The sequence below is a fragment of the Cannabis sativa genome, chromosome 6, assembly GCF_029168945.1.
Source record: "Cannabis sativa cultivar Pink pepper isolate KNU-18-1 chromosome 6, ASM2916894v1, whole genome shotgun sequence".
Taxonomy (NCBI): Eukaryota; Viridiplantae; Streptophyta; class Magnoliopsida; order Rosales; family Cannabaceae; genus Cannabis; species Cannabis sativa.
Window position 1 is genome coordinate 55,162,853 of NC_083606.1, and position 72,089 is coordinate 55,234,941.

The 72,089-nt window shown below is 34.0% G+C and overlaps 2 protein-coding genes across 2 annotated transcripts; both read right to left on the minus strand.

Annotated features, from left to right (window-relative positions):
- Window positions 1–27,931: 27,931 nt before the first annotated feature.
- On the minus strand, window positions 27,932–28,827 carry LOC133039302 (uncharacterized). The gene is made up of 2 exons (XM_061118163.1): window positions 28,568–28,827; window positions 27,932–28,118 (listed from the first exon to the last, which is right to left on the minus strand). The coding sequence occupies exons 1-2, from the start codon at window positions 28,825–28,827 to the stop codon at window positions 27,932–27,934; spliced, it is 447 nt and encodes a 148-aa protein (XP_060974146.1).
- A 9,115-nt stretch (window positions 28,828–37,942) lies between these two features.
- Window positions 37,943–48,188, minus strand: LOC115695262 (uncharacterized). Its single transcript, XM_030622340.1, has 6 exons — window positions 48,105–48,188; window positions 39,193–39,316; window positions 38,907–39,043; window positions 38,594–38,780; window positions 38,306–38,461; window positions 37,943–38,097 (listed from the first exon to the last, which is right to left on the minus strand). The coding sequence occupies exons 1-6, from the start codon at window positions 48,186–48,188 to the stop codon at window positions 37,943–37,945; spliced, it is 843 nt and encodes a 280-aa protein (XP_030478200.1).
- Between the last annotated feature and the right edge of the window lie 23,901 nt (window positions 48,189–72,089).

Genomic DNA, 72,089 nt, shown 5'->3' on the forward strand with positions numbered 1-72,089 from the left:
CCTACACAATAGAGGTAACATTGCTCATACCAAATACCCATAACTAAACTAGAATTACCCATTTCCTGAAATCTTAAATAATATCAATTAATCAAAGATCCTTCCGTGATCCTAAAATTTCTTTTCTGTGTTTGGTAGAAATCTTGATAATCTTTTCAAACACATCCAGAATATACATACGTCAAGTACATTCTTTGTTTTATTGTTAACCCGTTGGTACAAATTACCATACTAACTTATAGTGAGTCCCCCGTTGATGATGTTGATTCATCAATATCTGAGACTCTCGTGTTCTTTTTCCATCATTACCACTAAGGTTTCACTCCCTGGTTCATATGCTACCATTGCTTCCTTGCAATCATTATTATCTTCATACTTAGTTAACAACTTTAAAACTTATTTTACACTCAATTATATAGCTCGTTGTTTAATAAACAACCTACTTTGTGATTCAACATTCACCAATCACTCAAATACATGTCCATTAAATTGCATCTCAATTTATAAGCTTTTTCCCATTCTGGGTGAGTATGCCTTTCCATAATTGCTTAATAAAGTAATCATTTCTCAGAATTTCAATGGTCACCTTATAAACCACCTTGACTATCCAGTCAATTATAAAGTACTCTCCATCATTACCGTATCACCTTAAGTAATTCAGGTAATCTTCTTTACCTTAGTGATACCACTCTTCTTCCTGACGTTCTTTTATACGTTACACGTGTAATGTCCCCACTTCAAGCCTCCATTGGGCCCTTACACCCACAAAATGATGGCTCTTATATATGAGTGCATAACTCTAGCTGTTTCCTGGACTGACGATTCGTCCCACGGACCAATCCAAGTATTTCTAACGTGCTTTGCTTTGACTCGCACGCTTCATGGGGAAATTTCGTAAATGAAACCAACCCAAGTCAACGAGACTTAACCATAGAGTTCCGTCATGGTGAGCTACCAAAACAAGATGCTTCTTGCTAACATAGGTAGTCCCATTCCTACATAATCTCAAAATTACTACACAATCGTCGCCTTCAATTCATCTAGGCTCCCAGACAATACTCATAAATTGCCTCACCTTCGGTAACGCTAGATCACTTCTAAACAAAAGATTTTGTTATTTGAATCAATTAGATTGATGCCTCCATTAACTACTCATGTCCTATATTCCACTAGGGATTATCAACAATTTAACTCATATTGTCATCTCTCTAATCTGTCTACCCTGTTAAATGGGTTACCACTATATAACATACATGCACAGTCCATTCAGATTTCTTGATGTCTCTAACTAAATGTACAATGTTTAATATCAATAGTAATTATAATATTGCCCATAAATTCTAACTTGAGTCGGTCGAAGGGCCGATATCGCTGTCCCATTGAGTCATAACTAGCACTTTGGCAGGACCCCTACGCTTTTCTTCTTTAACATCAGTTTTTCTTAACTATGGGCAAGTTCTTTTCAGATGACCCACTACTCCACAATAACAAGATCTAGCTCTACATTATCTCAAGTGGCACCTTTCTGCATCTTGAACACTCTAAGGTAAGGTCGTCATTTCTTATTCTCACCTTGACCGCTATCTTGACCACCCTGGAACCTTTTTATCATGTCCCATAATTGATGATTCATTTAGTTTTCGCTTCCTGATGTACTAGTAAGTTGGCTTCATATATTCCACCACATCTAGTGGAACAACAGGATGTGTCGATAGTAGAAGAACAGACACAAGATGAGCCTATTGTTCTTTCAGATCTCATATATGTTTCCCCTTGTTGTCTAATCATATCCTGTATAGTAGAATTTACATGTTCCTCGCATTATGGCAATTAAAAATTCTCTTCCATACTGTTTGCCCCGAGCCCAAATAGCTCGCTAATCAGACTATTTGATTACCTTTACTACATAACTTATCAAACATTTAGTCCACATCTTCTAACCATTTAAAACTCAGACGGGTATTAATATCAATATGTATGTACCATGCACATATTCTTATCAAAATTTTCACAATGCTACTCTTCCAACATACTTTATAATAGCCTAGACAGGTAATCCAATAGCAAATAATATAAACACTTATATACCATGAGTCGATTTGTCCTCGCAGCAAATGTACATATTCGACCAGTCTTCAGGACCTTTAAAACCGTGGTTGCTCTGATACCAAGTATTAATGCCTTAATTTATAGGGATGCCACGTGTGTGATTTTATAAACTAATTTAATACTAATATATTTATTAATTATTAAAAACGTGATAATATAAAAAACTTGACTAAAAGAAAACAATATAAGCGGACATTATAATGGCATAAAAAGCGTGTTCCGGGAATCCTTGTTATAAAAAGTTTTGCTAAAGAAATATATACGATAACTATTTAAACACAAAATCAAAATACACAGCAGATACAGCCAGCCTAAAACAATAGCTGGCAACTCGGCACGCATGCCGATGAGGTCAATATGTACATTGCTGGAGAAGATTCTCACCTCATGGTTGATCTACCTTTTCTTTACATTTATATGCACCACATAGCACCCGTAAGTCCCAAGGACTCAGCAAAGAAAGTAATAATAACAATAATATAATTTATTATTCGAATATTGTCATTTATACACAATAAGAATTAAACTGTCACACATTATTCAGAAGATGAAATCCAAATCACTACTAGCATCTGCCACAAATAAACATCAGTATACGGATATTTGACAATACAAAACTATTATAAAAATAATAGAATTCATATACATTTAATCATATAAATTATATATATGTTACCTCATAAAGCAACCATCTTCATAACATCACGTTGTTTAATCATGCAAGTCAATACTTTAATCTGATAATCTTGCATTGCATTGCCTCAGGAGAGTCCGTGCCATAGCCTGGCACCTATACATTGCATAATGGCATCACCTAATTAGGTGAGCTTGTGCCAAAGACCTGCACCCATATATCATATAATTTCATCACCTAATCAAGTGAGCCCGTGCCACAATCTGTCACTAATATATTGCATCATCTAATCAGACGAGCTCGTACCTACGCCCGGTACTTATCATATGACATTGACGCTCGTACTTACGCACAGTACGTCGCCAGGAAAATTGCGTCACCTAATCAGGTGAGCCCGTACCTACACTCGGTACTCATCATATATCACTGACACCCGTACTTACGCCCAGTACATCGCCAAGAAAATCGCATCACCTAATCAGGTGAGCTCGTACCTACGCTCGCTACTCATCACATGTCACTCACGCACGTACTTACGCCCAGTACGTTGCCAGGAAAATTGCATCACCTAATCAGGTGAGCTCATACCTACGCTCGGTACTCATCATATGTCACAGACGCCGTACTTACGCCCAGTACGTTGCCAGGAAAATCGCATCAACTAATCAGGTGAGCTCGTACCTACGCTCGGTACTCATCATATATCACTAACACCCGTACTTATGCCAAGTATGTCACCACAAAAATTGCATCACCTAATTATGAGAGCCCATATATCACATGCATAATAACTTCACATTATCAATATTCAACCAATCAGCATTTTCATTATATAACAATATTAACTATATCTCAATATTAATCAATTCATAACGATACTAATTGTATTACATATAACGTACTATGCAGTACAATATACATTTCTTACCTTCAATCCAAGTTCATACATTTTGGCCAACTGAAGTGGAGAAATATCCGCGATAATCTCGGCCCTATGTCACAACAACGGTAAACCAATAACTGTTTATCCCAAAACACTACTTAATGTTCACATAAGACAATCTATAGTTTTCTACCAAACTCCACGGTATAAATTCACTAAAATAAAACTTATATTTTGGCTCTAAAACATACATCATGTTGTAGAGCTTGTTGCAAGCTTCAAAACGGTATACAGAATGTCCAAGACAGACACCCCAAGTAAAAAGTTATGACAAAAATACGATTTTTGATATCCTAGAAATTTTCAATAACTATAAAACTCAAAAATCCCAATTTTCGCACTCACCGAAATACTACCAAAACTTATCCAAATCACTCCAAACTTCACAGGGCGCATATATACCATAAATATTACCATCCTTACGTAATAAAAATAAAAATCGAGCCCTTAAATGAAAAACGCCATTAACGTTCGGACTAAGCTTTAAAAAGTTCCATAATTTCTAACTCAAAATCACTTTTACTTCAACAAGAAAACATCAGAACTAGTCCTATGACTACCCGAGACCAATCCTATAAGGTCAGAATCTTCATAACTATTCTAATTCATAAAACCCCTACACGAAAATAATTGTTTGTAAACTTAAAACAAAATGAAACTATACCTTAAGCTTTCCCTCTTCAAGAATTTGCTACTACCAGAGCTTAGATCGTTAAGTTTCAAGTTAAAAATTGAAGAAAATAGATATAGGGGGAGAAGATTTTTTGGAAAGTAAGAGAACGAGGGTTTCGATTTTCGTTCTTCTCTACCGTTATAACTTAAAACTTAATATATATATATATTTAAAACAAACAAAACTTCAGATTCGTTTTATGTATATAATAATAATAATATAATATTAATATATTAATAATAATAATAATAATAATATAATATTAATAAAAACTGTATTATTAATAATTATCTTATTATTTTTTTGCCACTAAGAAATCTCTATTTCTACAGTATTTGGCCAACTTTGAATACCCTAAAATAACCCCGATATTTTTAAAATAAACTTACCCTAATAATCCTATCAATATTTCTAACTTAAACTGTTGTGACATTGTTGGCCTCCACTCGGGTCTCTAGGGTCGCCGAACATGAAAATATTTTTATTTCACAAATAACTCATATTATATCCACGCATTTCAAATAAATCTCCGTAATTAATAAATTACACTTATATATGCACTTATCGAGTCTTCAGGGTCCCCAAACTTGAAAATATTTTTATTCTACATATAGCTCATATTACATTCACACATGCTATATAAATCTCCGTAATTAATAAATTACACTTATTTACTAACTTATACACAAATTTAAATTTTATGCCGAAATAAATTAGTAGGTTCGTAATCCCACTTATTACCTGATTAACCCATAATATAAATATAAACTCTATTATTTACCATTAGGCTTATTGGGATATTAAAAAACCTCAAAACAACAACAACAAAACAACCAAACCAAGTGTAACACCCTAACTAACATAGGCGTATTACGTGATTTTTAAACATGCTGTGCAGCTCGTTGCTAATCAACGAGGTTTATGGAAAACGTGATTAATTAAAATTTTTGCTTTTTAATTAAACTTATAAAATATTTATACAAAAGACTCGGGATCCCGATTACAAAATCATTTACAAAAGTTTACTGTTCATACAAAATATTTGTCGCCTAGCGACTAGTTACAAAAATAGCCTCGCTGTCCCGATGATCGTACGCTCCAGGCCTAACCGCCCCGACATGTACAATCTTCATAGGCTCGTCCTCACGGTTCCACAGCTTTGATCTTGCCCAAACCTACACATGAACATAGCACTGTGAGTCGACAGACTCAGTAAGAAAAGCATAATAATACCCATACATAAATCCCAGTCATGATCAGACGCCCATACCCCTGATCATAACCCTAACTGTCGTGTCCAACATGATACTGAATCCCCCTAACTGCCGTGTCCAACACGGTACTGAGTTCTGAACGTTCATAGGGACGGTACTATTGACAAGTAACAGCCTGATCGGTCGAACCGGTCATACTCCGGCTGCTGGTCATACTCCAGCCTGTACCGACGTGATACGTCAAATAGTACGGCACCACCAACCTAAGTATCAGCCTAATCGGTCGAACCGGTCATACTCCGGCTGCTGGTCATACTCCAGCCTGTACCGACGTGATACGTCAAATAGTACGGAACCACCAACCTAAGTATCAGCCTAATCGGTCGAACCGGTCATACTCCGGCTGCTGGTCATACTCCAGCCTGTACCGACGTGATACAGTGTCAGCCTAATCGGTCGAACCGGTCATACTCCGGCTGCTGGTCATACTCCAGCCTGTACCGACGTGACACAGTTGGATGGTTCGAAGCCAACATACATATCTAATGTAATCTAACAGGCTTCCTACATGCACGCTAAACATGTAATCTACATATGCATACTGTTATACTAATCTTACCTGGATTCCGAATTCAAGTGTGCCGGTCAACCTAACTGGAACTATCTGCGCGGCGGATTACAGGCTCCTAAACCTTAAAAATCACAACACTATAAGTGATACGCTAAATCACTTCCCGGGGACCTGAACTAGGAACTAAAAGTTTCCCTATCGATAAAAAGCATGGCAATACCCCAAATAACATAAAAACGAGGAAAACTAGGGTTTCTGAAATTTCCCCAACCGGTAGACCGGTTGCCCAACCGGAATTCCGGTTCTGGGAATTTTCGAAGCCCATCCGAAATTCCGGATGCACAACCGGAATTCCGGTTCCTCGCAGGCAGATTTCAAAATTTCATAACTCATTCAAATCCAACCCAAACCACACCAAAACTTCCAGACCTGTTCTAAACATCGTATAGAACAATTCTAAAGCATCAAACTCACCCAGATTGCACATAAACAAAAATCACCATTAAAGTTTCAAGCTTTGAGTTCTAAACTCAAACTTGATCAAACACTACCAACATGCAATCAAACCAGTCCAAACCTACTTAAACATGCATAAAATAGCCTCTGAAATTAACAGCAAACATCAACAGCAAGCACACAACAGATTCAAGACATTTCTTTGAAAAAAAAATCATAGTTTTGAGCTAAAAATTCCAAGCTTGAAACAAAGCAACTATCATGCATTACTAACAGCTTAAATAACTTCAAATTATCAAGCTTACATCTCAGAAAATATCAACAACATCCCAACAACAATAATCCAACAAAACTAAGCATGCAACCTATTAAACTTACTCAAATTTACAAGAAAAACTTAAAGGAAAGCTAAGGGAAACATACCAACAACTTGAGATCACTAAGATTTGCTAAAAAGGAGCTTGAATCACCAAGAAAAATGGTTGGTTCTTGCTGCTCCAAGAGGGCCGAAAGTGAGAGGAAAGAAAGAGAGAGTCTTTGAAATTTTTCTATTTTTTGTAAAAGTTGAAAATATGAATAAAATGGAATTTAAGGCACTTAACACATTTAACTTCAGCCAAATAATAACCAATTAAACATATATTTTTCAATTATTAAAATCACTAGAAGACAAAATAATAATTGGGCAAAAAGACCATTTTGCCCCTCCACACTAAAATCACATAAATAACACCAAAGGGTTATTTTTGGGAAATTCTAAATTCCCGGCCATTCCCGACATTCCCAATGTCTAATAAACCGTCCCAAACTACTAACATACTAAGTTGTGATTTTACTGAGCCAAACACCGAGTTCCATGTTACCGGGCACCGGAAATGCAAAAATATGAAAACTACTGAATGACATAGAAATGCATCTCTGAATTCAATAATAACAGTATAATAATTATTTAAATAGCTATAAATAATTTTCATAATTAAACGTGATTAACTGCTAATTTCCAAATTAAACTAAGCGGTATTTACAACTATTCCCCCCTTAAAAGGATTTCGTCCCCGAAATCTAACCTGAATAACTCTGGATATTGAGCTCTCATATCTGACTCTAGCTCCCAGGTGGCTTCCTCCACCTTGCTGTTTCTCCAGAGAACTTTGACCAATGCTATGGTCTTATTCCGAAGGACTTTATCCTTTCTATCCAGGATCTGCACTGGCTGTTCTTCATAAGACATATCTGGCTGCAGTTCAAGGCTCTCATAACTGAGTATATGAGAGGGATCTGAAACGTATTTTCTCAACATCGAGACATGGAATACGTTGTGAACTGCTGATAAAGCTGGAGGCAACGCTAACCGGTATGCCACTTCACCTATCTTCTTGAGAATCTCGAAAGGTCCTGTAAATCTAGGGCATAACTTGCCTCTTTTCCCAAAACGTTTGATCCCTTTCATCGGAGATACCCGTAAAAACACATGGTCCCCTACTTGGAACTCAACATCTCTACGTTTCGGATCTGCGTAACTCTTCAGTCTATTCTATGAGGCAAGCATTCTAGCTTTTATCTTCTCTATTGCCTCATTGGTCCGCTGCACTGACTCTTGACCTAGGTATTTCCTCTCCCCTGTCTCATCCCAGTGAATGGGAGATCTACACTTCCTACCGTATAACAGTTCATAGGGAGCCATCCCTATCGTACTCTGATAATTGTTGTTGTAAGAAAATTCTATCAACGGTAGATATTTATTCCAAGAGCCTTCAAAATCCATAACATAGGCTTGTAACATGTCTTCCAATATCTGAATTATCCTTTTGGACTGACCATCCGTCTGAGGATGGAATGCTGTACTGAATTTCAGCTTTGTACTCATTGCTCGTTGCAAACTCTTCCAAAATTTGGAGGTGAACTTTGGATCCCTATCCGAAACTATAGACTTCGGTACCCCGTGAAGTCTTACAATTTCTCTGACATACAATTCTGCCAACTGATCCACTGTAAATGTCGTTCTAACAGGCAGAAAATGAGCATATTTCATGAATCGATCCACCACTACCCAGATGGAATCAAACAAACTCGTGGTCCTAGGTAACCCGACCACAAAATCCATCGTGATAACTTCCCACTTCCATTTAGGTATGGTTAAAGGCTGCAACAACCCTGCTGGTCTCTGATGCTCAGCCTTAATCTGCTGACACGTGAGGCACCTCGATACAAATTCTACCAAATTCTTCTTCATACCGCTCCACCAGAAGTACGGTTTAAGATCTTAGTACATCTGAGTGGTGCCGGGATGCAGAGAATACGGGGTAGAATGAGCCTCCTCAAAGATCTCATTCCTGAGTTCCACACTATTCGGAACACAAACCCTAGCTTTATACAGAAGCATCCCGTTGTCTGACACTGAAAATTCCTTGGCTTGACCAGCCAAAACCTCATCTCTGATCTTCATTAACTCTGGATCAGTCATCTGAGCGACTTTAATTCTTTCCAACAGATCAGATTGCAGCGTTAAATTGTGAAGCTGACCTACCACAAACTCAATGCTGGATCTAACCATATCCTCTGCTAGCTGAGGTGAGATCTGAACCATGCTAGTTACTTGCCCGGGACCCTTTCTGCTCAGGGCATCAGCCACTACATTGGCCTTCCCAGGGTGATAAAGAATCTCACAGTCATAATCTTTCACTAATTCCAACCAACTCCTTTGTCTCATATTCAAATCCTTTTGAGTAAAGAAATACTTGAGACTTTTATGGTCGGTATAGATTTCACACCTTTCTCCATAAAGGTAATGCCGCCAAATCTTCAATGCAAAAACCACCCGCGGCCAACTCTAGATCATGAGTCGGGTATCGCTGTTCATAATCCTTTAACTGATGGGAAGCATAAGCGATAACCCGATCAGCTTGCATCAACACACACCCCAGACCCTGTCAGGATGCATCACAATAAACTACAAACTTATCATTGTCTGAAGGCAAAGCTAGCACTGGAGCGGTAATCAACCTTTGCTTCAGCTCATGAAAACTAGCTTCGCACTTGTCTGACCAGACAAACCGCTGATTCTTCTTTGTGAGTTCGGTTAGGGGCATTGAAATTTTTGAAAACCCTTCCACGAACCTACGATAGTACCCAGCTAAACCCAAGAAGCTTCTGATCTCTGTCACTGTCTTCGGTCTCGGCCAATCCCTGACGGATTCGATCTTCCCGGGATCTACCTTGATCCCATCTTTGCTCACAATGTGCCCTAGGAATGATACCTGAGATAGCCAAAATTCGCATTTCTTGAACTTGGCATAAAGCTTGTGTTCCCGAAGCCGTTGCAGTACCATCTAAAGATGTAATTCATGCTCCTCTTCTGATTGAGGGTACACGAGGATGTCGTCGATAAACACAATCACACAGATATCGAGGAAATCCTTGAATACTCTATTCATCAAGTCCATGAATGCTGCAGGAGCATTGGTTAGTCCGAACGACATAACCAGGAATTCGTAATGTCCATACCTAGTGCGGAAAGCCGTCTTCGGAATGTCCTCCTCTCGGATTCTCAATTGATGATAACCCGAACGGAGATCAATCTTAGAAAAGACCGTCTTCCCCTGAAGCTGATCGAACAAATCATCGATCCTAGGTAATGGATATTTATTCTTCACTGTCAGCTTGTTCAATTCTCTGTACTTGATGCACATACTCATAGTTCCATCTTTCTTCTTGACAAATAAAACCGGGGCTCCCCATGGTGACACACTAAGCCGAATAAACCCTATGTCAAGCAACCCTTGGAGCTGAATCTTTAACTCCTTAAGTTCAGCTGGAGCCATTCTATATGGGGCTTTGGAAACCGGTTCCACCCCCTGGTGCCAAATCTATCACAAAGTCAATCTCCCGCTGAGGTGGTAACCCTAGAAGTTCTTCGTGAAAAACATCCAAAAATTCCTGAACCACCTTGATGTCCTCTGGCCGAATGGTATCTGGCCGAGTGGTGTCCACCACCACGGCCAGAAACCCTAAGCATCCGCCATGTAATAATTCTCTAGCTGACATGGCCGAAATCACCGGGATCCGAGATCCCCGAACTGAACCAACAAACACGAATGGTTCTTCACTTTCCGGTTGGAAGATCACCATCTTCCTTTTGCAATCAATACTCGCCGAATATTTAGATAGGAAATCCATTCCTAAAATAATATCAAACTCTACTAGACTCATCTCTATCAAATCAGCACTTAACTCTCTACCATCTATCCTGATTGGCATAGACCTAAACCACCTGTTGGAGATAACCAACTTTCCGCCAGGTAATAGGGTTCTAAACCCTAATTCATAACTATTATACGGTATATCCAATTTACTAGAGATTCTGGCAGCCTCACAAAATCAACCTTGACCTAAGCACTCACCCGGAGGATGCCTCTTACTAATGAGACACTCCGGTAGGAATAACGGGTCTCAACACTACCCTGACGACCGCCTTGATTCTGGTTCCCTCGGAACCTCTTGTTCTGCCCCGAGCCACCGAATGTAGTGGATGATTTCCTCCTCTAGTCCATGGCCGAACCACTACCTTCCCCTGCTGAAACCTGACGCAAGAGGGGTAGGAGCCCCGCCACATACTGGAGTCCTAATTGATTCCAACATACATCTAACTGCGCCCTCAGCTCACAATGCTTTCTCAACCATCTTAGCATAGGTGATCTTTGTTGGAAATTATTTTTACCAGGATCTTAGATCTACTCACAAGTATGTTGTTTAATAACCCTAAATATGAACTTTCTAAAACGATAAATTAAACACATATAAAGTTAAGAAAACCTTACATTGATGCAGCAGAATTAATGTCTCCTTCCACTCAGATCTCTAACCCTTGATTCCTTTCTGTAGCAGAGTATAATCAAGATCTGAGCCCGAATGTCCTTCTTCTTCAAGTTTGATCCTTCACAGTCTTCCAATCTATGATTGAGTTACTGCTTGCTGTGTGTGGGCACTTACTCTTTCACTAGGGTCACGAAAAAGATGAAGGGAAAAGAGAGAGAGGGTTTCGGCCAAGGTGTAGAAAGTGGGGAAGGCTCAGTTTTCTGAAGAGAGAAATTTCTGTCAGATTACTAATGAAAGCATGTTATGAGACTGAGCCATCACTTTCTATTTATAGGCAACTACTAGGTTTAGGATAGGATTTATTTGGCATTAAAATAATGAAAATATTAATTTGAAAAAACAACTTAAGTGGCCGGCCATGGTGTGGTATTGGGCCTCACTTAATTTTGCAATTTTACCAAATTTTATCTCTATTTTCTCAAAAATGCCAATTTTCCAATTCTAACCTTTTAAATGCCAAAAATAATTATTTAATAACTAAAATAGATTATTAAATAATATTGTCATTTAATTTAATCATTAATTAGACATATAAAGTCCATTAATAAATAAATAAACCTAGAAACTCTTTTCTTTACAATTTCACCCCTGCTTAGTGAAAATTCATGAAATTAGACATAGTCTAACTTTAGAATTATAATTGATCAATCACGAATCAATTAATGAGTCTTACAAGCAGAATGTTCTCAACTAGAATGGGGACCATGGATCTATATGCTGAGCTTCCAATAAGTGAACCAAATTTACCAAGTAAATTCCTACTTATTAATTCTTCGTTGAACCCACTCTTAGAACTTAGAATTGCACTCTCAGACTTATATAGAGCATATTGTATGTTCCACGATATCAATATACTATCTCATTTAACAATTGTTATAATCTTATTGTGATTTAAAGATCCTCTATATAGATGATCTACATCGAGATGGGATTTCTTTACCGTTCTCACCCCTCAATGTATTTTGCCCCTTAAAACACTTAGCTACCTGTAAATGGTATTTAGTGATCTAATGATTAGTCAGTTAAACAAGAGCTCATCCATTTACTTCTATTTGCTAAGCTCGAAGGGAATCATCACTTGACTTCTATACACCAGTAGAAGCTATAGATTCCATATTTATGCTCAGCACTCCCACTCAATCATACTATCATGTTCCCAAAATATACGTATCACCCTGACCCAAAAGTAGGCTTAACTAATAAATCTAAGAACATGAATAACACTCCTTATTGAGCCTAAGCATATCAGGATTTAGATTCTTTTAATCTTAAGATCAACTACTGATATTGACTTGGAAAGATATGTATAACGGTAAGTTTGTTATATCTTAACTTAGTTGCAATATCGGTCCAGACCAATGTATACTCCATACATTCGAAACTAGCATACTTTACTAATGTCCTGGAAAGAACATAACACTTACTCCAAGTGTAAGTACACATCATCGCTGATTATCACATTAGTGTAAATCCAATAACACTGATGAAACAGGGACCAAAACTTTTGATTCATATGATCACAATCACATTCCACTGTGTTGACGATACTGTAATTGTGAATAAACATATGATCTGGATTTAACTGATTTTGTGTGTATGAATGCAATAAACACATTGAACATATTAAACCATTAGCATGTAAAATTCATGCAAACATCAACCACTTCAAATTTCTTGTATTGATAACTAATCAGATTGTAAAGAGTTTTATTTAGGGCATAAAACCCAACAAACTCCCACTTGAACTAATATAAAACAAACTGTGCAAATAGGTCAATCTGTTGTCTTGATCTTCAGATCAAGTGTAGTATATTTGAATCCACCCAAACTTCTGGAAACTAGTTCATAAAAACTCTTATGAAACATCCTTTACTATATGCTTTACTCATCAAGGGATACTGAAATCTTTACTGTTTTAAAAGTACATCTGAATTAACAGAAGACACATCTCTCATATTTTAAAATATGTAATTGAGATAATACAGTGTAGACTTTTCTTCAGTGATATAACTTTCTGGTATATTCGAATAGACCAAGTTATAGTTCTTCTCTGGTAGAGCTTGAATTATTATACAATAATTCCTCCACCCCCAAAGTAAGCACCATCTTACAGAATTTCGAAATTAGATGGTGTGATACAAAGACAACTGATACACAGTTCCTTAATATCTGACATATAAATCACTTTCATAAATCTTTCTTGAATATCTTCTAATGTTCCCTATTTGATTACATCTCAGATAGCTCCCACTCAATAGCAGATGTCTGGTTAAATAATACTTTTAACCTCTGATTGTTTGGAGAGTTACCTAGTTGTGACTTTTGTATTAGTCTGAAACTTTAAGTTAAGACTAAGTCATCAACATAGCAGACTAGTATTTGAAGTGAAAAATACATGCCAGAGATAAAGTAATCAAAATTAAGATACCATCAAATTTTATGAGGATTAAGAATTCTTGGTTCAAGTCATTTGAATGGACTGAACTAGAGTTCTTTATCTTATTCTCATAATTCTGATAAGCTATTCCTATCCATGTGAATGGTTAGATTTGCTTTTCATTAATGTTCTTAAGTACCTATCACAAGTATCAACCTAATGAAGATGGGTATAGAACTTTAAAATTCTCCCACTCAATTAAGGTAGTGTGAAACTTTAACAAAGAACTTTCAAAGGTATCAAACTTTTACTTATAACAGTAAAAACGAAATGGAACATACAATCAAGATCAAGAATTTATATTGACAATGGCTGACTCATTATATTACTTCCATGTTTAAATAAGATATGTGTTTCATAGGGAATTGTGGAATGGACTCCACCCCTAAGAATATACATATAGGGTACTTGTGGATAACCTCCACCCCTAAGTATATAGAGATTATGATCCACCCCTAAAGGTAGTAAAGATCATGATTCTCTTCGTGTGATAGAGTTTATGTGGAGTTGAATACTATCCAGAGTTCATTAGATATAAAAGATCGTTGAACTGCATAGTTTTCTTAACTTTTCTCCACCCCTATCAGATCATAAGATCCTTTTATTAAACAAATTCTTAATAATTGTTTGAGAATTAACAATTATTGATAAACATAGAAATAATTTCTAGTGTTTATATAATATAACTCAATGAAGAGTTGTAAATATTATAGAATTTGCATCAATAATAAAAACACTTACACATACAAACATAGAAATATAATGTGGTAATAATTGATGAAGATAAAATTAAATGAAGCTCAATCTCATAAATTGCAATGGTGATTTCGAAAATAAAACTTTATTAATAATAAAAAAAAGTATTGCAACAATATGAGAGAAACAGGGATAAATATCCCCAACTAAAATTTGAAATCCAAATTGTCTTTAAACTAAAACAATTAATTCAAAAATTGAAGAGCTTCATCTTCATCTGGACGATTTCACCGTTGGTCCAGCTTTCTGATCCAACTCAATTGAGTTCAAGTAGCTTGGCCTATAAGAAGAAGAAAACAAATAAACAAAGTTAGTCCAGAATCATAAATCCGATTGTATAATAATTCACTAAACTCTTAAAGTTTATAAATAGAAATACCTTGTTTCTTTGCAAGAAGTTTAGGACACTGGGGTTTCCAATGACCTTTCTCATTGCAGTAGAAACACTTTCCTTTAAGTGTAGCATCACCAGAAGGAGCAGCCTTTTTCATGGCTTTTGTTCGCTTCTTGGTTTCTTCCACTTCTTCTTCGATTTGGGCTTTGAAGCAGAGGCAACATTTGCTTCAGGTTTTATCGTCCCATTACCATTTCCAGGATTATGAGGTTTACTCCCTTTCTTCTTGGGTCCTCCAATCAAATTTTCATAAGTTTGGAGGTCATTGACTAATTCATGAAAGTCAATTTCCTTCTTATTCGTGACATAATTTGATGTGTATGGTAGAAATGCTTGAGTCAGGCTATTCAAGATAAGACTTACTTGAGTAGCACTGTCCATTTCAGCACCATGATCCTGGGCTTCTTGGAAATAACTGGACATGAGGAGAACATGGTCACGCACGGATTGATGAGGTTCCATCCGTGCATTAATGTACTTCTTAGTCGCGTCAAAGCGTGACTGAAGTGATGCCTTACCGAATAGCTCATTTAACTTCGTCATAACTTCAGCAGCCTTCTTAGTTTTAGAAAACCGAGTTTTTAGGGTGTCAACCATGCTAGAAAGCATAAAGTATAGAGCTTTGTCATTTGCTTTCTGCCAACGCTCATACTTTTGTTTCACAGCTTTGGATGCATTATCCCCAGACACTTCAGGTGACGGCTCAGTTAAAACAAACAAGGCACTTTCTCCTATGAGAGCAATATTAATGTTCTCATTCCATTTATTAAAGTTAGATCCATTCAGCTTATTTTCAGTCAACAGTGATAACATGGGAAATCAACAAATAGAAATAAATAATGGTTTAACACACAAAATCAATTCATAAATTATAAGCACATAGCAAGTAGGAATGATATGAGAAAATACTTAAAAAATTCAATCCTAAATAATTTCCAAGGTTTTCAACAAACTGATATCAGTGTCCCGTTTAGGCGAGAGTCAAAGCTACCATCCATTGAATAGAGTTGTCAGCTCATCTAAAATGTTAAACATTCTAGCAACCTTTTATTCGATCAAGATCAGAATCCAGCGTTGTCCCGTTTAGGCGAGAGTCAAGGCTATTCTATCTCATGAGCTTCTACCATTGTTTCGCAATTTGCAAGTCAAATATGGTCGCCAACATTAGGGTGATCTATACCATATAAAACACTTACAAACCACTTATCATGCGAGATTAAACGGTGCGAAATTGCTAATGAACGTTCCTCCATTAGGGAGGATTACTCACTAAAACAAACACGGTGTAAAACCTAGAATGGAGATCGAATATCTTAATAATAATAAAGCTCATTATTTAAAATGTATTTTCTTTATTATTCTAATAAATAAATCTCATTAAACTCTAAATTAAGAATTAAAATTCAAAATTAAGAATTTAATATAATATTTATAAAATTATACCTAGATGGTGATTGAAATAAAATTAATTATTTCCATCTTAGTAATAATCTTAAATATAAATATGAAGGAAATTAATTTAAGTTGAATTAAATTAAATAATTAGCAACTTAAAAATTTCCTTTGAGAATATATTTATTGAGTTCGAAAATTTAAAGTATATAAAAATACAATTTTCGAAAATAATAAAAATTGAAAAGAAATACTTTAAGCAAAAATATCACCTATCTAGATTTTCTTTTGACTAGTTAATTCAATTTCTAATAATATATATATTTTTTTAAAATTCATTTATTTTAAATCAATTAAATGAAAAAATCATTGACTTGAGTTGGTCCAAGAATTAATTAAAATAAATAATTAATTTACAACTCAATCTATTTTTCAAAAAAAAATTCGAAAATTTTGCATAATTAAAATGCAAATTTCGAAATTGATTAATAAAATAAAGAAAAATATATATGTATTGAAAATTATTTAAATTTAAGTTGAAAAATTAAATTTCAACCAAAAAATAATTTTCTATTTAATTAAGTGTCATGAAAAATCAATAAATATTTAAGTATCATGATGAAAATCAACTTAGATATTTAGATTTTTCAAGTTAATTAAATGTATTAAATTCAAGAAATAATAATTAAGTGTAGGGAAAGCTTAATTATTAATTTCTATTTAATACTAGGAAAAATATACTTAATAAAATTGTACCAAAATGAATTATTTAAATAATTAATTTCACAAAGTATAATATTTTCCTATTTAAATATTAGAAATAATAAGTAGTCTAGAAATTACTATCTAGAAAATATCTTATTTGACTAAGTATCTTTTCAAAAATTTGAAAAATATCTAATTTAAGTTAGATAGAAAAAATCTAAAACTTAAATAATTTCAAATTTAGATTTAATTAAATATCAAAAATTAAGTTGTAACCACTTAATTTGAAGATATCTTTTAAGGTTAATATTTGAAAAGATATTAACCAAAAAATATCTAAAATATTCCATTTTAAGTTAATATTTGAAAAGATATTAACTTAAAAAATATCTTAAGAATCTTTAATAACTAATTCCTAGGATTCCTCAACTTGATTTAAAATTTAAATCTAATATTCAAATTTAAGTTAGATAAGAAAAACCAGTTGATACAACTAATTTATAACTTAAATAGGAATATTTAATTAAATAAGCTCCAGAAAGAATCTTAGTTAGTTAAAATTGTATATTTAATTAAATACAAGAAAAATACAAATAGTTTGTCTAGAAATAATATCTAAAACTAAAAGTGTTTTTCTTAAAATTAACTTTAAAATATTAAAATGAAAATAAATTTTCATATATTTTAAAAGTTAATTATGTTGCTAATTCAATTTTATTAGGTCAAACTAATATAATTAGCCTAGTACAGTTATTTAAATCAGGCAAATGGGCCTTCACAATTGGGGTAGTTCGTGTGAGGGGGTGCTGGGTTCAGTATGTCGTACCCACTTCTATGGCTCCCAACTCTCACACGAGGCACAAAAGAGAGGAATTTAACCTTAAAATAAATAACTGTTATTAATTCAATAGGTCCAATAACTAAATGGACCTAAATAAAATCTATCATGGTGTGACATTTTATTTAGCAACAACCTATATGTATCTATATTAAAACAAAATAAACATATAGGCTCACACAGGCACACTTTGGATGGATCCTATCATGTTGCTAGGTCATACACAGATGAAAGAAGATTGTAAATTTTACCTGTTACAAATTATTAACTTGACCAAGGGAGCCATCAGATCATTAGATCTGGCAAAAAGTAAGCATGGCTATTTGCAATCAAGTAATAATAGGTTTTGAAAACTTACACACAAGCTAAAACCACATACTCCTGCAACAAGGTTAGCTGGATAGTTGGAAGTAGGATTTATGTAATTTTAAATAAATAATCTCGAAAAATAAATAATTAAATAAAAAATATTTTAATTTTCGAAAAAAAAAATAAAATTTAAAAAAAATATTTAATTTCGAAAATAAAAAAAAAATTAAATTTCGAAATTATTTAAAAAATAAATATTTAAAATTAAACCTACTTTTTGAAAAATTAGGTTTCAACCAACCTAAATATCATTTCAAAATTTGCTAACTACTTTTAAAAATTAAATGTTATTTTAAAAATAAAAATTAAATAAAAATTAGAAAAGATAAATGAAATATCTTATCAGCTTTTTAAATTTAATTTAAATAATAAAATAACAAAATTTAAAAGTTAGCAAAATATCTTACATCTATTTAAAATTACATGATTATAAATATCTTAATTTTAAATTTAAATAAGGTCAAAATATCTAAAAAAGGTAAGATAAGATAAGATAATATCTGACCTTTAAATTTAAAAATAAGATAAGATATAATCAAATTTAAAAATAAGATAGATTTTTAAGCAAGAAGATAGATACTAATTCTATTCAAATTCAAATTACATTAATATCTTGAATTAAATTTAAAAATTATTAAATTAATTCAAAATTATAATTAGAATTGAATTAGGAATAGTAATAGTATATATACAAAACTATACCAAAAATCGGAAGTTAATTCCATGAAAAAGCATGAAAAAACGAAGAAAAACGAAAAAATTGTGAACTGTACGGACAGTTTCGCGATCGCAGGAAAATTTCAGCACAGCCCCGATTTTTTCAAATCTTCAAAAATTCATAACTAATTCAAATAAAATCGAAACTGAGTTCTGTAAAAGGCTAACTTGCTTAATTTTTTCCATACTATCCAATAAAAATAATTCTAGAAACAAAATCGCAATTATTTTTCACGAAAATTTACAAAGATCAATCAATCATCAAATAACACTCAATACAACATGATACCATCCAAAAACAAACAAACAATCCTTTTAAAGTCCAAATTTCATGTAAGTAAATCAATTACCATGGCTCTGAGGCCAGTTGTTGGAAATTATTCTTACCAGAATCTTAGATCTACTCACAAGAATGTTGTTTAAACACCGTAAATATGAACTTTCTAAAACGATAAATTAAACACATATAAAGTTAAGAAAACCTTACATTAATGCAGCGGAATTAATGTCTCCTTCCACTCAGATCTCTAACCCTTGATTCCTTTCTGTAGCAGAGTATAATCAAGATCTGAGCCCGAATGTCCTTCTTCTTCAAGTTTGATCCTTCACAGTCTTCCAATCTATGATTGAGTTACTGCTTGCTGTGTGTGGGCACTTACTCTTTCACTAGGGTCACGAAAAAGATGAAGGGAAAAGAGAGAGAGGGTTTCGGCCAAGGTGTAGAAAGTGGGGAAGGCTCAGTTTTCTGAAGAGAGAAATTTCTGTCAGATTACTAATGAAAGCATGTTATGAGACTGAGCCATCACTTTCTATTTATAGGCAACTACTAGGTTTAGGTTAGGATTTATTTGGCATTAAAATAATGAAAATATTAATTTGAAAAAATAACTTAAGTGGCCGGCCATGGTGTGGTATTGGGCCTTACTTAATTTTGCAATTTTACAAAATTTTATCTCTATTTTCTCAAAAATGCCAATTTTCCAATTCTAACCTTTTAAATCCCAAAACTAATTATTTAATAACTAAAATAGATTATTAAATAATATTGTCATTTAATTTAATTATTAATTAGACATATAAAGTCCATTAATAAATAAATAAACCTAGAAACTCTTTTCTTTACAATTTCACCCCTGCTTAGTGAAAATTCATGAAATTAGACATAGTCTAACTTTAGAATTATAATTGATCAATCACGAATCAATTAATGAGTCTTACAAGCAGAATGTTCTCAACTAGAATGGGGACCATGGATCTATATGCTGAGCTTCCAATAAGTGAACCAAATTTACCAAGTAAATTCCTACTTATTAATTCTTCGTTGAATCCACTCTTAGAAATTAGAATTGCACTCTCACACTTATATAGAGCATATTGTATGTTCCACGATATCATATATACTATCTCATTTAACCATTGTTATAATCTTATTGTGATTTAAAGATCCTCTATATAGATGATCTACATCGAGATGGGATTTCTTTACCGTTCTCACCCCTCAATGTATTTTGCCCCTTAAAACACTTAGCTACCTGTAAATGGTGTTTAGTGATCTAATGATTAGTCAGTTAAACAAGAGCTCATCCATTTACTTCTATTTGCTAAGCTCAAAGGGAATCATCACTTGACTTCTATACACCAGTAGAAGCTATAGATTCCATATTTATGTTCAGCACTCCCACTCAATCATACTATCATGTTCCCAAAATATACGTATAACCCTGACCCAAAAGTAGGCTTAACTAATAAATCTAAGAACATGAATAGCACTCCTGAGTTGAGCCTAAGCATATAAGGATTTAGATTCTTTTAATCTTAAGATCAACTACTGATATTGACTTGGAAAGATATGTATAATGGTAAGTTTGTAATATCTTAACTTAGTTGCAATATCGGTCCAGTCCAATGTATACTCCATACATTCGAAACTAGTATACTTTACTAATGTCCTGGAAAGAACATAACACTTACTCCAAGTGTAAGTACACATCATCGCTGATTATCACATTAGTGTAAATCCAATAACACTGATGAAACAGGGACCAAAACTTTTGATTCATATGATCACAATCACATTCCACTGTGTTGACGATACTGTAATTGTGAATAAACATATGATCTGGATTTAACTGATTTTGTGTGTATGAATGTAATAAACACATTAAACATATTAAACCATTAGCATGTAAAATTCATGCAAACATCAATCACTTCAAATTTCTTATATTGATAACTAATCAGATTGTAAAGAGTTTTATTTAGGGCATAAAACCCAACAATCTTATCGTCGGTAGTGATCATCAAGTCATGCTTAATCTTCGCATTTCACCCGTTCAGGTACTTCTCTTTCTTGCTGAAGTCGGTTGGCACTATCCCCGAGGCTAACCTCGCCAACCGGTCGAACTGAGTAGTATACTCAGTCCTGCTCATATTCTCTCGCTGGGTCAGGTGAGCGAACTCTTTCCTCTTGGCGCTTCTGACTGCCTCGTTATAATACTTGGCGTTGAAGAGTTCTTGGAACCTTTCCAGGTCATGGTGGTGACGTCGTGAATCTGAGACACCATGTCCCACCAGACGAGAGCGTCTTCTTGAAACTGGAAAGTGGCACACACCACTCTGTCGTTCCCGGTGACACCCATAAAGTTTAGGATTTTGGTGATCACCGTTAGCCACTGCTCGGCCTTCATCACATCTAGACCTCCCAGAAAGACCGGAGATGCTTGCTTCCGGAACCGTTCATACAAGGGTTCCATTCACTTTGCCGCTACTACTACCTCGGCCTGAGCAGCAGGGGCGGGTGCCACTGGAACTTTTGGCACCGGCACTGCAGGAGCACCCTGCTGCCTGAATCTCTGAATCTCATTATCTTGCTCCTCCATTCTGGCTTGCATTTCAGCAAACCCAACTTCCCAATTCTGGGCTTCCTGATTGACCTGAGCAGCCTGTGGCGAGTTGACATCAACCCGACCACGAGCCTCGCCCCTGGGACCTCTACCTCGGCCCATAACACTTGGGGAAAACTGAGCTCCTTGACCTTGATCTGACCCGACTGAGATGCCCTGACTCCCAATATTTCGTCTGGCGTCCATCTAGTCTGAACAGCCTCGAAACCCCGAGTTGGCACTTCAGGTCACGATCATCGAGAGCTTACTAATGCCGCTTAATTTGGAAATTAAAACGAAACATGCGCCTATTCTACTATCAGGCTACTAACATGCTTCCTATCAGGCTTTTCTTATTTCATAAAATAAATAAATAAACTACTAAAGCAATAAAAGCTTACTGAACCGTGGAACGAGCTAACTGTTGATGATGATTGTACATGTCGTGACGATCTTCGGAAGAAAACCTGGCGGCTCTGATACCAAATTGTAACACCCTAACTAACTGTTGGAATTTATTTTTACCAGGATCTTAGATCTACTCACAAGTACGTTTATTAACATCCTAAATATGAACTTTTTAAAACGATAAATTAAACACATATAAAGTTTAAGAAACCTTACATTGGGTGCAGCGGAATAATATGACTCCTTCCGTTCAGATATCTAGCCCTTGATTCCTTTCTGTAGCAGAGCATTATCAATATCTGAACCTGGATCTCTTTCTCTGAATCCTTGATGCTGAATCTCCTTTGCTGAAGGTCTTTCTTCACGATCTTCCTCACTATGATTGAGGTATCACTTGAAGTGTGTGGGCACTACTCTAATCACTAAGGATTTTGAAAATATTGAAGAAGAAGAGAGAGAGTGGTCAGCTAAAGATAGGGAGAGAGAAGGCTCAGTTTTTCTGATTCAGAAAGTGTCAGAAGAAAAGTCTTATTTTTCTGAAGCCTTCACTATCTATTTATAGCATTCCACTAGGGTTAGATTTGAATTATATGGCATTAAAATAATGAAAAAATCAACTTAAAAGAGCTACAAAGGTGGCCGGCCATGCCTTTAATGGATTGGGCCTTGGGCTTTGCAATTTTGCAATTTTAACACCTTTTGTATCTGATTTTCTCAAAAATGCCAATTTCCTAATTCAAACATTTAAATGCCAATTCTAACTATTTAATAACTATAAATAATTATTAAATAATATTGTCATTTATCATATTTATTAATTGAACCATACAAAGTATCATAATTAACAAATATGCCCCTATAAACTCTTTCTTTACAATTTCGCCCTTACTTAGTGAAAATTTCACAAATAGACATAGTCTAACTTGTGAATTATAATTGATTAATCAAAACCAATTACATGAGTCTTACAAGCAATATTATCTCAACTAGTGGGGGGACCATGGGTCTATATAACCGAGCTTCCAATAAGTAGATCAAGAATTTAGCACTAAAATTCACTAACTTATTAATTCTTCGTTGAATCCACGCATAGAACTTAGAATTGCACTCTCAGTATATAGAATGCTCTATATGTTCCACCATATAGACACATCATTAGTTATCCATTGTTATAATCCTAATGTGATCAATGATCCTCTATATGAATGATCTACACTGTAAAGGGATTAAATTACCGTTACACCCTACAATGTATTTATTCCTTAAAACACTTGACCCCGTATAAATGATATTTCAGCTTATGTGAAATGAGTACTCCACCATTTATGTTCGTTTGGTCAAGCTCGAAGGAGATCATCCTTTGCTTACTATTCGCCAGATAGAAGCTATAGATTCCATGTTTATGATAGCGCTCCCACTCAATTGCACTACCGTGTTCCCAAAAAGTACGTATCACCCTGACTTAAAAGTAGGCTTAACTAACAATTCAAGGAACACGAATAGCCTTTCAAGATTGAGCCTAATCATAACAGGATTAAGAACATTTGATCTAGGATCAACTAGGCGATATTGACTTGAATAGATATTACGGTAAGTTTAATAAATCTAAGTCAAAGTTCAATATCGGTCCCTTCCGATGCATACTCCATGCATCCAACCTGAGCTTTACTTTAACCAATGTTCTGGAAAGAACATAGTATTTCTCCAAATACAAGTAAACTCTTGTTGTAGATTATCATATCAGTAAAACCCTGTGTCTGATAAATCTAGGAAACTTTATTCACATAGTCATGTTTACTTTCCAATGTGTTGACGGCACAATAAACAGGATCAAGTATGTGAAAAGGGTTTCAGATGAATTTATACATTATGTACATATAATCATGAAATAAATCATGTGAACCATGCAACATTAAATGTTATTTCTGATCTATATTAATAAGTAAATCTGATTATATTGAAATGAGTTTTATTTAGGGCATAAAACCCAACACTAACATAGGCGTATTACGTGATTTTTAAACATGCTGTGCAGCTCGTTGCTAATCAACGAGGTTTATGGAAAACATGATTAATTAAAATTTTTGCTTTTTAATTAAACTTATAAAATATTTATACAAAAGACTCGGGATCCCGATTACAAAATCATTTACAAAAGTTTACTGTTCATACAAAATATTTGTCGCCTAGCGACTAGTTACAAAAATAGCCTCGCTGTCCCGATGATCGTACGCTCCAGGCCTAACGGCCCCGACATGTACAATCTTCATAGGCTCGTCCTCACGGTTCCACAGCTTTGATCTTGCCCAAACCTACACATGAACATAGCACTATGAGTCGACAGACTCAGTAAGAAAAGCATAATAATACTCATACATAAATCCCGGTCATGATCAGACGCCCATACCCCTGATCATAACCCTAACCGCCGTGTCCAACATGATACTGAGTCCCCCTAACTGCCGTGTCCAACACGGTACTGAGTTCTGAACGTTCATAGGGACGGTACTATTGACAAGTAACAGCCTGATCGGTCGAACCGGTCATACTCCGGCTGCTGGTCATACTCCAGCCTGTACCGACGTGATACGTCAAATAGTACGGAACCACCAACCTAAGTATCAGCCTAATCGGTCGAACCGGTCATACTCCGGCTGCTGGTCATACTCCAGCCTGTACCGACGTGACACAGTTGGATGGTTCGAAGCCAACATACATATCTAATGTAATCTAACAGGCTTCCTACATGCACGCTAAACATGTAATCTACATATGCATACTGTTATACTAATCTTACCTGGATTCCGAATTCAAGTGTGCCTGTCAACCTGACTGGAACTATCTGCGCGGCGGATTACAGGCTCCTAAACCATAAAAATCACAACACTATAAGTGATACGCTAAATTACTTCCCGGGGACCTAAACTAGGAACTAAAAGTTTCCCTATCGATAAAAAGCATGGCAATACCCCAAATAACATAAAAACGAGGAAAACTAGGGTTTCTGAAATTTCCCCAACCGGTAGACCGGTTGCCCAACTGAAATTTCAGTTCTGGAATTTTCGAAGCCCATCCAAAATTCCGGGTGCACAACCGGAATTCCGGTTCCTCGCAGGCAGATTTCAAAATTTCATAACTCATTCAAATCCAACCCAAACCACACCAAAACTTCCAGACCTGTTCTAAACATCCTATAGAACAATTCTAAAGCATCAAACTCACCCAGATCGCACATAAACAAAAATCACCATTAAAGCTTCAAGCTTTGAGTTCTAAACTCAGACTTGATCAAACACTACCAACATGCAATCAAACCAGTCCAAACCTACTTAAACATGCATAAAATAGCCTCTGAAATTAACAGCAAACATCAACAGCAAGCACACAACACATTCAAGACATTTCTTTGAAAAAAAAAATCATAGTTTTGAGCTAAAAATTCCAAGCTTGAAAGAAAGCAACTATCCTGCATTACTAACAGCTTAAATAACTTCAAATTATCAAGCTTACATCTCAGAAAATATCAACAACATCCCAGCAACAATAATCCAACAAAACTAAGCATGCAACCGATTAAACTTACTCAAATTTACAAAAAAAACTTAAAGGAAAGCTAAGGGAAACATACCAACAACTTGAGATCACTAAGATTTGCTAAAAAGGAGCTTGAATCACCAAGAAAAATGGTTGGTTCTTGCTGCTCCAAGAGGGCCGAAAGTGAGAGGAAAGAAAGAGAAAGTCTTTGAAATTTTTCTATTTTTTTCTAAGTGTTGAAAATATGAATAAAATGGAATTTAAGGCACTTAACACATTTAACTTCAGCCAAATAATAACCAATTAAACATATATTTTTCAATTATTAAAATCACTAGAAGACAAAATAATAATGGGGCAAAAAGACCATTTTGCCCCTCCACATTAAAATCACATAAATAACACCAAAGGGGTATTTTTGGGAAATTCTAAATTCCCGGCCATTCCCGACATTCCCAATGTCTAATAAACCGTCCCAAACTACTAACATACTAAGTTGTGATTTTACTGAGCCAAACACCGAGTTCCATGTTACCGGGCACCGGAAATGCAAAAATATGAAAACTACTGAATGACATAGAAATGCATCTCTGAATTCAATAATAACAGTATAATAATTATTTAAATAGCTATAAATAATTTTCATAATTAAACGTGATTAACTGCTAATTTCCAAATTAAACTAAGCGGTCTTTACACCAAGTCTAATTAAGCTTAATATTCAAACCAAACATAATTCAATCCCTTTCAACCCCTAGATCACCTATATGCATAACTAACCAAAAATAAAGCTTCAAAAACACATGATTAAGGGTTCTAGGGTTACCTTAGATTCATCCCTACTTGAATCCTTGCTGAATTTTCTAGAAAAAAGGTTGAAGTTGCTGGTTTTTCTCTAGTTTGGGTTGGCCGAACAAGGAGAGAGAGAGAGAGAGAGAGAGAGAGAGAGAGAGAGAGAGAGAGAGAGAGAGAGAGAGAGAGAGAGAGAGAGAGAGAGAAAGGTGGATGAGTTTTTTCGATTTCTTGATTTTGCTTTGTTTTTTTTTCTCTAATAGAATAAAGATTAATGAATTAATCTTTTGATGAAAATAGTAACGGCTAAGTGTTCACACCCTAGGCTGCCACCTAATTCCTCACTTGCCTAATTACTAAAATACCCCTTTTGCATAACTTTGGCAATTTAAAGTTAAAGGGCAAAATGGTTAAAACCATAACCCCCTCAAACCTTGTATTCTACTTGTTTCCAATATCCCACTAAGTAAAAGGTTCTAGACTCAATCATGTGATTAAAATAGTTATCCATCGTATTTTCCGTTGTCGCCGAGCAAAAATTACAAAAATATAATAATTTAAATATAGCTCAAATAATACACCTAGAATTTAATAAAATCTCTGGAATAGAGAAATTATAACTCTAATGCCCACTTTTAATAATGGGACCCACAATCAAATAAATTCACAAATAACTATAAAAATACCCATAATCAATGCTAATTGCCTTTACTAATCCATATTCTAAAATGCGGTCATTACAATTATCCCCCCGTTAAAAAGGATTTCATTCTCAAAGTCTAACCTCAATAGCTCTGGATATTGAGTCCTCATGTCAGACTCTAATTCCCATTTGGCTTCCTCCACCTTGTTGTTCCTCCAAAGCACTTTGACTAAGGCTATGGTCTTGTTTCGAAGAACTTTTTCCTTTCTATCAAGAATCTGAACTGGCTGTTCTTCGTAGGACAAGGCTTACTGTAGTTCAAGGGCTTCGTACTTCAAGACATGAGTCGAGTCTGAAACATATTTCCTCAACATTGAAATATGAAATACGTTATGGACAGCCGATAACGCTTGTGGTAAGGCTAACCGATACGCTACCTGCCTGACCTTCTCGAGAATTGAAATGGCCCAATGAACCTAGGGCTTAACTTACCCTTCTTCCCAAAACGTCTAATACCCTTCACTTGAGAAACCTGCAGGAAAACATGTTTCCCTACCTTAAATGTAATATCTCTGTGCTTCAGATCAGCTTAACCTTTCTGCCTGCTTTGCAAAGCAAGCATCCGAGCCTTGATCTTTTCTATAACTTCATTGCTCTTTTGAACCAATTCCGGACCCAAGTACTTCCTTTCTCCAGTTTTATCCCAATGAATTGGGGAGCGACATCTCCCACCATACAACATCTCATAAGAAGCCATCGCTATCGTGCTTTGGTAACTGTTGTTGTTGGAGAATTCAATTAAAGGTAAGTACATACTCCATGAACCCTCAAAGTCCATGACACAGGCTCGCGGTAAATCCTCTAGTATCTAAATAGTTCTCTTTGATTGCCCATCAGTCTGAGGGTGAAAAGTTGTACAAAACTTCAGCTTTGTACCCATGGGCCTCTGAAGACTCACCTAAAATTTTGATGTAAACTTTGGATCTCTATCTAAAACAATAGATTTAGGGGCTCCATGGAGACGAACTATCTCCTTTACATATAGTTCAGCGTACAAATCCACTGTGTAGGTAATCTTTACTAGCAGAAATGAGCTGACTTTGTGAATCGGTCCACTATGACCCACACTGAATCAAACATTCCCATGGTTCTAGGCAAACTAACCACAAAATCCATTGCAATGTATTCCAACTTCTAATAAGGAAGTGTTAATGGTTACAGTAACCTTGTCCATCTCTGATGTTCAGCTTTGATTTGTTGGTAAGTTAAACACTTGGACACGTACTCTACCACATCTCTTTTCATACCATACCACCAAAAGTAGGGGGTACGTCTTGGTGGTTCCGAATGCAATGAATAAGGTGTGGTGTGGGCTTCATCAAGAATTTCCTTCTTAAGTTCACCAATATTAGGAACACAGACCCAAGCTTTATACACTAACATTTCATTATTCCACATTGAAAAGTCCTTAGGCCGACCAGCCATCACCTCATCTCGAATCTTGATTAACCCAGGATCTTCTAACTATGCCCTTTTGATTCTTTCAAGCAAATGAAATTGAAGTGTCAAGTTGTGCAACTTTCGAATTACAAACTCGATTCCAGCATTAACCATCTTTGACTCCAATTGAGGAGCTATCATTACGGTAGTGAAAACCTACTCGCGGCCTCTTCTACTAATGCATCTGCCACAATATTGGCTTTCCTGGGGTGATATTGAATTTCACAGTCGTAATCGTTAACCATTCCAGCCAACATCTCTGCCTCATATTTAAATATTTCTGGATGAAAAAGTACTTGAGACTCTTATGATCAATATAAATCTCGCATTTTTCACCATAAAGGTAATATCGCCATATTTTTAGAGCAAATACTACAGCAACAAGCTCTAAATCACGCATTGGGTAGCGCTGCTCATAATCTTTCAGTTGACGAGAGGCATAGGCTATAACTTTGTCAGCCTGCATCAGAACACATCCCAGACCCTGTCTGGATGCATCACAGTAAACAACAAACTTTTCTCGATATGATGGTAGAGCTAACACTCCTGCTGTTATCAATCGGTGTTTCAACTGCTGGAAACTTGCTTCACATTTTTCTGGCCATATAAATCATTTATTTTTGTTAGTCAAATCAGTTAGTGGCATAGAGATCTTAGAGAATCCTTCGACGAAACGTTGATAATACCTTCCTAAACAGAGAAAACTTCGAACCTCTGTCACAGATTTTGGCCTTGACCAATTCTTCACTGATTAAATCTTTCCTGGGTCAACCATAATTCCATCCTTTTTGACAATATGCCCCAGAAAAGATACCTCGGACAACAAGAATTCACACTATTTGAACTTTGCATACAACTTATGATCCCTGAGTCACTGTAATACCATTTGAAGATGATGCTCATGCTCCTCTTCTAACTGAGAGTATACGAGGATGTCATTGATAAGCACTATGATGCAGTTATCGAGGAAATCCTTGAATACTCTATTCATAAGATCCATAAAGGCCGCTGGAGCATTTGTCAATCTGCATGACATTACCAGAAACTCATAGTGCCCGTATCAAGTTCGAAATGCAGTCTTACGTACATCTTCTTCTCAAATTTTGAGGTGATGATAACCGGATCGCAGGTCAATCTTTGAAAACACAGTCTTTCCCTAAAGTTGATCGAACAAATAATCAATTTTGGGCAACGGATACTTGTTCTTAATCGTCAACTTGTTCAGTTGCTGATAATCAATACACATTCTAAGGGAACCATCCTTCTTTTTCACAAACTTAAACATAGCTTCCCAGGAGGATACACTGGGTCGAATAAACCCTAAATAAAGCATCCCTTGAAGCTGTAATTTTAGCTCCTTGAGTTATACTGGAGCCATTCTATATGGTTCTTTTGAAACAGGTTCAACTCTAGGTGCCAAGTCAATCACAAAATCTTTTTGTCGTTGTGGCGGTAATCCCAGTAACTCCTTCAGAAATACGTCGAGAAATTCTTTAACAATTCTGACTACTTCAAGCCCAAATGTTTTAGGTCTACTGGTGCCAATCACAACCGCTAAAAATCCTACCCATTCACTGTGTAGTAAATATCTAGCCCTTAAAACTGAAATAATCGGGATCCGAGACCTCTGAATCGATCCAACATAAATAAATGGATCCTCATCCTCCGGCTGAAAAGTTACAATTTTCTACTTGCAATCAATGTTGGCTGAATACTTGGACAGAAAATCCATCCCATGTTTAATGTCAAATTTTGTTAATTGTAGCTCTACTAGGTCAGCACTCAACTCCCTATGTTCGATCGTAACTGACAATAGGGTTCCAAACCCTCTTTCAATAAAATCACATGGCCTACCCAAAAGATCAATTATCCATGTTGCCACATATGAGTGTGTTGCTCTCGAGTCAAATAACACAGTATAAAAGGAGTTATTGACAAGAAGCTAACTTGTCACCACAGAAAGACTGGCTGCAGCATTAGCTTGAGTGATGGCAAACACCCGATTAAGTACGGGTTTTGCCTCTGGCTTCTACTCTTCTTTCTTTGTCTAAGGGCAATCTTTCTTGAAATGCCCCACCATGCAACACTGAAAGCATGTCTTCCGGTTGCACTCACCTGAATTATGTTTCTTACAACGTGCGCACTCAGGGTAAGAGTAACCCTAACGTCCACCTCTGCCTTGGTTCCCATGGAACTGCTTGCTTTGTCCCAAACTACCAGATGTCGGGTTAGCTTTTCTATTCTAATCAGTAGTGGAATAACCACCATCCCTACCATAAATAGAAGTAGGAAGAGTGAAGGTCCCACCAACACTCAGAGTCACTCGGGGCTCCTGTAGAAACTTAACCACATCCTCAGCTCGTAGAGCCCTCTGAACCATCTTCGCATAAAATGTTCCTTCATTTTCAAATTCAGACCTGCTAGGTATTTCTCCTTTTTTTGAAATTTGTAGGCACAATACTCGAAGCCAACTTGGCTAGACGATCAAATTTTGTTATGTATTCAGTTGCTGACATGCCTTCACTCTGCACCAATTCTGTAAATTCTTTTTGCTTGACACTGCGGACTGCCTCATTGTAATACTTGGAGTTAAATAAATCTCAGAACTCTTCCCAGGTCATTACAGTGACGTCTCGGGTGAGGGACACCAATTCCCACCACACAAGGGCGTCTTCCTAGAACTAAAAAGTAGCACATGTCACCTGATCATTTCCAACTACCCCCATGAAATTCAAAATTATTTCTATCACTGTGAGCCACTGCTCAACCTTCATCACATTTGGACCTTCCAAGAACACGGGAGGTGCTTGCTTGTGAAACCTCTCATATAATGGCTCCATACGATTGCCAGCAACAGGTTGTTCTACTGGCATCACAGGAACTACTACAGCCTAAGCTTGTAGTGGAGGCACTGTAGGAGGACCCTACTGCCTTAATCTCATAATTTCTTCATGTTACTGGTGGATACAATCTTGCATTTCTGCCAATCTCTGCTCCCAATCTGGAGAAGCTTGAGATGGATTCACATGTTGACCACCCTAAAACCTACCATGGCCTCTGTCGCGACCATGGGGATTCTAGGAAATTGGATTTCCCTGACCGCCTCTGTTCTAGACCCTATTACCCTGACTCTTTGTATTTCGCTGGGCATCCATTTAATAGGACTTAGCCTGCGAACCCATAAGCCATGCAGGTAAGACAGCGATCATAAAAACTTAATACAGCTTTTATGGATTTTAAGGCAACACATTAAAATAAATAACTATAAACTAATATGCTTCCTAACATGCTTTATAAATCACATATAATACTAAACAAGTACGGGCTTACTGAACTGTGAGCCGAGCTTTCTCTGATGATGATTGTACATGTCATGGCGATCTTCGGTAGACAAACCTGGTAGCTCTCATATCAAAATTGTAACGCCCTAATGCTAATGCACGTTGCAGTGATTTTTAAATTGAAGTGCCATCCTTGCTAATCAAAGAATTTTCCTAAAAACGTGTCAAATTAAAACTTTTAAGATTAACTATGAAATTTTATAAACTTTATAAAAATATTTACAAATGTCGTGATCCCGTTGATAAAATTTTTACAAAATATTAAGAATACCAAAGTTTGGTCGCACAACAACTACAAAATAATAACCCCAGATGTCCCAAGACCAAACACTCCAGGTCATGCTGCCATGACATGTACAACCTCATCCTAGCTCAAGCTCACTCATGTTCAGCCTACACATGAAAGTAGAATTTTGAGTTGACAGACTCAGGAAGAAAAGCATATAACATATCACATAATACCGACTTGTACCTAGGTTCCCATACACCTATTTACAAGGCTTAAAAAACGCGTAAGAACATTCCATACTAGGGTACATCCACTGTACCACATACACTTTGTACCAACAGTGTACGGGTGTTGGTAGGGTTTGTTTCATACCTTCAATATCACTAAGTATTATACCACACACACCCTGTACTTCCCATACTTGTCCTGGTAACACCGTAATGTACTCTTTAAACAATATACACTATACCAATACACTATGTACCATATCCGTACGAATGTTGGTAGTGTAGCAACCATAACAAGTATGCATATACATTTCACACATACATACATTCGCATATATATCACATATTATACGCTGCTCTTACCTCTTTTCCAAATTCAAGTGAGTTGGCCGACCTGAACAGAAAGTCTCATGCTGGATAGATGCCCTAATCACATATTAAAACTGGGTAAACCACACCTCAAAACCCGAACCTACAACTTAAGGTTTTGATATTACTAAATGGAACCCCAATACCCTAGGAAAGAGGAAATCACCCAACCAAGGGACTAAAATGGACACGAATTGAGGAAATGTGTTGTCCGGAGAATTTTCCAAAACCGATTAACCGATTTTATAGGTCCTGACAAACCAGTTAACTGGTTTGCACCAGGTTTTCCTAAACATTTCACAACCTGCTCAAAACATTTCCAATTGCCACCAAACTTTCCAGAACACCTATAATGACCTTACACAATCATTTCCAATCAAAAGAACCCAGAAAAGCACACAAACTTAGAATATGCCATGGATGAACCAAGCTTGAGTTTTCCAACTCAAACTTGTGCATCCATGCTACCAAACCTCCAAACTGTAATAAAACAACCAAACCAACTCTAATTAAGCTTCAAATTCAAACCAAACATAAACCAAACCCTAACAACCCCTAAATATCCTATATGCATAACTAACCAAAAATAAAGCTTTAAAAACACATGATTAAGGGTTCTAGGGTTACCTTAGCTTGATTCCTACTTGAATCCTTTCTGAATTTTCCAGAAAAAAGGTTAAAGTTGCTGGTTTTTCTCTAGTTTGGGTTGGCCAAACAAGGAGAGAGAGAAAGGAGGATGAGTTTTTCCAATTTCTTGATTTTTTTTCTCTATAAGAATGAAGATTAATGAATTAATCTTTTACTGAAAATAGTAATGGCTAGGTTTCAACACCCTAGGCAGCCACCTAATTTCTCACTTGCCTAATTACTAAAATACCCCTTTTGCTTAACTTAGGCAATTTAAAGTTTTGGGGTAAAATGGTCAAAACCATAACCACGCTCAAACCCAGTATTGTACTTGTTTTCAAAAAATATCACACTAAGAAAAAGGTTCTAGACTCACTCATGTGATTAAAATAGTCATCCATTGTATTTTCCCTTGTCGCCGAGCAAAAATTACAAAAATAACATAATTTAAATGTAGCTCAAATAATACACCTAGAGTTTAAACAAATTTTCGGAATTGAGAAATTATAACTCTAATGTCCACTTTTAATGATGGGACCCATAGTTAAATAAATTCACAAATAACTATATAAATACCCATAATCAATGCTAATTGCCTTTACTAATCCATATTCTAAAATGCGATCATTACAATATTAGTGTAAGTGGAAGTTTGTTCGGTTTTCTACCCTACATAAAACTCATTTCAATATCATCAGATTTACTAATTAATAAAAGATCAAAAATATCCTATGTTGCATGGTTTGAATGATTTATTTCATGATTATATATTTAATATATAAATTCTCCTAAGTCTAGAACATATATATTTGTTCATGATTATAGTGTTGTCAGCACAGTAGAATATAATCATGATTATATGTTAGAAACGTTTAAGCCACGTGATTTGTCAATACACTGGATTTAGACTAACAAGATAATCAGTGATAAGTTATAGTTACACCTTGGACAAGTGTTATCTCCTTTCTAGGAAATTGGCAAAGTTTACCAGTATCGGATGTATGGAGTATGAATTGGATTGGATCGATATTGAACTTAGATAAGATATCATAAACTTACCGTTATATCTTTCTAAGTCATTATCACTGGTTGATCTTAGGTCTATAGATCTTAATCCTGATATGGTTACGTTCGATCTTAATTGTATTATTTATGTTCTTATAGTTGTTCGTTAAAGTCTAGTCGACTGAACACTTTCATCTTAGGAACATGGTAGTTTAATTGAGTGGGAGCGCTAATCATAGATATAGAATCTATAGCTTCTATAAGTATTTAGAAGTAAAAGAATGATTTTCTTCGAGCTTGGCTTGATAGAGATATATGATTGAGATCTCATTTAAGTAATTATATTAGTTTACTGAAATTTCATTTATAAGTAGCTAAGTGTTTTAAGGATAAAACACATTGAAAGGTAGAACGGTAAATTTGTCCCTATTCAGTGAAGATCATCTATAGAGGATCTTTGGCTATTAGGATTGTAACAATGGATAATCATAATGCATCTATATCTTGGTACATATAGAGCGTTCAATATAATTGAGAGTGCAATTCTGAATCTATAGTGGCGCAAGGAGGAATTAATAAGTTAGGAAATTTACTTGGTAATAGATCTTCTTATTAGAAGCTCGCTTTTATAGGCACATGGTCCCCTCACTAGTTGAGATAATATTGCTTGTAGACTCAATTAATTGGTTTTAATTAATCAATTATAATTCTAAAATGAGACTATGTCTTACTTATGAATTTTCATTAAGCAAGGGCTTAATTGTGAAGAAAAGAAGTTTTGGGGTGTATATGTTAATTAAGAGACTTTGTATGGTCTAATTAATAAATAATATAAATTGTAATTTTATTTGATAATTAATTATAATTATTAAATAAATAGTTTTGACATTTATAGGATTGAAATTGGAAAATATGGTTTTATGGAAAGAAGAATAAGTATTTGAAATAAAGTGGCAAAGTTATAACTAGTAAAAGGCCATTTAGTGGCCGGCCACTATGTGTAATTTTTGCACAATATTTTTTTCTTTTTTAATCCTTCTAATTCAATCCTAAGCCTTAGTTGAAACACTATAAAAGGAACATGTTGCTCTCATTCTCATCCAATCGTTTCAGCCTACCAAATCTAGTTTCTAACTGTGTCACACAATTAGTAGATGAGAGACACCTTCTATAGTGATTTTGAGCCTCCTTCATTGTTCTTCATAATCGACCCATAGTGATAGAGTGTCATGCCCACACATACCAAGTCAAGAATTCAATCATAGTGCGGAAGACGGTGGTAACCAATGCGAAGGAGAGAAAGAGATCCATACTCAAATCTTGATAATACTCTTCGATAGAAAGGAACACGGGTTAGATATCTGAGCGAAATGAGTCATATTATTCTGCTACAATCAATGTAAGATTTTCTAAACTCTTATGTGTTTAATTTCATCATATTAGAGATATTCACATTTAGGATGTTAATTCAACATACTTTTTAGTAAATCTAGATCCTAGTATAATATTCCCAACACTAGGCACTAAGAATGCCTTTTAGCATTTATCTAAGAACAATTCATGGATTTTTCCTTGACTTTTGCCAGTAGTATATACGTATCCGCCAACTTTTGAGGTAGTATTGTTTTGCCCCCTATGTGGCAAAGTAAGTATTATTTTACCCTATGGATTTTTGACATAATATTGTTTTGCTCTTATGTGGCAAAGTAAGTATTATTTTATCCCTATCTTTAACATTGTCAAAATTAACCTAAGCAAATATTTTTTATGAACATATTAGTTTTTACTATAATTATTTAATTAAGGCACCCTACTTTTTAATAAAATTAACATAAATTATATTTTTAAGACCTATACTTTGTTTTATTTTTTTACTCTTACAAAACCTATTATTCAAAACATAAATTTTCACGTGAAACAAAAAATTATTAAAAATATTCATTATTTTGTAAAAAACTATAAAAGAAAAAATATTAAAATGCGTAAATTTAATATGAAAAAAATTAATAATGTATAAAAATGAAAAAAAAAAGTATTAAAAAATAAATTAGTTTAATGTTTATAATGAATGGAGTGCCTTTATATATTTATAGGATGAAAATATATGAGGAAATTACACTCTATACCCTTTTTATATTGTCTTCTTTTATTTTTACCTTCTTTTTTAAAATCTATTAATTTTACCTCTTTTTTTAAACATTATACCAATTTTGCCCCTGTCACTTCAAGATACTCTCCATGTGATTCTCTTATGTAAGGGTATTTTAGGTACAATACATATAAAAAGAGGTATGTTTCAAATAAATATAAAATTGGAGGTAAATTTGATTAATTGATGAATAAAAGAGTCATTTTTCAACTTACCCCAAAATATATTTACTTTTTTTTACATTTATAATAAAACGAAAAAAATGAGATTATACTAATAAAAAGAGTAAATTGTTCTTGTTCAAAAAAACAAAACAAGCTGTGCATTGTTCAAAATAAAAAAAAAAAAACAAGTACCCTTTTAAAAATAAAATTAAATATGAGAGTGCATTATAAAATAATATTTAATTTTTAATATAATAATATTTTAATGTCATCCAATTAGTTAGGGAAAATACTAAATTTAAGAAAACTTATTTATTAAGGTATAAAATGTTTTGGTAAAATATATATATATAATTATTATAATAATAGTATTTTACATGTTTTGAGATTTGTCAAATATTATTTATATAAAAATTATTTATTTATGTTAAAAATATAAATATAAATATATTCTCACTATTTATTGAGGATTAAATGTAAAAATATTAAAAATAAGGTAAAACAATACTAACTTTGTCATATAAGATCAAAATAATGCCATGTTAAAAGTGGGAATAAACTAATATTAGTGACAAAAGTGAGGGGGAACATTTACTAAACTGTATCTAGAATCAGAAATCAATTGGATGTGTTTACAATATAAAATAATTAGAAATAATATTTTATTATGTTCTTTACTAAACTGTCCAAAAGAAAATCAGAATTACTTTATTTGGTTTACTAGGAAAGGTAATCTGAATGGTAAAATTTGACCAAATTGTGATTGTTAAAAAATGTAATTATTTTATTCAAAACACAAACAAAAGGCAGTTGCCGAACACAACCGCTCAAAAGGAAACTACAAGCCCTTAATTACATTTTGGATATACATATCCCTCCCCTTTAACCTGTTCAAGAAAATGCTGAGAAATCAATATTTGACACCATACTTAATTTCCCTACTAATAAAACCAGCAGTAGCTTTTAAAACAACAACAGTTCCTATTTTGCTAAAGAAAATCAATGACAGCAGCCATTACAACATTCATCAACCTATCTTGCAAACAATTCATTGGTTTCTCACACCAAATCTTCCACTGCTCAGAACTACTTGGCCAGCAAGAATAACCAAACCAAGTATTTACATCTAGCATCACCTTTTTGGCTAAACAAAACTAAAAGAAAATGTGTTCGTGAGTTTCTAAATGAGACTCACAAACAGGACAGTTATTGTTAAGAGTTGGTTGTTAATGGCCTGCCAACAAATAAACTTGTGCTTGGGAACAATCAACTTGTGCCAAATCTTAGGAGCATAATCAATTTTTCCAGTAGATATAAGAGGATTGTAAAAAAAAAATTAGCTTTGAATTTACCATTCTGACTTGCACTATCAAGAGCATCCCAATCAATTGAATCCCTGAGTCTCAAAATCTTCTTGAAGTACCAACTGTCGTCTGCCTTAAAAGGCAGCTGCCAAAAATCACAGCCTTTGAGGTAGATGGAGTTGATCCATTTAACCCAAATGTTATCTTGTTTTTCAGAGATAACCAATATATTCTTAGCCATAAGAGCAATTTGTCATTTCTTCCCTTCTCAAAAACCTATTCCACCAAACTTTTTTGGGAGATAGATTTTTTCGCAAGAAGGAAGATGGAATTTACTTCTATTTCCATTAACCCTCCAGAGAAAATCTCTACAACTCTTGTCAATTGCAGTCGTCACCTTTTGAGGGAGGATGAAGAGATTCATCCAAAAGTTTCTGATTCCCAAGAGAACAGAGTGGATTAGTTGAGCACGCCTAGCAAAAGAAAGGTTCCCAGTAGCCCAATTATGAAGGTTCTTATTAACCTTGTCAAGAATACAAACACAATCTGAGATCTTTTATTTGGTTGGCCTTAGATTAACACCCAGATACTTAATAGGAAAATACCCATCTTCCATACACATCATATTCAAAATAGCCCTCTTTCTAACCTCATTGACCCCTCCAAAGTAAATGGCAGACTTGCTCATGTTAGCCTTCAACGCAGTAGTATCGCAAAATGGAGTAAAGGCTTCATGGACTAACCTCACAGAGTTCTCATTACCCTTACAAAAGATGATCAGATCGTCTGCAAAGCATAAGGGACAAGCTTAAGCTGCTTACACAGCAGGTGAAAGCCAAAACCCTCTTTTCTGGAATAATAGAGCAAGCATCTGGTCAGATAATCCATAACAAGCACAAATAAGAGAGGAGAGATAGGATCTCCTTGGCGCAGACCTTTTTCACCTTTAAACTTTTCCTGGAGTCTACTATTCATCATCAAATTGTAGTAAGTACCTTTGAGACAAATAAGGATCCAATTGATGAACCTTGCAGGGAATACACAACCCTTTAAGTAAATCTGCAACGAACAACCAGTCAACAGTATCATAGGCCTTTCTCAAATCTATCTTTATAATGCATCTGGCCAAGATGTTCTTCCTAGTGTAACCTTTGAGTAGATCTTGGAAAATCAGAATTTTATACGCCAAGTATATTTTCTTAACAAAAGCCCCTTGATTGTTATGAATAACAATCGGGAGGATTTCAAACAATCTGGCACAAATAATTTTACAGATGCACTTGTACAAGGTGTTGCAACATGCTATCGGTCTATAATCAATCGCATCTTTAGGATTGTCAATTTTAGGCACAAGAGAAATGTTCGTTTCATTGAGCATACTTGCCATCAAACCATCTTGAAAGAAACCCAACACACCCTTAGAAATATCCTCCCCACTCTCATTCCACAACCGGTTGAAGAATCCCGAACCAAACCCATCAGGTCCCAAACTCTTAGAAGAGTGAATCTTTTAAGGATTTTTGCTTACATTATTTTGTCTTAATTTCAATACTTATTTTAATTTTATTTTTATAATTTTTTTTTAAATTATGTATAATTTTTTTCTAATTAAATTTCATATAATTTTTTATTTTAAATTTTTTAAACATAATATTTAAAATATAATTTATTTTTATTTCATTTATATTTTTAAGAATATGAGTTGAAAGAAAAAAATTATAAAAAACTAATATAATTAAAGGGAGGAGATTTCAATGGTTACATTAAATATGTAACCATCATGGTTATATTTTTTTTAGCTATATGATTACTATTAAATGATTATGATTAATTTGAAAATTAAATAAAAATAAATAATAATTAACTTATAACTTGATAGTCACCTAATAATTTATTTTTTTTCTCAAAATCTTTAATTAAATTAATTATAATTATTAATTAATTTATTACTAAATAAGGATCTTTAGTATTTTTTTTTTTTGCCCTATTAAAATTTTTATAGCAAAACTCTTTATAATTGAAAATTATGCACATAATTTCATAATTAAAATTTTATTACATATAACTTAATTTAACATGTGCGTAATTTTTCTCCCGGAACTTTGACATGTACTAAATCATGGCCCCTGAACTTTTTTTGCCGTTAAAAATTCCCCCTGAACTATTAAGATTGTTAAATTTAAGGACTTTTATCTAATTTTAGTAAAAAAATTCTAACATAGATGAAAGTTGAGGGGGCATGATTTAATACAAATAAAAGTTTGAGGGGCATGATTTAGTAGATGTCAAAGTCTAGGGAGCATGATTTAGTACTTGAAACAGTAAAATTGAATAAACTTAGACAAAAGTCCTTAAATTTAACAATCTCAATAGTTCAGGGGGAATTTTTAACGGCCAAAAAAGTTCAGGGGGCATTATTTGGTATATGTCGAAATTCGGGGGGAAAAATTGCTAATTAGCCTTAAAATTATTACACTTATTTATTTAGTTTATTTTTATTTAAATAGGTTGAATGTATTTTCCAAAAAAAAAGCTAAACTCCTCCCTCTTTCTTTTTGGATAAGGAGTCAATTATTGAAAAAACCAAGCCATAGTCAAAAAAAAAAAAAAAAACAAAGCCAAGTTCCCCCAGAAAACAAAACAACCTCAAACTCGAAAAGAAAAAGTCCTCCCTCCTTGCTTCGACTTGTTTTGTACAAAATTGAAGGACCCTTTCACTTGAAGACCCTTCACTAGTCCTCTATTATATTTATGAATTTTTTAGAAAAATCTAAGAGCAATTTCTAATTTAAGAAAAATAAAAATCAAACATCAAAAATAGAGAAACCTATCTTCGTCCCTATCTTCTCCCGTTGCTTTCTTTGATTTTCGTCGTTGTCTTCAATTTCTCAGCAACAATATAATACCCTAAGGTTTATGAACTATATTATTATATAGTATGCTTACTCTGTCAATTTGTAGGTATTTTCTAACAAGTCGGTGTAGTATAGTCACAACCGGGTATTTCGGACTGAATCGGGTTCAGGGCACAAAATACATTTTTGGGATTTAATTTTTGCATTAATATAATAATTGAGGAAATTTGAAATATTGTGTTATGTTTATTTGATTGAAATGACTATATTTCCCTTGTACATATTTGTGTGGTTAGTTTTGGCCTTGAGGGTAATTTGGTCATTTAGCCACCTATTCTATTTTCAACAAAGGGAAAAATCAGATTTTTGTTAATTGGAAAATCACAATTTCTAGGTTTGAATCCCATAACCTCTCTCTCTCTCTCTCTCTCTCTCTCTCTCTCTCTCTCTCTCTCTCTCTCTCTCTCTCTCTCTCTCTCTCTCTCTCTCTCTCTCTCTCTCTCTCTCTCTCTCTCTCTCTCTCTCTCTCTCTCTCTCTTCCAATTTCATCCAATTTTGAAGAAAAGCTAGGATTTTTTGGTGTGATCTTGCTTACTTGGAAGTTTTGAGGATTTGACGTAGTTATTTTGAATTAGTTCTCGATTAATTTCTTAATTTAAATACTTGTTGATAATGCTTGAAGGTGTTCTTGATGTTCTTGTGAGTTTTGATGCATGTTGGTAATTTGAGGTCATATATATGTAATTATTTGTATATTTTAGCTATTGGGATTATATAGTTGCATTTAGATTGTGTTGTGTGATTTTAAGATTAATCCTTATTGTTTAAATTCAGGGTTGGGCTTTGAGTTTTTGGATTTTCTTTGAAGGTTTGAAAACTTTGAATTCAAGCTTATGAATTTTATATAATAGTGTGATTTGTGATTCATGCTTAGTACTGTTGGGTTCAAATTTCTTATTTTATTCTTGTTGGGGTTCTCTTTTTGGTCCCAAAGTTAAGTTGAGATGATGTGGTATTAAATTTGAGGTTGTGCATGATTTAGTTAGCTTTGGTATGAATTTTAGATAAAAATTTGAAGTTTTGAAAAATGGCAATTTTTGGGGGTTTCTAGGGCCCTCACCGCGGCCATGACTAGGCTCACCGAGGCGTAGGCAACCTGGTAGTTGCCGTCGCAGCCATAGCCTTGCTCGCCGCATGAGACCTTGTTTCCCCGAGAAATAAGAGTTTTTATTTTTGCCATAAATTTTTACTCGGGACTCTGTTTAGACGTTCTTGATATCGTTGGAAAGCTCGTTTCAGGCTCTATATGCTTATTTGTAATTGAAATGCAAATTATGTGATTATGTGAAAGTGATATTTAGGATTAATCCTATGTAAAGACCGCTTAGCTTTAATTTGGAAATTACCAGATAAATAGGGTTTAATTATGAAACTTTCATATTAGTTATGAATTATCATTTTACGGAGATTTATTTGAATTCAGAATGCATTTTATATGTCATATATGGAATTTCATATTTTTGCATGTTTTGTGCCCAGTAACATTGGAACGCGGCATTTGCCTATTAGAATCACATCTTACTATTTTTAGTATTGCGGGGCAATATAGTTAGACATTGAGAATGTCGGGATTAGTCGAAATTTTATATTTGACAAAAATACCCCTAGGTGGTTTTATGACTTTTTGGCTAAGTGAAGGGCAAATTGTTCCTTTTGCCAAAGGTTTATTTTTGTCTTTTAGTGAGAGATTTATGGTTTTGTGATCTTATTTTTAAATATCTGTTATTAATTTAATAAAAATATTTTTATCCTTTTATTTTACAAAAAATCAAAATTTGAGAAAAAGAAAGAACACTCTCTCTCTCTCTCCCTAGCCAAACTCTCTCTCTCTCTCTCTCTCTCTTTTGAATCCTATAGAACCAGCTAGGGTTTTGGTTTTTCTTCACCAAATCCAGTGATTTCTAGCAAGTTCTAAGTAGATTCAAGCTCAAGGTAAGCTCCTAGCATCTCTCTCTTTAGTTTCTTGGGTTTTAAGTTAAGAAATTATACATGATTTGTAAGTGAAGGTGTTGTAGTTGTTGTTGTTGTATGATGTTATTTTCTGGAGTTAGATTATGGTTAGATGTGTTGTTTTGAGCTATTTTTTGTGGTTGTTATTAGGTTTGAGCAAGCTTTGAGTTTAGAACTCAAGCTTGGCTCTTTAAGGGTGGAATTTGTTTCTCAGCATCTTATAGTGTTTTATAGCTTTGGATATGTTCTTTATAGTCTAAATAACAGGTCTGGAAGGTTTAAATTAAATTGGGGTTGATTTGAATGAGTTATGAATTTTATAAACTTTCTAGCACTGAACCGGTCGACCGGTTCACTGGGACCTGTAAGAATGAAAATTCTGGTTGGTCCCTAGGAAAACTAGAATTCTAGTTGGGGAACTGGTCTACCGGTTGGGGAAGTTATGGAAACCCTAGTTTTTCCCCTTTTTACGATATTAAGGTATTGCCATATTATTTATTGATAGGGAAACTTTTAGTTTCAAGTTTAAGTCCCTGAAAAGTGACTTAGCGTGTCACTCACCAGTTTTACGAATAATGTGATTTAGGGGACTGTAATTCGTCGAGCAGCTGCTCCACTCAGGTTGGCCGGCACACCTAAATTTGGTAACAAGGTAAGATTAGTATAATGATATGCATATGTATTTATATGTTTACTGTGCATGTTAGTTGAGCCTGTTAAATTGCATTAGAAATGTATGTTGGCTTTTGTACTATTCGACATTATCACATTGGTACATTTAGAGTACAACTGGTGTACCGAGTATAGGCTGATATTATGGTCGATAGTACCGTACTACTTGACAGTATCACATCTGTACAGCTAGTGTATGACTAGTGTACCGAGTATAGGCTGATATTATGGTCAATAGTATTGTCGTACGAATGTTCTAGACTCAGCCCCGTGCGGGACATGGGGATAGGGTTATGATTGGGGGTATGGGCGTCTGATCATAATACGGGTGATTGCTATGTTATTGTTTATGCTTTTCTTACTGAGTCTGTTGACTCACAATTGCTATTTCCATGTGTAGGTAAGGGCAAGGCTAAGGCTGAGCAGCCGTGAGAGCGAGCAGATGGAGATTGTACATGTCGGGACAGTTAGGCCTGGAGCGTACGATCTTTGGGACATCAGGGCTTATTTTCATTTGTCGCTAAGCGACAAACTTTTGTTTATGCACAGTAAAACTTTTGTAAATATTTTTGTAAACGGGATTGTGGAATTGCATATGTATGTTATTTTACGTTTATAATAATTAAGCAAAATTTTAATTAATCACTGTTTTACCCGAAATTCGGCAAGCAGATCAGAGGAAGACACGTGTCGAGCTAGAAAGAATAAAGAACTCAAACACGTAATCATAATTACACTTTAAATTGAATAACTTGTTAAAAGCACAATTAACAGAGCATGTTTACAACTCGGTTGACTGAACACTCTTATGCGAGATAAAAATGTACTAACTGTTAACCTGTGCCCCAATGAGAAACCATGTAACTTCAAGTGTACAAGACGAGGCACTAACCTCGTTACGTGGTGGAGATATAATGACAACAGAGATACTTAGCGTATAATGCATGGTATACTAACTAAGTATAAATAGATGGGTGAATAAAAGTGAGAGATAGCGAGGCATCCACCTTGCCGTAAGAAGGTCTGGACGTGAAAAAGATCATATCGTCACCAGAAACTTCAGTTCTCAGAATTAAAGTAAAAGCATTGTCAACCTCGGGAAGACATATGACGAGCTCCCGCTCGTCATTAAGGTTAACTCAACTCCCTTCCCAGCGAGGCATTACAATACGATAAGGCTTACCATATATCTTTAATACTCATTCATTCTGGCCTAGTAAAAGCGGTATATTCATAGCTGTGTGAAATTTAAATAAAAACTGCGTTTACTCAGCGTGATGTGTAATCAGATCCCATGATTCCAAAGGATAATTATTGTAAAAAGATTACATTCTCTAATTAACTGCCTACTATGTGATTATAAATAGTGGCAGGTAAGATGAAAAAGGGGACGGAAAAAATGATACAAAAGAAAGGCCTTGAGAAACTATCAGAAATCTGAATAAGATTAACTCGTGGACTATGCAGATCTTTGACTGCAAGACCACGTAAAAAAACCTGAGTGTTCATACTTTTTATTTTACAGCTTATATTTTTTGTGTGTGAGCTCATCACTATTAGGCTCAAATTTGGTTAACGATAATCTGCGTTAACAATTTGGTGCTTTCATTGAGAGCCTTTGTGAAAAAAGCTCAAAAAAAGGCTCCTAACATAAAATTAATGATTGACAACGAATAAGATAGTCCTCATGAAGAAATCAATCATCGTCTTGGAACGAGCCTCTGAGTCTTCAGGGAACTTTTGATTCATCACTAGAACCGGCCACTGGCTCTAGGAATACCCAGTTTTAGGGGCTCAGACTCAAAGGGCCTAGGATAAACAACGGCCGATCTTGTCCTAATCAGGTTGATGAAGATGGCGCCTACGACCCAACCAGGTACATACCTATCGTTGAGTTAGAAAACTGCCATCTTAGACGCCGTTGGTGGAAGCAAACTGGCGTAACGCCGAACTAGAGCGTGAAATAGTCGTAGTCAAGGCGGCACAGTAGAATAGTTCCAAAAATCAACCTGACCTTGGAGAAAGAGATTCACGAGGCAAACCTTGCAACTGGCAAACCAAGGGGTAGGAGACAACCAAAATATATTCCCAGAACTCTAAGGAGAGGCAACCTGAGCAAACTGGGGAAAGTCTGGGAACACAACCTAGGACATGTGGAACACCAATCGAAGATCGCCAACCCTCTCCAAGTTCATAAGAAAGGAGTTCTCACAAACCCCTATAGGGAGGAACAAGGTGAATTATACCTTAAGAGGAAGAGCAGAACGAGAAGAGGTGAAGGATACTGCGAGGCATACAGTATCTCATAATCGATCAAAGTGAGGAGGAGGGAATTTCATCGCAACGATGATCAAAAAAGCATAATGTAGCATATAGGAAGAGCAAGGTCAGACAGCTGTCACGACCGGTGTCACCTAGGAGAACATTTGAGCTCGAGAAAACTTGATCTTCATCAATGACTTGGTCCAAAACAAAAGGATTTACTCCATTTACGAATGGGCAAGTTAGAGAATAAGTTCAGAAGGCACCAAGTCAAGGAATCCGGAACGCGATCGGGGTATGATTCTATTGAAGAATTTGAGTCAGAAGCCTCAGGATCAAAGAGGGGAGACGATTCCAAAAGGCTGCTCAAGGATAAGAAACAGAAGAAACACAATAAATATAGACCCCTTTATGCTGAATATACTAAGCTTAATGAAACTCAAGAAAATATATATCTTGTGCATGTACAGGAAGTCATTTTTACCGAGACAAAAACCATGAGACATGCGAGACGCAAAAAGGACCCAACAAAACGATGTGAATACCATGGAGATATTAGTCACACCACAGAAGAGTGTCGTCAGTTGAAGGATGAGATAGAAGGTCTCATAGCGTGAGGACACTTCCAACAATATGTAAAGGGGTAGGGCAATGCCCATGATAAGCTTGATTTGCCTAGTAACTCGAGTGACTAGGGATTATAACCATCCTCTACAGGAGGAAGGGACACTTCAGTTATCTCGAGAGGGAACACGTCACAAGAGGACAAGTGGCAGTTAATCCGGTAAAGCAATTAAGTAAAAGAATTGCAAAATGAATAAATATTGGCTTGCTATGGTCGTCAACAAGAAGCATTTAAAGACAAACTGTTAAAACCAGGAGTAGTTTACCTGGAACCCCAAGATATGACAAGGATTGACCCTGGATATTGGAACAATTGTGGGAGTATGTCAGGGACTGAACCTAAACATCAAAACACATTCTATCAAAACTAGATGCTTTTGGAAGATTGATAAAATAAACAATTGAACTGGAGAAGTTATTATGAGATTAATGATTGTAAATCGCATCTCTGATGTAATATTTTGAACTTCAGTTGTGAATAAAATAATCATTTCTTTCAACAAGTAATTATAAAACGTAGACCCTTTAAAATTACTTGAGGGTCATATTTGTATGATGAATCGGAATTAATCTAGATATACATAATACAATGCAAACCCATCACTTCAAAAAAAAAAATTGAAAAACATTTTAAAAGGTCCTCGACCAAACCATTTTGACAAAAGAGTGTCAAACTCTTATAACTCCCTGACTAAAGCTTTTTGACGAGAGAGGGGTCGAATCGTTATAACGCCTTGATCAAACCTTTTAGGAGAGAAAGGGATCAAACAACTGTAATTTTTGGTTTAAAAACTATCTGACAAGAAAGGAAAACCAAAAGTTATAACTAGCACATAAAGCTGAATACTAACGGCTCGCACTAAGGGAAAGTATTAAACGAGACATCAAAGTGTCTTGAAAAAATACTTAAACCCAACACATGGGTAGAAGATCCAACTACTCATGTAAGCAATCAAGATATATACAAAGTGACAAGGTCATTAAAAATATATTTGAGTTTGCTTGAAATAAGATTATTTCTGATGATAGCGAGGCAGAATTAATGACTACTCGCAAATCGAGGGAAGGGCAAATAAGCTGCTCGTGCATAAAGTAGGTTATTAACTACTTAGCGTCAGAGAAAAATACGAGCAATAGAAACCCCTAATAAACTTTATGCATGTGATTGTTTAGATTGTGAGTGAAACGCAAGCAAACATCTACATGTTAAAAGTATGAGGCATTAAAAAGCAAAGTTGGCCACCCAACTTCGCAAATCTATCTTTACAAAAACTGCCACTAGGGACAAACCATTGTCTCGGCCAAAAGGCCATTTTTTTTAGAAAAAAAGAGACGCATAAAAAGAATATATGTAATAAAAGGGGGAAATAAAAATCAAGTCTATATGGGGGAGACTTGGATGGATCTTCTTCTCCTTCCTCTACCTCAGCTTCTTCCTCCTCCGCCCTGGACTTCTCGCAGAACGCCAGAGTTTCCTCTTCCTTTTCCTCCAGGAAGCTTGTGTCCATATTCGGATTCACCATCCAAACTCAATACACAGTACGAAGGCCAACCTTGTTGCATCGTCATGTGGTCTCGATCTCCTTCTCAGCGAGCTTCTTTTCAAATTCATCAGCTTAGGCCTTGATGGTCTTCTCGGCTTCCTCTTTTGACTTCTCAGCTTCTTGTTTAAGGCAGGTGATTCCCTACTGACTTCGTCCCTTTGCTTAATCACAACCTTGCATTGGGATAGTAATTTCAGTACCTCGCCCTCCATGTATATAAGCCGCTCCGAGATTCGTCGATTAGAAGCGAAAGAAATGAAAGAAGCCTGGAGAATTGCAAACATATGAATATGAAAGAAGTACAAATTAGAAAAAATAATAACAATAAGGCCAACTTACCATGAAGTTGTAGTCCAAGCTATTCGAAAGCATCTCTTCTTGACTCCCAAGATTGATGAGATTCCAATCAGGGGGAAGCAGAGTTTGAAGTTTACGCCAGCAAGCAACCCCATACATTTGGGCGAATTCAAATCCAGCCTCTCCCACTGCGGCCGACAAGGTCTCAATGGCCTTGCTTGAGGAGGCGGAAGCATGGGCTTTCTCAGGACGAGGAGCGTTGGTGTTAGAAGTAATTGGAAGAGGAACATTTTCTTGCGTCTCGGTATCAGAAACCTCGAGATCGATAAGCTTGGCCAATGACTTTTTCTTGTGGGTGGTGGTTTTCCTTTGCCTCTTGGGAGGAACCACCTTGCCAATTGTAGGGACGTCAGGGTTGGTTCCCCTCTTCTTCCCTTTTTCATGCATGATATCTTCAAAACCTTCCATGTCTGCAAAATAAAATAAAGTGTTATAATTATTAAAAAGGTAGATGAAAAAAGGGAGGAATACAAGTTACCACCTAAGGGATTTACCGAAGTCACTAGGGGCGAGCTATCGCTAGAAGAAGTGGTTGAAGGACCATAATATCAACTAAAATCCCTACATCCTAAAATCTTGAATATATCAAACGGCTCGATGAGTTCTAAACCCCAGCTCGCGTCTATGTGATTTTCCCTATCTGTCATAGTGCCATATTGTTCAGCTATCCCATAATATGACTCATGACAATTAACCTGGACGTGGAATCTAGGGTAACAGCTGTCAAACTTATGAGTAATTTGATCTACGAGAAGGGACTCCCAAATGTAAAAATTAAGGCAGGAGTCTCTAAAGGTGACTAGTGTGTTACGTGAAGCCCTAAGTACTGTTGGAGACCAACAACATTTATTACCTCAGGATGATCCTGTTGGAAATTATTTTACTAGGATCTAGATTTACTAACAAGTATGTTTTATTAACATCCTAATATGAATTCTAAAACAATAAAAATAAACACATAAAGTTTAGAAAACCTTACAGTGGGTGCAGCGGAATAATATGACTCCTTCCATTCAAATCTCTAGCCCTTGATTCCTTTCTGTAGCAGAGCATCACCTTGATCTGAACCTGGATCTTCTTTTCTCCTTCTTTGATGCAGAATTTCCATACTCTTACATACTATGATTGAGGTACCACTTGATGTGTGTGGGCACGACTCATCTCACAAGGATTTCAAAATTTTTCTCTCTTTTCTCTCTTAATTTCGTGTGATCTGAAGCATGAAGAGAAGAGAACAAGGGCTGCTATATATAGGGAAAAGGGAGAGCACAACTTTCCAAATAAGCAGTTTCCTCTTTTACTGTGTAATTGATTAACTGCCTTATTTAGTGTGATCCACCACTTTCCTATTATTGCTAGGCTTTTATTAGCAATTACATGACAATTAAAATTGAAAATAATAATTGGAAACACACAAAGAGGTGGCCGGCCATAGGGTGAAATAGGCCTCACTTGGATTTTGCAGTTTCCTCAATTTTATTTCTATTTCTCCAAAAATGTCATTTTTCCAATTCTAATCATTTAAATGCCAAAACTAATTATTTAATAACTAAAATAGATTATTAAATAATATTGTCATTTAAAATAATTATCAATTAGACATACATTGTCTCTTAATTAATAATTAAACCTAGAAACCCTTTTTATTTACGATTTCATCCTTACTTAGTGAGAATGCATAAAGTAGACATAGTCTAACTTTTAGAAGTATAATTGATTAATTAAAATCAATTAACTGAGTCTTACAAGCAGTATGGTCTCAACTAGTATGGGGACCATGGGTCTATATAACCAAGCTTCCAATAAGTCGAACCGAATTTACCAAGTAAATTCCCTAACTTATTAATTCCTCATTGAATCCACACTTAGAACTTGGAATTGCACTCTCAGTCATATAGAACGCTCTATATGTTCCATGATATAGACACGTCATTAGTTATCCATTGTTATAGCCCTAATGTGATCAATGATCCTCTATATAGATGATTTACACTGAAAAGGCACTACTGTTACCGCTACACCTTCAATGTATTTTATCCTTAAAACACTTAACCCTGTATAAATGATATTTCAGCTAAGTGAAATGAGATCTCCACCATTTATTTTCGTTTGGTTAAGCTCGAAGGAAATCATCCTTTACTTTCTATTTGCCAAATAGAAGCTATAGATTCCATATTTATGTTAGCGCTCCCACTCAATTGCATTACCGTGTTCCCAAAATGTACATATCACCCTGATCCAAAAGTAGGCTTAACTAACAAATCAAAGAACACGAGTAAAACTCTTGAGATTGAACCTAACCATATCAGGATTAAGATCATTTGATCTAGGATCAACAGGTGATATTGAATTGAATAGATATTACGGTAAATTTTAATACATCTAATCAAAGTTCAATATCGGTCCATTCTGATGTATACTCCATACATCCGATACTGGTAAACTTTGCCAATATCCTGGAAAGGACATAACACTTTTCCAAGGTGTAAGAATACCTATCCCTTATTATACCATGTCAGTCTAAATCCAGTGTTCTGACAAATCAGGTAATAAACTTTTGAACATATAATTAAGATTATATTCCACTGTGCTGACAACACTATAATCTTAACAAATTCATATGTTCTGGACTTAAAAAGAATTCATACATCATATACATATAATCATGAAATAAATCATGTGAACCATGCAACATAAAATGTTATTTCTGATCTTTATTAATAAGTAAATCTGATTACATGAAATGAGTTTTATTTAGGGCATAAAACCCAACAAACTCCCACTTGCACTAATATAAAACAAAATGTGCATTTCAAATAATCATTAACACCTTGATATACCAATCAAGTGTAATAGTAGTAAACTCCTCGTAATAGGATCTGACAGGTTGAATTAAACACAACCTCTTCTCCACCATTACTCTTCCTTAATCACAAAATCCTGGATAATGTGAAATTCCTCTCTATATGTCTACTCTCTTGGGATACTGGATTCTATACTTTTGGCAACTACTCCTTGGTTATTCAGGAAGTAACCCTAGTAGTTAAGGCAAGTTGGAACGGTGCCACAAAAGTATAGAACTTTCCTTAGACTGAATAAGTATCTTTCCTGCGACTTTTAACACTCAGTCTCTCTCTGGTAGACCAAGAGATTTTAGATAGGTTTTTACACTTCTCCCAAATCGCTACTCCACCCCCAAAGTAATCACCATCTCATCAGCAGACTTTCTAGCACACAGGCAAGTCTCGAAATCCTATGTGGTGTAGTCTAAGAGTTTCAAACACATCCTTATCGACTAACATATAGTTCCTCTTCTTAATCTTAAGATTTACTTGATTGTCTTCCAATGTTCTTCTCCTGGATTAATCTGATACTTACTCATTACTCCCACTCAACAGCAGGTGTCTGGTCTAAGGCATACTAAAGCATATCTGAGACCTCTCACTGTTGATTCAAGAAATTCTTTCATGGCTTTATCTTTTCTGGAATAGTTGAGACTTTTCCTTAGATAACTAAAATCTATATCTAAGAAGTTGTTAAGCTTCTATGGATTGCCATTAAGAGGAAAATGCTTCAGCATCTTACTAAAGTAAGTTGCTTTCATTAGAGTAAGTAATTACCAGGTATACCACAAGCCATAGGTTTAGATAAACTCAAACCTATAATACTAGGAACAGGAAGTTTTGTTAAGTCCATTGAATAGACTTATTAACGAAAATTTCCTTTCATGTCCTTGTAATAGAAAACTTTAGGTTACTCCATGTGAATGGATCAAACCATAGTTCTATTGGCTTTCTTCTTAGTTTCTTATCTTGATAATCCATTACTTGTTTAAACTCACAATGGATTTTAATCACTAGTATCTTTCAAGTCATGAGAAGGTAAAGTTCCTTGAAACTCTCCCACTACGACAAGGTACCGTGAATTATGTCTAAGAAAACTAAATAGTATTGACCTCTTCAGTTGTGTTAAGACAACAGAGGCAGTGGGATCATCTTGTAACGAATAAGATGATAGAACACTTATGGAATCAAGAAAAAAATTATCTCCTTTAATTGCTACTTTATTTTCAAACTTAGTCATTTTCTTAGAAAAGTAGTATTTGTTTAAACAAACACTTTCTTGTCTAATGACTATGGGATGATCCACCCCTAATCACTTAAAATAGCTAACAAACATGCAAACCAGGGTTAGCCGTTCTAGCTTTTCTTAAGATTTCGATTAGATCATCCATGAATCTAGTAATGATTTACATTAAGTGTACAACCATTGCATCATTCTGAAATTATAATACCATAGAAGGATTTAGGCAGCGACTGGTAACTAATCACCAATATGCAACTCGAATTTCTGGGGAGGTAAGTTTGGATATAATTCAAAAATCAAATTAATGATCTTTGAACTGCACATCTATTAACTTTTTCTCCACCCCTATCAGTTCGCAAGATCTTTAACCACTTACCATTGCTAGAAATTCATGAAATTTTTCAAACATTTCAAATTTCTTTTGCATAAGGTAAAATCGAGAGTGATCGTTTTAAGAATACAACGAAAACTCATATCCACCCCTGACTGTACATCTATCTACGAATGAGATGATTATACTTTCAGTGGATATAGGCATATTAACTCTTTGCAGAGAATGATCTTGTCAAAAATACTATGAACAAGATACAATTGCCATAGATTTATAAAATGTGGTTGTATCTTTTAGTTACAACAAAGAGTTCTTAGAATAGTGCAAGTGGATTCTGGTCACAGAATACTAAACTCATACAGTTTAAATCCATTGAAAGAAAATGGTTATGAAACACTTGTGAAAGTGTAACTGTATAATTAGTAACTCTTTCTTGGACCACCACTACTAATCTAACTCTATGATTTGCCTATACAAGTAGGAGATTTCTAAGATTGAGGATTTATATCATTTTGGGATAGAATTTCGGGAATATAATCATATGCGTCATTTAATTTCTTAAGATAAAATATTGAATGACTTTATATGATTTATAGACCATTCATCCAATGATATGTTATTAAACTGATTCGAAATGAATAAGTTAAGAGGAATTAGGATAATTTCGTTTTAAATAAGAATCCAACGATGCTCCGATTAGGGAGAGTCAAAGTAATCTTATTTATTCAATCTTCTTGTTTCATATTGTAAAATACTAGTATAAGGTGTCATCAATTGATGAACAACTAGATGTTGCATATACAATATTTATCTTTCGAGATCTAACACTATTATGTTAGTCTAATGGTGAAAATCCATTAGGAATTTATCTCATTAGAAAAACAAACCAAGTTAGACCAACAATGAAGATTCAAAATTAAAGTACAATTTAATAACAGAAAATAACATGGTTCAATACAAATTCATACACAATTCAAAAATTATTAAAGCATATAGCAAGTAGGGTTGACAAGTGAAAATACTAAAGCATACAATCCTAAATAATTTCCAAGGTTTTCAACAAACTGATATCAGTGTCCCGTTTAGGCGAGAGTCAAAGCTACCATTCATTGAATAGAGTTGTCAGCTCATCTAAAATGATCAACATTCTAGCAACCTTTTATTCGATCAAGATGTGAATCCGCGTTGTCCCGTTTAGGCGAGAGTCAAGGCTATTCTATCTTATGAGCTTCCACCATTGTTTCATATTCTTGCAAGTCTTATATAGTCGCCACCATTAGGGTGATCATAAACTATATAAAAAACTTACAAGATTACTTATCTTTCGAGATTAAACGGTGCTAACTTCCTATGAACGTTCCTCCATTAGGAAGGATTACTCACTAAAACAATAGCTATGTAAAACCAACAATGGAGATCGAATATCCTTATAATAATAAAGCTCGTTATTTAATGAAGGTTGTATTTTATTCTAATATTTATTTTAATCAATTTATTTTAAATATATATTTATTTAATTAAAATTTCCAATTTAGAATGAAAAATTCCAAAAATAAATTTTAATTTAATATTTATAAATTATACTTAGATGGATATGAAAATAACGTGAATTATTTCTATCATAGTAATAATTTCCATAAATATTTAGAAAATTATTCAATTTAAGTTGTTTCAAAATTAATTTAAATTAATTTACAACTCAAATTTAATTTTCCATAAATATATATTGCATTTCGAAAAATAAAGTGTATAAAAATACTACTTTCGAATATGCTTTAAAATAAAATATAAATAAATAATGGAAAATTACTCTAATTTTATGTTGGCCCATAATTAATAAAAAAAATTAATGTTCAACAAAAAAATATAATTTTCCTATTTAATTAAATATCTAAGAAAAATTTCAAATATTTAAGTATCATGATTAAAAATCAACTTAAATATTAATTTTTTTTTAATTAAATACACTAGAAAAATACTTCAAGCAAAACAGATAATATCTATCTAGACTTTCATACACTAATTAATTCAATTTCTAATTATAATATATTTTAGTTCATTTATTTTAATTAATCATTAAATGAAAAAAATCATTGATTTAAGTTGGTCCAAAATTAAATAAATAATTTTCAACTTTAATCTATTTCTCAAATAAAAATCGAAATTTCTGCATTAAAGAAATGCAATTTCGAAATTTTGGGATATGATTAATAAAATAAAATAAAATATATATTGAAAATTATTCAGCTTTAAGTTATTCTGAAATAAGATTCCAAACTTAAGATAATTTTCAACTTTAATTAAATAACATGAAAATAACAATATTTAAGTATCATGATAAAAATCAACTTAGATATTGAATTTTCAATTTAATTAAATTTATTAAATTCAAGAAATAAATAATTAAGTATGGAGGAAACTTAATTATTAATTCTAGTTTAATACTAGGAAAATACACTAAACTTAGATTGTACCAAAATTAATCATGAACAATTAATTTCACAATCAATGATATTTTCCTATTTAATATTAGAAATAATAATTAGTATAGAAATAACTATCTAGAATATATATCATTAACTAAGTGTTTTTCTAAAAGTAACTTTAAAATATTACATGAAAAATAAATTTCATATATTATAAAAGTTAATTATGTTGCTAATTCAATTTTAACTAGGTTAGACTAATATAATTAACCCAATATAATTATTTAAATAAGGCAAATGGGCCTTCACAATTGGGGTAGTTCATGTGAGGGGGAGCTGGGTTCAATATGTCGTACCCACTTCTATTGGCCCCCAACTCTCACACAAGGCCCAAAAGAGAAGAATTTAACCTTTAAATAAACAATTGTTATTCATTGAATAAGCTCAAATCTAATTGGACCTAAATAAATTTCCTTATGTCAAAATTTATTTTAGCAACCTAGTCCATTTACTTAGTAAAAACTTAAATGGGCTTCCTATATGCATCTAAGCCCAAAAGCAAACATATAGGCTCACACAGGTCAAATGATTTGGATGGGCCCTATCATGTTACTAGGTTTACACAGATGAAAGAAGTACAAAATTTACCTATTATAAATTATTTATAATATCTATCGTCAATTGGACTATGATTAAAATCAGATCATTAGATCTGTCAACAAGTTAATCATACCAATTAAGATCAGATAAATAATAGGTTTGTTAAAAAGTTTTGAATAAACAATATAAATAAACAAACATTGTCCATGTAACAGATGTAAAATAAGATATTAATATAATTAAATTATTATTCTTAAACTAACCAAATAAAGGAAACTAATTTTAAAATATCTAGGTTTATTTGAATCAAATTAAATTAAATATCTAATAAGATCAATGATTTGAAAGGAAAGAATCTCCAATATCACTTTCAGATCTTATAATTTAATAAAATAAACTAATTTTAAAATAGATTTGGTTAGATAATTATTATTTTAGGAATAAAATAATAAATAAATAATAATTATCATAATTATATGTCAAAATATCTCAAATTAAGCAATATTCAAATCTCTACAAAAATATTTATGTTATTTAAATATTTAAGATATGATTTATAAATTTCTAATAAGGAAAAAATGATATATATAGAAAAAAAATATCATTTTTAAACTTATAATTTATAAATAATTAAATATTTAACAAAATAACAAATTTTGAATTTAAAAAAACATTATGGTAAGTATATCTATAAAAATATCTATGTTAATTTCAAATTTATTAATTATTTAATTTGTCATATAAGATAATTTTAATATAATATTTTAAATAAAAAGACAAAGTTATCTTTAAATTTAAAATATCTTAAATATCAAAATATCTAATCTTATAATTAAATAATAAATAAATATTAAAGAAGTTAACAAATTTTTAAATTTGACCATAATAGGAAATATTTAAAATTGGAAACATTCTAAAATAGAAATATTTAAAAATTAGAAAAATTCCAAATTGAAAATATTTAAAATTGGAAACATTTCAATTTAGAAATATTTAAAAATGGAAAAATGAATTTTGGGAAACAATCCCATGAAAAAATTGGATTTTTGGGGAAAAAAACCCCAAAAATCGCAATTTTTGGGTTGGCAGCCTAGCAGGCTGTAAAAAGGCCATACGCGCGCGGAGTAGGGCACCCAGCAGGGTGCATAGGTGGCAAACGTGGGCGCTGGCAGGGTAAACACGGACGTGATGCACGTCACACGCGCGCGCAAGAGGACGCTGATCCGAGGGTCTGGTGCGCATGAGCACCACCCTCGACAGCCTTGAATCCCGATTTTCCAAAATTCATAACTTTCTCAAATTTTATCGGAATTGAGTTCCATAAAAAACAAAATTCCTTAATTTTTCACAAGGAATCAAAAAAAAATATTTTCAAAAAAATAAAATATTTTTCATGGAAAAAGGTACTGTACAACATCAACATTCATCAAACAACACATAAACCAACATGAAACCATCCAAATCAACACAAAAACATATAAAATATCGTTTTAATTGATATTACATGAAATTAAATCATTACCATGGCTCTAGTACCAGTTGTTGGAAATTATTTTACCAGGATCTAGATTTACTAACAAGTATGTTTGATTAACATCCTAATATGAATTCTAAAACAATGAAAATAAACACATATAAAGTTTAGAAAACCTTACAGTGGGTGCAACAAAATAATATGACTCCTTCCGTTCAGATCTCTAGCCCTTGATTCCTTTCTGTAGCAGAGCATCACCGAGATCTGAACCTGGATCTTCTTTTCTCCTTCTTTGATGCAGAATTTCCATAGTCTTACATACTATAATTGAGGTACCACTTGATGTGTGTGGGCACTACTCATCTCACAAGGATTTAGAAATTTTTCTCTCTTTTCTCTCTTAATTTCTTGTGATCTGAAGCATGAAGAGAAGAGAACAAGGGCTGCTATATATAGGGAAAAGAGAGAGCACAACTTTCCAAATAAGTAGTTTCCTCTTTTACTGTGTAATTGATTAACTGCCTTATTTAGTGTGATCCACCACTTTCCTATTATTGCTAGGCTTTTATTAGCAATTACATGACAATTAAAATTGAAAATAATAATTGGGAAACACACAAAGAGGTGGCCGGCCATAGGGTGAAATAGGCCTCACTTGGATTTTGCAGTTTCCTCAATTTTATTTCTATTTCTCCAAAAATGTCATTTTTCCAATTCTAATCATTTAAATGCCAAAACTAATTATTTAATAACTAAAATAGATTATTAAATAATATTGTCATTTAAAATAATTATCAATTAGACATACATTGTCTCTTAATTAATAATTAAACCTAGAAACCCTTTTTATTTACGATTTCATCCTTACTTAGTGAGAATGCATAAAGTAGACATAGTCTAACTTTTAGAAGTATAATTGATTAATTAAAATCAATTAACTGAGTCTTACAAGCAGTATGGTCTCAACTAGTATGGGGACCATGGGTCTATATAACCAAGCTTCCAATAAGTCGAACCGAATTTACCAAGTAAATTCCCTAACTTATTAATTCCTCATTGAATCCACACTTAGAACTTGGAATTGCACTCTCAGTCATATAGAACGCTCTATATGTTCGATGATATAGACACGTCATTAGTTATCCATTGTTATAACCCTAATGTGATCAATGATCCTTTATATAGATGATTTACACTGAAAAGGCACTACTGTTACCGTTACACCTTCAATGTATTTTATCCTTTAAACACTTAACTCTGTATAAATGATATTTCAGCTAAGTGAAATGAGATCTCCACCATTTATTTTCGTTTGGTTAAGCTCCAAGGAAATCATCCTTTACTTTCTATTTGCCAAATAGAAGCTATAGATTCCATATTTATGTTAGCGCTACCACTCAATTGCATTACCGTGTTCCCAAAATGTACGTATCACCCTGACCCAAAAGTAGGCTTAACTAACAAATCAAAGAACACGAGTAACACTCTTGAGATTGAACCTAACCATATCAGGATTAAGATCATTTGATCTAGGATCAACAGGTGATATTGAATTGAATAGATATTACGGTAAATTTTAATATATCTAATCAAAGTTCAATATCGGTCCCTTCCGATGTATACTCCATACATCCAATACTCGTAAACTTTGCTAATGTCCTGGAAAGGACATAACATTTTTCCAAGGTGTAAGAATACCTATCGCTGATTATACCATGTCAGTCTAAATCCAGTGTTTTGACAAATCAGGGAATAAACTTTTGAACATATAATCAAGATTATATTCCACTGAGCTGACAACACTATAATCTTAACAAATTCATATGTTCTGGACTTAAAAGGAATTCATACATTATATACATATAATCATGAAATAAATCATGTGAACCATGCAACATAAAATGTTATTTCTGATCTTTATTAATAAGTAAATCTGATTATATGAAATGAGTTTTATTTAGGGCATAAAACCCAACAGCTCCTTCACCGGCTTCCCGAGGGGCAGTGTTTTGAAGATATTGTACTCGAGCCACGCAATCCCAAGCCTTATTCTCATCTGGGACGCTAACCTGCTTCCAAGAGGAATACTTGGGACACTTATAATCACAAGTATACTCCTTGTCAGATAAAAGACCCATCGATCTTAGATTGGCCTCGTTCAAAAGGAAGTCACATGACCTAAGGCCATAAGGAAGAGTCATCAGAAGCCTGTGCCGACTGACCATCTCGGGGGTAGGGGTAGGCCTCGTAAAGAGAGTTGTAAAAACAAACATAACATTGATCAGAAAACTGAAAGATAAGGATTTATATAACTGAGCAAGAGAAAAAAAATCACTTACAAGGCTGCAAAAGGTGGTTGTGCCGATGGGGGAAAGACCAGATGTCCAGAACAAGTTGTTTTAAAAAGACACTTTGTTTGGCAAGTCCACAATGATTTTAGGCTCGCTACAATGAGTACCGAGGTAGTAGAAGCCCCCTAAAACATTCTTCCTCGATGGAACAGCCTTAACCGAGTACAGATACTCAATCTCTACTGGTGTGGGGCATTCCCAGTTCAGAATTTTATACAAGACCTTCAAACTAGCGAGAATCCTGTAAGAAATTGGATTTAGCTGGAATGGGGCAACTCCAAGGTGGTTTATGTAATCCTTGAAGTAGTCTCGAAGAGGAAGTATGGCCCATGCACTGATATGCTCAAGGCTCCAGGCGCCCATACCAGTCGAGCCACTAGTACTAGTCTCACCACTTTGGGGTACTGTTTGAAAAATGCGCAGGAGGGAAACAACTGAACTCACCCTCTCGTACTGATCTAACAAAGCATGATTTCCTAAGTTCAATCCCACATGCTTTCAGTATATCGCCTGTGTAGCCTGAGATAGATCGCACCTTCGATTCTATCAACTCAGTTTCAAAGGTGACTTTGGGGTCCTAGGGAGACCTTGATGTACGTGGCTTGGGAGGCATTATTTCAAAATACAAATCATCTGGTTCAAAAGCAATCATGACATTGGGTAAAAACAAAGGCTTTTCTAAAGGAATAAAGGACATGCTACGAGGTTCTGGCCAGGCCGCATCTTGCAAGAATCGGTGTTTACCTTCAGAGATTTCTTACAAGAAACGCCTATAAGAATTGGCATTATCTTCCTGGTGGGTTCTCACTACGTGTTCCATAACCCTAGCATCGTTTATCTCTAATTTGGAGGTGGGTTTCGAAGGGTTGGGTTTATATGGGATGGCTAATTTTGTAGGAAACTCAAATTCTAAATCTTCTGGACGATAAATAATTTGAACCAGAGTGGGACATTGCTGCAAGAAGAAAGTAGTCCCAATCCCTGGAAAGAATTTTATCAAACCCGAAGGTGGTAAGTTAGAGATTCTGAGAAAACCTACGTATTGTCTGAACCCTAGTATGGACCTAAACATAGTTTAACCCTAAAAACTACCAGGACCAAATGAGATGGCAACAATACAAACAAATTAAGCAGCAAATAAACACAATGTAACAAACATGTAAAGAAGGAAAGTAACTTGCTATTTGAAGTTAGGTCTTGGGACCATGACTGGTTACTCCATCTGCACATCTTTGAATGTAGTAAGGATCACTTTGAGAAGATAAAGTCGGAGGAATCTCGTAGGAAAAATGTCAAGGATAGGGATGTTGGGTTTTATGCCCTAAATAAAACTCATTTCAATATAATCAGATTTACTTATTAATATAGATCAGAAATAACATTTAATGTTGCATGGTTCACATGATTTATTTCATGATTATATGTACATAATGTATGAATTCATCTGAAACCCTTTTCACATACTTGATCCTGTTTATTGTGCTGTCAACACATGGGAAAGTAAACATGACTATGTGAATAAAGTTTCCTAGATTTATCAGACATAGGGTTTTACTGATATGATAATCTACAACAGAGTTTACTTGCATTTGGAGAAATGCTATGTTCTTTCCAGAGCATTGGTTAAAGTAAAGCTCAGGTTGGATGCATGGAGTATGCATCAGAAGGGACCGATATTGAACTTTGACTTAGATTTATTAAACTTACCGTAATATCTATTCAAGTCAATATCGCCTAGTTGATCCTAGATCAAATGTTCTTATTCCTGTTATGATTAGGCTCAATCTTGAAAGGCTATTCGTGTTCTTTGATTTGTTAGTTAAGCCTACTTTTAGGTCAAGGTGATACGTACATTTTGGGAACACGGTAGTGCAATTGAGTGGGAGCGCTATCATAAACATGGAATCTATAGCTTCTATCTGGCGAATAGTAAGCAAAGGATTATCTCCTTCGAGCTTGACCAAACGAACATAAATGGTGGAGTACGCATTTCACATAAGCTAAAATATCATTTATACGGGGTCAAGTGTTTTAAGGAATAAATACATTGTAGGGTGTAACGGTAATTTAATCCCTTTACAGTGTAGATCATTCATATAGAGGATCAGTGATCAAATTAGGATTATAACAATGGATAACTAATGATGTGTCTATATGGTGGAACATATAGAGGATTCTATATACTGAGAGTGCAATTCTAAGTTCTATGCGTGGATTCAACGAAGAATTAATAAGTTAGTGAATTTTAGTAATAAATTCTTGATCTACTTATTGGAAGCTCGGTTATATAGACCCATGGTCCCCGCACTAGTTGAGATAATATTGCTTGTAAGACTCATGTAATTGGTTTTGATTAATCAGTTACAATTCTCAAATTAGACTATGTCTATTTGTGAATTTTTCACTAAGTAAGGGCGAAATTGTAAAGAAAGAGTTTTAGGGGCATATTTGTTAATTATGATACTTTGTATGGTTCAATTAATAAATATGATAAATGACAATATTATTGAATAATTATTTATAGTTATTAAATAGTTAGAATTGTCATTTAAATGGTTGAATTAGAAAATTGGCGTTTTTGAGAAAATCAGATGCAGAAAAGGTAAAACTGCAAAATTGCAAAAAGTGAGGCCCAAATCCACTAGTATAGGGCCGTCCACTTTTGTAGGAAATTTAAACTGATTTTTTCATTATTTTAATGCCAAATAATTCAAACCTAACCCTAGTGGAATGCTATAAATAGATAGTGAAGGCTTCAGGAAAATTACACTTAAATTTTCTATTTTTCCTTCAGAGAAAAACCTGAGTCTTCTCTCTCCCTATCTTTAGCCGCCACTTCCCTCTTCTTTTCTTCTTCAATATTTCGAAATTCTTAGTGTGAGAATAGTGCCCACACACAGCAAGTGATACGTCAATCATAGTGAGGAAGATCGTGAAGAAAGACTTTCAGCAAGAAGGAGTTTCAGCATCAAAGATTCAGAGAAAGAGATCCAGGTTCAGATATTGATAATGCTCTGCTATAGAAAGGAATCAAGGGCAAGATATATGAACGCAAGGAGTCATTATATTCTGCTGCACCCAATGTAAGGTTTCCTAAACTTTATATGTGTTTATTTCATCGTTTTAGAAAGTTCATATTTAGGGTGTTAATAAACATACTTGTGAGTAGATATAAGATCCTGGTAAAATAATTTCCAACAAGGGATGGCATGCAAGTCCTCAAGAAAACTCGATAGTGATTCTTAGCAAAATAAAAAAGCTTAAGAGTTTCTCAGACTTTCTAAAATGGAGGAAATAATGCTGAGGTGGTTCCTTTTTTCTTACTTTATACTTATGATATCAACTTCGTCAGATCAGAGAAGTGTTTGATCCTAAGGATATAATTCAAAGAGGAAGTGGAAAAGATGATCATTAATGTTGATGTACCTCGAAATCGCACAACCGCCAAAATCAGTGGACACGCGTCTTTTCAAAAGGGATCATGTTGAAAATATCCTTTGTAATCATTAAAAAGCTCTTTTTATTAGAAAATAACTTTTTAAGGGGCAATTGTTATACCCAAAATTCGGCGAGCACATCACAAGAAGACACGTGTCGATCTGGGAAGAATAAAGAACTCAAACACGTAATCATAATTACACTTGAAATTGAATAACTCGTTAAAAGTACAATTAGCAGAGTATGTTTACAACTCGGTTGACTGAACAGTCTTATGCCAGATAAAAATGTGCTAATTGTTGCCCTGTGCCTCGATGAGAAACCATGTAACTTCAACTATACAAGACGAGGCACTAACCTCGTTACATGGAGGAGATATAATGACAACAGAGATACTTAGCGTGTAATGTACGATATACAAACTAAGTATAAACATATGGGTGAATAAAGTGAGAGATAGTGAGACATCCACCTCGCCATAAGAGGGCATGCACGTGAAAAAGATCATCTCGTCACCACAAACTGCAGTTGTTAGAATTAAAGTAAAAGCATTGTCAACCTCGGGAAGACATATGACGAGCTCCCGCTCGTCATCAAGGTTAAATCAACTTCCTTCCCAGCGAGGCATTACAGTACGATAAGGCCTACCATATATCTTTAATACTCATTCATTCTGGCCCAGTAAAAGCATCATATTCACAGCTATGTGGAATTTAAAATAAAAACCGCGTTTACTCAGCGTGATATGTAATCAGATCCCATGATTTCAGGGGATAATTATTGTAAAAAGATTACAGTCAATTTTGTAAATAACTGCCTACTATGTGATTATAAATAGTGGCAGGTAAGATGAAAAAGGGGACGGAAAAAATGATACAAAAGAAAGGCCCCGAGAAAACTATCAAAAATTTGAATAAGATTGACTCGTGGACTATGCAGAGTTTTAATTGCAAAACCATGTATAAAATTCTCTGTGTTCATACTTTTTACTTTACAGCTTTTATTTTTTCTATGTGAGATCATTACTATTAGGCTCAAATTTTGTTAACGAAAATCTGCGTTAACAATCACGATTTTTTGATAACCTCGTTCATTAGCAACGAGCTTCACAGTAAGTTAAAAATCACGTGAACATGCCTAAAATAGTTAGGGTTTTATATCCTAATTGTGAATCCCAAAAACATGTGACAAGGATTACCGATGCTTACTCAGGAATACTCGGAGATTTGGAATCTCTACATACTTAGAATACCAGGTAAGATAGTAGTGAGCACGTAGAGTTAAGCATTGTGGCGCTTATGTTTGATATTATACTTGTGTTTAAGTGAGAAACCGAAATTAGGGTTATTACCCTAAAGTGAGCGATTATACGTTCTAGGGTTATTACTCTAGTGTTTAAATGATTTTGAATACAATATTATGTTGTATATGTTGAGATAAAGAATTATTTGGGTAAGGCATAATTAGGTTAGACTCAGTAATCAGAACTGAGATAAACCAATCTAAGGCCTTATTGTAAATAGACTTGTGAGTACAACACGTAGGTCTATGTTAAATAGACAATAGATGCGGTGGCATCGATATTTATTTGAATTGAGACTATATTACATATTGTTATTTATACTATCTTGTTGGACTTGGCTCACGGGTGCTCTACTATGCCGAAAAAAGATAAATCAGTTTGTGATTAGCCATGAGTTCGAGAGCTTTGCGGTGTATTGTACATGTTCGGGCCACACTAAACCACAGGGGTCGGGTCTACTAGTTGATGTATTTTGTATTCTCAGTTTTGCCGTTTTGGTCGGCATGTAAAAATAACTTGTAATGTTTTGCAAAGATTTTTACGGGATCTCGAAACTTGTGTATCTTTTGAAATATTTATAAAATGAAATAGTTACAAGTTATGTTTTTACTCGGTAATAAATTTAAAGTTTAATTTTTTCTCTTATTCTTAGTAATTTCAGTTTAGCGAGATTAGGTGATGTTTAATGGTTGATCGTAGCGTGCCTTTCATTAGGGCGTTACAAACACAATAAATCTCGGTAGTCTTATTAGTCATGGCAGGAAAGGTACTTCAACCCTCACTCTATGTATCTAATCTATGTAAAAAGAAATTTAATTTTTGTAAAAAAAAAAAATAAAATTTCATTATAAATATTATAATTAAATAAGTTAACTGTTAAAATAATTATAGTAAGAATTTATATAAAAAAAAATAAATTATTTATAAATATTACTTGCTAAAAGAGGCATTGTTAAATATTTAATTAATTATTTTAAGAAAATAATTGAATATAATTAAGTAATTCTAAAAAAAAAAATTTACCTATTAGGTCAAAAAAAATATAACTTATGGTTACAATAAAAATGTGTTCATTAAGTAGTCACTAATAATAAAAATATATATTTTATGCAGAATTAAAATTAATAAAGTAAAGTGCATTTATAAATTTTTAGAGTGCAAACTACAAATAAAATTTCCATAAAATTAAAATAGAAATAAAATAAGTTACAAAAGGAAAAGACAATCCCAATAAAAATAGGAGAAAAATCACTCTTTATTTTTTCTCTAATTTATATGGCTTCGCTAGCTTTTCTAATCATAAAATTTTGTAAACGAATAAATAAGAATGAATATCATATCATTCTCATTCGGGTTACGCAAACGAGAAATGCTAAAAGGCACCAGTAGTGCCTAACACTTTTCTATGTGTCAATATCGTCATTGGTCCAATTAAGTATCGGATCCCATATAATTTAATATAATAACTTTTAGGAAGTATCGCTAGCCAATCGCAATGCGACATGTCGAGAAGGTGCTAGTCACTAGTGGTGCCTAATAGCAATGCTCTAAGAAACATGCCTAAGTGTCGTCTTGGTTTCCAAATTGGATTTACTTACTTTATGTTGGCTAGGCTGTCAATCAGGGAACAGATCATAATTCATAAATACAATTCTTTACTTTCATTTAAATGTAAAGCAGTGAAGTGGATGAGATGTTGCGTTATTGGTAAGTTTCTTCCACATCGACGGAGAGGGGAGGCAGAGGGTGTTGTCATGGTCTTGTTTTGCGTGTGACATCACATGATGACGTGGGGTAGATGGCGGAGCTGCTGCGTTTAATTATAAACAGTTATTAAACGAGAAAAGATAGGTAGAAATTGAAGCTTTTGTTTTTCTTTCTTTCTAAAATATTGAATAGTTGTATTGTACGACTGAAGGCACAAGAAGACGAGAGTGGCCCGCGTTTGATTGTTTTTAATGCGGCGCCACTTTCAAGTCACAATCTCCCCCACCTCATTCCTCTCCGTACTTTCTAACAAATTCTTAAATTCTTCAATGCGACCTTTGAGAAAAAGAACTTTTTATTTTTCATCAAACTTACACATAGGCCCTTGGTAGTCTTCTCTGTGAAGAAACATAACAGAATAATATTTATTCATGATCACTCACTTCCAGGGGAAGAGAAAGAATTTTGAAATTTTTAATATGGGCTCATATATATTAGTGTACTCTTTAAATTTATGTTTTTATACTTATTAATTAGATGTAATATGTTATTTATAAAATTAAATCTTGTTATTGCATATTTTATGAGTGATAATAAAAATAGAATAGTGACACACATTGAGTAACTCTAAAAGTCTATAGTGATACTTCAATGCGCGTCACTAGCGAGGCTGACTGGAAAGATAGTTTTTAGTGACACTCCAAACGTGTCACTGAAAGCTTTTGCACTCATTTTCTGCGCGTCACTATAGGGGTATAGTGTCAGGTTTTGTCAAACTATAAAAGTAACAGCCACACACTTGGAGTGTTACTATATCCTATTTTTCTTTTTTCTTTCTTTTTTATTAATATTTTTGGAGATATAGTGACACACCAAATACAATAATTCACGTCAACACAACTAATAAATATAGTATAACAATACAATTATAATAATTAATTATTTTAATTCAAATTTTATATATTATAAGTAATAATTTATATTAATTATATACAAATAATACAATTAAATATAACAATAATAATTTTAATTGACTAAAGTTAAATTTATATAAATTAGACCATTATAATAATTCACGTCAACACAACTAATAAATATTACATATTAGTTTATTATACCAATAAATCCATAACTATAAAATTATGTAATAACTATTGGTCTATTAAAACAAAAACAACTAAATAACCGATAACATCTCACTTGCCCAAATGCTCTTTCACTTCATCATTTTCTTCTTCTGTATAATTTGCATCACTTAACTATTATATTTAAAGATAAATAATATATTAATTAAAGTTATTATCATATGCATTCTTAATATTAATAATAATAATAATAATAATGTATGACATATTTATATAGTTTGTATGTTATGTACCTCGGCCAAAAAGTGTTTCCAGTTCGAAGCTTAAATTAAATTTTTCATTGCAAAGTGCCAGCTGGATGTCTTAATTTATCGTCATCTATTCTCTCATTTTCATGCCACGACAAACTTTTGGCATGTTTGGCATTTTTAAATAACCGAATAAAACGAGAAATAGGCGGAAGGTACCACAATACCTTCGCAGGTACTCCTTCCTTAACATCCACACCATTTTTTTTCTTTTTCCATCGTGACTCCCCACAAGTAGGACACGATTTTAAATTTAAAAATTCTTTATGATACAACATGCAATCATTAGGACATGCATGGATTTTCTTATATTCCATGCCTAATGTACATATTGTCTTTGACCTCGTAAAATGAAAGTGGCATCTCATTTTTTTCTGACAATAAGTCATTCAAAAAATAAGTAATTCTGAACAATTAGTATCACTCCAACCATGTTTAGCTTTCAAGTTGAACAACCTAATAATCGCTGATAATTTTGTAAACTTTTTATAGCCGGGATAAAGCGGTTTCTCTGTGTCACTAAGTAAATTATCAAACTTACTTTGGTCTACTGCCGATCCATAATGTGCATCATCAATCATTTCATCTAATGGATCCCAATTCACCTCTTCAATATACTCACTTACTTTCTTAGGCTTAGGAGAAGTATTTGGTCTACTAGGGGGATTCTCCCCATGACTATACCAAATATTATAGCTTTTGTCAATCCCATTGAAAAACAAATGTTTTTTGACCTTACTTAAATTCAACTTTTTTATATTTCCACACTTAACACATGGACAAAAAGTATCATTTGGGTCTACCATATTTTCCATACAAAATCTTATGAAGAATTCGACCCCATTTCTATACTCCTCAGATAACTTATTTGTTGACATCCATTTTTTATCCATATTTTTCTTCCTACATCATCCGTATGAAATTATAAAAAAAAAATAAAAATGAAGCACATAAAATTTCATTGACAATACGATGAAATAAAACAAGCAAAAATTTATCAATAATAACAGATAAAATTCTAAAAAAAATTGGACAACATTTCTCATATAATATTAACCTAACCATCTGTTATAGCAAACAAATAATTCAAACAATTCAACCAACACGCAATAAGTTTTCATCTTTATACCACCGCAACACAATCAAATTTTCGCAGAACTTACTTCACTAAGGGACACAAGTTAGAAACCTTCCATTATCACTACAACACAATTAATATCAAAACATGTTTCACTATGGATGAATATTTATGATATTCAAACTCCTCTATCATTGGTATAATATTAATTAACAGAAAAAAAATTAATATGCACACGTACCTCTTCTAATTTAAAATGATCACGTTAACTTTGCAACGACCCTTGCTAGTAACCAAAACACTAATAATAACATAAAAAAAAACTACTAAGATAGGTAATAGAAATGACAATTATCATGATCAAGCTAATAATAATAATAAAAAATAAAGTATAATTTGCTTTGCTTATTATTATCTTTCTTATGTTTGAGATTTGAAAATGCCACTAGAAAATTATTATTTTCCAACAAAGTAATGATTTAAGAGAGTAGACAACATAGTATTAAAAAAAAGTTTCATGTAAACTTTGACTATCAAAAAAAGTCAAAACTTTATTAGCTTTTCTATTATTGTATTAAAACTAAAATTATAATTTATACTATTTGTTTTTTAAAAGATTTTTATCATGCTAAAAAATATTTTAATTTTCATATTTAGATTAAAGCTCTAGATACAAAATAGAGTATACCCAACTTTTAATTAATTTTTTGCTCTTCCAATTTTTTTGAGTTTTTTTACAGAGGCTCTCAATGAAAGCACCAAACTTTTAACACAGATTTTCGTTAACCAAATTTGAGCCTCACGGTAATAATTCCATGCAGAAAAAATAAAAGCTGTAAAAAATGAAGATATGAACACAGGGTTTTTTACGTGATTTTGCAGTTAAAATTCTGCATAGTCCATGAGTCAATATTATTCAGATTTCTGATTGTTTTTCAGGGCCTCTTTTAAATGAGTTTTTTCGTCCATTTTTTTTATCTTATCTGCCACTATTTATAATTACATAGTGGACAATTAATTATAAAGTTGACCGTAATACGTTTACAACAATCATCACTAAAATTATGGGATTTGATTACATATCAGGTAGTGTAAATACGGTTTATGATTGGAAAATCATATAGCTGTGATTTTCTCACTTTTACTGGGTCAAAACAATCGTGTATTAAGCACGTCTTCAATTGTTGTATCTGGAAATGTCTCGAGAGAAGCTTAGTTCTATTGATCTCAATAGCGAGCTGGGGCCATTTTTCTTCTGGGGTCGTCAATGCATGTCTTGTAACGACCACAGTTCTTAATCTTCCAGGCTCATTTGAATGTTATCTTTTGGCTCGCCAAGATTGTCAGCCTCGCTAATGCTAATGGGATGGAGTCTTCCCATAACAAGACGGGCACCTCGCTAACTTGATCTTAGGCCGATCCTGTTGGAAATTATTTTACCAAGATCTTAGATCTACTCACAAGTATGTTGATTAACACCTTAAATATGAACTTTCTAAAACGATTATGAAATAAACACATATAAAGTTTAGGAAACCTTACATTGGGTGCAGCGGAATAACATGACTCCTTCCGTTCAGATATCTAGCCCTTGATTCCTTTCTGTAACAGAGCATTATCAATATCTGAACCTGGATCTCTTTCTCTCTTTCTTTAGTGCTGAAACTCCTTCTTGCTGAAAGTCTTTCTTCACGATCTTCCTCACTATGATTGAGGTATCACTTGCTGTGTGTGGGCACTACTCTAATCACTAAGTGTTTCGAAATCTTAAGGAAGAAGAGAGAGAGAGAGTGGGCGGCCAAGGTAGAGAGAGAAGGCTCAGGTTTTTTTGAATGAAAAGTGTAAAAGTTAAGTGTTATTTTCCTGAAGCCTTCACTATCTATTTATAGCACTCCACTAGGGTTAGGTTTGAATTATTTGGCATTAAAATAATGAAAATATCATAGGATAATTCCTATAAAAGTGGCCGGCCATGCAATGTGGATTTGGGCCTCACTTTTTGCAATTTTGCAGTTTTATCTTTTCTGCATCTCATTTTCTCAAAAACGCCAATTTTCAAATTCAACCATTTAAATACCTATTCTAACTATTTAATAACTATAAATAATTATTAAATAATATTTTCATTTATCATATTTATTAATTGAACCATACAAAGTATCATAATTAACAAATATGCCCCTAAAACTCTTTCTTTACAATTTCGCCCTTACTTAGTGAAAAATTCACAAATAGACATAGTCTAATTTGAGAATTATAATTGATTAATCAAAACCAATTATATGAGTCTTACAAGCAATATTATCTCAACTAGTGGGGGGACCATGGGTCTATATAACTGAGCTTCCAATAAGCAGATCAAGAATTTATAACCCAAATTCACTAACTTATTAATTCTTCGTTGAATCCACGCATAGAACTTAGAATTGCACTCTTAGTATATAGAGTGCTCTAAATGTTCCACCATATAGACACATCATTAGTTATCCATTGTTATAATCCTAATTTGATCAATGATCCTCTATCTGAATGATTTACACTGTAAAGGGATTAGATTACCGTTACACCCTACAATGTATTTTATCCTTAAAACACTTAACCTCGTATAAATGATATTTCAGCTTATGTGAAATGAGTACTCCACCATTTATTTTTGTTTGGTCAAGCTCGAAGGAGATCATCCTTTACTTACTATTCGCCAGATAGAAGCTATAGATTCCATGTTTATGTTAGCGCTCCCACTCAATTGCACTACCGTGTTCCCAAAATGTACGTATCACCCTGACCCAAAAGTAGGCTTAACTAACAAATCAAAGAACACAAATAGCCTCTTGAGATTGAGCCTAATCATAACAAGATTAAGATCATTTGATCTGGGATCAACTAGGCGATATTGCCTTGAATAGATATTACGGTAAGTTTAATAAATCTAAGTCAAAGTTCAATATCTGTCGCTTCCGATGCATACTCCATGCATCCAACCTGAGCTTTACTTTAACCAATGCTCTGGAAAGAACATAGCATTTCTCCAAATGCAAGTAACCTCTGTTGTAGATTATCATATCAGTAAAACCCTGTGTTTGATAAATGTAGGAAACTTTATTCACATAGTCATGTTTACTTTCCAATGTGTTGACAACACAATAAACAGGATCAAGTATGTGAAAAGGGTTTCAGATGAATTTATATATTATGTACATATAATCATGAAATAAATCTGTGAACCATGCAACATTAAATGTTATTTTTGATCTATATTAATAAGTAAATCTGATTATATTGAAATGAGTTTTATTTAGGGCATAAAACCTGTAACACCCT

What these genes read in the sequence shown, in the direction of transcription:
- LOC133039302 (XM_061118163.1), bottom strand. Translation starts at nt 28,827, where the DNA reads ATGGCTGGTCGGCCTAAGGACTTTTCAATGTGGAATAATGAAATGTTA. An exon ending in GAACATCAGAGATGGACAAG is followed by an intron (nt 28,119 to 28,567) that starts GTTACTGTAACC and finishes CAACAACAACAG; the next exon opens with TTACCAAAGCACGATAGCGA.
- LOC115695262 (XM_030622340.1), bottom strand. Translation starts at nt 48,188, where the DNA reads ATGGACACAAGCTTCCTGGAGGAAAAGGAAGAGGAAACTCTGGCGTTC. An exon ending in CGGAGGAGGAAGAAGCTGAG is followed by an intron (nt 39,317 to 48,104) that starts GTAGAGGAAGGA and finishes TGTTCGTTGCAG; the next exon opens with ATTTACTTAAAGGGTTGTGT. An exon ending in AAAGTTTAAAGGTGAAAAAG is followed by an intron (nt 39,044 to 39,192) that starts GTCTGCGCCAAG and finishes TATGCTTTGCAG; the next exon opens with ACGATCTGATCATCTTTTGT.